The 72,089-nt window shown below is 42.2% G+C and overlaps 1 protein-coding gene across 1 annotated transcript; it reads left to right on the top strand.

Moving 5' to 3' along the window:
* Positions 1 to 29,061: 29,061 nt before the first annotated feature.
* On the top strand, positions 29,062 to 33,014 carry SNAI2 (snail family transcriptional repressor 2). Its single transcript, XM_035126172.3, has 3 exons — positions 29,062 to 29,284; positions 29,817 to 30,362; positions 31,938 to 33,014. The coding sequence occupies exons 1-3, from the start codon at positions 29,206 to 29,208 to the stop codon at positions 32,117 to 32,119; spliced, it is 807 nt and encodes a 268-aa protein (XP_034982063.1). The 5' UTR covers positions 29,062 to 29,205; the 3' UTR covers positions 32,120 to 33,014.
* The last annotated feature ends 39,075 nt before the right edge of the window (positions 33,015 to 72,089 follow it).

Raw genomic sequence — 72,089 nt, 5'->3', positions numbered from 1 at the left:
TGAAGAGAGCCTGCCACTTTTTGAGTGAGTCTTAAAATTCTTCCCAATGTTTAGTTGGGCTCTTACCATATTTTTCGCTTCATAAGACGCACCTTTTCCCTCCCCAAAAGGAGGGGGGGAGTCTGTACGTCCTATGGAGTGAATGCAAGAGCCAGAGCCCGTGCAGAGCCAGAGCCCTGCCAAAAGCCAGAGCCGGCACCAGAGCCACATCTAGGACAATTAAAGAAAGCAAAATATTTTTTTCTTGTTTCCTCCTCTAAAAAACTAGGTGCATCCTATGGTCAGGTGCGTCCTATGGAGTGGAAAATACAGTACATCTTTTTCACATGTGCTGCTGGAAAGCCAGATGTTCCCCATCTTATATTTATGCAGCTGGTTCTTCCTGCCTAACTGTAGGACCTTACATTTGTCCCTATTAAAATTCATTTTGTTAGTTGTGCCCCAGTTCTTCAAACTTAATGAACCTCAATTCCTTTTGCATATCACAATAAAAACTCTGGCTATTTTTCCACAAATGACTGAAGGCCCTCAATCCCAAAGTCAAAACTATTCTGTGTTAGCAGAAGGGATTTCTCGAGAATTTCTCAAGAAAAAGACATGAATAATAAACCATTATTCTGTTTTTTCTCTCATAAAGACACACATTTCTTGATTATATTTTCATTTTCTTTCTGTGTCCTCATGTTAAGGGAATACTGTAAAGCATTCTTGTTTCTCATTTATTTTAAATATATGTACAGGGTAGAAAAAGGATTTTTCACACCTCAAACATGCTGACAGCCTGATAAGCAAAGTTTCATTTGCATGTAAATATCATTTAGCAACATTAAGTCATTGCCTAGCCATACTGGCTTACATGTACCAGTACCTATTTCCTGTTACTGGAACAAAAAAAATATTAGTATTAGCTTGAGTGGAAGGGAAGCTCCCTCATTCTTTCTATTTAAAGAAAAAATATTGTTGTTGTTGCATATATATATATATATATATATATATATATATATATATATATATACACATACCAACAACAACAATATTTTAGCCGCATTTAATGCAAAAGCACAGTCAGTAACTAGAAACACTGAACAATGCTGGATGACTGGATAAGCAGGAGTATTTCAGCTTGTTCAATTTTCCACATTCATAGACACCTGCAAACAGATTTTAATTTAGGCAAAAGTAATCGTCATTGATCCAGCTAAGAAGACTGTGGATGTAATATATTGTCAATTCATATTTGGATATGGAAAGTCCATTCAAAGTGTTAAAGAGATATTCAGGTTGTGCAAGTGTTGAATACGTTTTGGGGGTAATAGATTTACTCTGAATACTTCTCTTGTTTGAGAAGTAGACCCTACAACATGCAAATTACACCATAAAATTATCAACATTCCACTCTTACATTAATATGTGAATTACATACAAGATCTAATTGTAAAGGATGCAAAATGGCCATTCAAACTTGAGTGTCCTGTAGCCCCGGACAACTCTGGAGAAAGCAAATTGAAGTCCTTAGGTATTCTGCAAAGAAATGGTAGAGATTTTATGAACTATCTCCAGTAGTTCTGCTATGAATGCTTTGAGTGCTTATGTTGGACCACTGTATTAAGAAAAATAATTACCACCTCTCACACCTGTCTGTGCATTAAAGACAGTAGGGAGGAGGAAGAAAATAAATAAGAAAAAATATTGTTGAGTGGAATCTCTGCATTTGGATCCACTTCAAATCTGATGCTGGATGTTATAGCATAAATAACAATAAAACAAAAAAGGCTACTACAGTGACAATATCATTTTCAACACTATCATCTTGTCTGTTCAAGGTGGGTCATGACATACAAATCATAAATCAGATTCTGCTTCATGAATAAACCTATAATCCATAAAACCTGTAATTTTGTGTTCTGAAGTGACAGCCTTCATTATTTGTACCTTGGCAGAAATCCATCCTTGTTCATTCACTAGTCAACATTTGTTTTTGCTTCCACGTGCTATGAGGAAAAGTATAATGATATGATTTTATCTGCATCGTTTTTATCCCTACAACACCACCAGTCTCTTTGTAAAATTGTAGAGTTGGAAGAGACCATGATGGTCATCTAGTCCAACCCCTGGAATGGACCAGGCACCCAATTTTGGTATCACACAGGGCGCTGCCAAAATTTGAAACTCCAAGGTGCACCACTGCATAATCAAACCTGGCAGACTGTGGAGGGGACACCTGGTGAAGGGGATAGAATCACGAAATACCATTGCAACTCTGCCTCCTGCCCCCACATCTCACCTGCTGCTGCACCAGGCAGACAGAGCCAAGAGACATATACAAAGCTTCATCCAGCCAGGTATCTGTAATGAAAGCCATGCGAGAACACTCATCCAGGATCAAGTCCTGGATTTTTGTTGTTTTTCATTCACTATTCACAGTCACTATTTCACCATTCACAGGCACTATTTTCAACACAGGGAGCCCCTCACCATGGCTATCCAGGTTATTTGAGCTTGGGTGTGTGTGTGACAGTTTGAGGGCAACCAACACCCTGTAGCTCTCCTCTCTCCCATGATGATACAACTGTCTTTCCACCTCTGTATCACCACCTGCCCCTTACAATTCCAGTGGCCGCTCCCTGTTTCTCTTCATCTACCCCGCTCTTAGGATAAGACATCCCCCCTTTAGCCACAGAAATCACTGTTCCACCACAACCCCTGCTCCATGAGCAGGCGGGACTAGTGCCACCCTGAAATGAACCCCCCCAAAGGGTAGAGCACCTTTAGTGTCCCCTCCTTAATGGTGTCCCCAGGAATGGCTGCCCTACCCTTACGGGAGTCCAGCCTTTATCTCTCTTTCCCTGGGTATGGTAACAGGCAAAGTGCAAGAAGATGCTAACTCAGCAACGAGGTAATCTTGTCAGGCTAACATCCCAGTGGTGAGCTCATTATTGCATATTGATTATATTTCCAGACAGTTGGCTGAAAAATCTTCAGAAACCATGAATCAAAATACATAGATCCGTTTTCTGGACAGCTTGTTACAGTTTCTAGCAGCCAAGATTGACCACCTCTCCCCAGTCTCCTTTTCTCTCTCTCTTTGATTAAGGCCTTTTTTACTTTAACTGATCCATTCAACTCCCCACAACTTATACATACTTTTCCTGCAAAAGTAACTTTCTTCGAAGGACCAATTCATCAAAATAAGATACAGTCAGCACTTTCCTTCAGTCTAGTGATGAGGGCTAATCTACTTCCGAACCTCCGTTGAAGATTATGATGTTCACCATGGCGGATAAAGAATTAAACTAAAGAGGTTCAGTCAGATAGGGAGTTTTTCTTCCTCCTTCATCGTACTAGAACTTGGGACCATCAAATGAAACTGAATATTAGAAGACTGAGGACAGACACAACTCATTATTGACACAACAACATCCAACACCCTTTTAGAATATGGCTGGGGGGGTATTGGGTTACTGCTTTTGGTTTGATTTTATATGTTGTGGTTTTATACCTCCAGATATAGGGCAGTGTATGAGTTGAATTTGTTGTTGTTGTTGTTGTTGTTGTTGTTGTTGTTGTTGTTGTTGTTAAACTGTGGAATTTGCTACAATATGGAGGGATGACCAGTAACTTGGATAGCTTCAAAAGAGGTTAAGACAAAGTCATGGGCGAAAAGGCAATCAGTGGCTACTAGGCACAATGGCTATGTTCTACTCCACTATTGGCTCTGAATATACATCAGCTTGCTGACAAAGGTCCGTATAGTTAAAGCTATGGTTTTCCCAGTAGTGATGTATGGAAGTGAGAGCTGGACCATACAGAAGGCTGATCGCCGAAGAATTGATGCTTTTGAATTATGGTGGTGGAGGAGACTCTTGAGAGTCCCATGGACTGCAAGAAGATCAAACCTATCCATTCTTAAGGAAATCAACCCTGAGTGTTCACTGGAAGGACAGAGCCTGAAGCTGAGGCTCCAATACTTTGGCCACCTCATGAGAAGAGAAGAATCCTTGGAAAAGACCCTGATGTTGGGAAAGATTGAGGGCACAAGGAGAAGGGGACGACAGAGGACGAGATGGTTGGACAGTGTTCTCAAAGTCACCAACATGAGTCTGACCAAACTGCGGGAGGCAGTGGAAGACAGAAGTGCCTGGTGTGCTCTGGTCCATGGGGTCACGAAGAGTTGGACACAACTAAATGACTAAACAACAACAATAAATTGCTGGGAATCACAAGCAAGGAGAGTGCCATTGCACTCAGATCCTGCCTTGGGGCTCCCCATAGGCATCTAGTTGGCAGCTGTGAAAATAGGGTGCTGAATTAGTTAGGTCTTTGGCTTGATTCAGCAGGTCTCAAGAACATAACTGGGGGGTTAAGAACACCCATTCAGTTTCAAAAGAAGAGTATCAAAGTAATGGACAGTGGGAAGACCTCTAAGAATGTGCTCCTGAAGAAATGTTCTGCCACTGTGGGGAAATATTAGCATGTCAAATATCCTTTTGCTGGAATTTTAAATTACTCTTTCCTGGTCTTCTCCCACACAGTGCTGAAAGCTTGCTACTACACACCAGACTGCTGCATTCTGTCTGCCAATGTCTTTCTAACAAAGACAGCCCCACTTAAAGCAGCTTTGTTAAAAGCCATATAAATCTCCAGGGGCTTTTTATACTCTTGGAGTGATAGGTCCTGTCCAATTACTAGCCTTACTAATAGGTCTAACTGATTATAGCATCTATCTCGAGACATGGCAAGCACTGGAACATACTGTAGCTGTAAGTAATGGCAGATACAGTGGGCAACCTGTCTAGATAAGGAGCCGCAACTGCCTAAAATAGAAATGGTAGTGACAGGTAGCTTCATATCTAGACAGGGCAACCTTCGTGTTCACCTGTGTTGCAAATTGGTTGGGGGTTTCGAGAAGAACTTTGCTCAGTGGACATTTTTCAGTGAACCAACCTCATCTGCATCCTCCAGTCAAATACATGGGCAGAAATCGCTGAAATGTCCAGGGAAATATGTCAGAAGTCTATGTTTTGGTGAGATTTTGCAAAAAAAAGAGCTCCCCCCCCCACAAAGAAAAAGCTCAACAACTTTGCCAAAAAACACTCAAGTGTCCGGACTTTCACATTTTGAAATATGGCAACCCTGCATTACAGTGTAATGATGCTTCAGAGTTCACACTACTCCAAATTTTGCGACACCAAAACCTAAGAATGTTCTAATGGAATGACAATATTAGGTTGGTTCTATTTTATTTAGAACACAAAATAATTCATAGAATCATAGAACCGTAAAACTGGTCCAACCTCCTGAAATGCAGGAATCTTCTGCCCAACAAAGAGGTCAAACAAACCCATGAGCCTGAAATTAAGACTCTCCTGCTCTACCGACAGAGGCCAGAATAAAAAGCCTGGTGTTTTTTTTTTAATTCTATTTTTCAGCTCAGTGTACAAATTTTCACACCCATATTGGAATTAATTTGTTTCTGGCTGCAATTCAAAATGCTGACCTACCAAGCCTAATTGACCTGGCATTAAAATACCATGTTTCCCCATACAATTCTGCCTGGATTTTAAGAGAGAGGCTCTTCTTTCCGTCTGTATGTCTTGAGGGCATTTGGGAGAAACTCAAAAGATTATCTTCTTTAAATCCTTGCTAAAGGAGGGACATCTAGCCCCGTCTCTGATGTCCTCGCACCAGCAGTCAATGATTTAGTTAGGGCCTTGGCCCATTATCTGACTTAATACGTATAGCCATGGTAAATATGATGTGATTGGTTTAATTGGTTCTTTTTATCATGGTTGTTTTTATTCTGTTTTATTTTTTATTTGCCTTTTTAATACGTGTGTGTGTTATGTAATACACACACACACACACACACACACACACACACACACACACACAGAGAGAGAGAGAGAGAGAGAGAGAGAGAGAGAGAGAGAGAGAGAGAGATATTTTTCTGAGGGTACGCATACCCCTAAACATTTTGTGAATCTAAGTTTGGCCTCATTGAGAGGCAATATTTCAATATGAGTAGGAAAATGAATGTACCCCTAAACATTTTTTAGAAAAAAGCACGGTGTGTGTGTGTGTGTGTGAGAGAGAGAGAGAGAGAGAGAGAGAGAGACTTTATATTTTCTTTCTGTTATCTGCCTAGGGCATTATTTGGTGAGAAAGCAGGGTACAAATTTAATACACCAACTAAATAAGAAAATGTTTCATATGCAATGACTGAAAAAAAGTTCAAAGTAGTTTTGGGCCCACAAACAAGGCAATGTTGTGCTTTAAACTGCCACTCTTTAATCCAGAGAAGGGGCATATGGCCCCCCAGAGGCTGCTGAACTCCAATTCATGTCACCCCAGCTGACACGAATCAGGTCAGTGATCAGGGATGATGCAACATGCTCTAGTCCAACAACATCTGGAGGGACACAGGTTCCCCATCCCTGCTTTAAACTAACTCAAAAGTCTATTGATTCAATATGTCTGCTCTGAATACAGTATGTCGAATGTTGGATATTACCCTTCATGTCCAGTTTCTGGTTTTTTAAAATCTTTAATTTTATGATGGGGTAGGAAGCCTCCAGTCCACGAGTCCTCCATCTGGCTCCTGAGACTCTGCCAAGGCTATATCCTCCTCCACCACCTGCTCTCCTCCACACCCTCAAGTGCTTTTGCTTGGAACATTTACTTGAACTGTGATTATGCTTCTTGCTTAACTGGAGGTACAGATGGGCAGGGCACTGAAATCTCTGGCCCAGCCACCACTGGCATGCAAAGCCTGTAAGGTTTCTACAAGGGAATGCATTCATTGTGCTGAACAGGGGCCCCACACACCCACGTTTTACAGTGTGCTTCTCTCAGCTATCTGAGTGGTGGGCTATAAACCTTTTAAATATTAGACAAGCACACAAATAAATCACTGCTGAGGTGCACCTAGAATTGTGAGGCCTGAAGATATTGTGATGATGCCTTCCCAAGTATTGTAATTGGCTGTGGACTCTATGAAGTCACAGAAGCACATGGCAGTTGAGTGGACATAAGGGTGGGCCAAGGGAAAAGTAAGTGGAATAAGATCCTCTTTCCCAACAAAACACTGCAGGAAACAGCTGAGACATGTCACATTGCCTGGTCTTGTCCAGGTGAAGGAGGTGAATTGTTGAAAGGAAGGAGACGGTCTTCTGGCTTCATGATGCTATTGATCAATAATAAGGCAAGTTCGCTTGCTGAGTGGAATCACAGCTTGAAGGTCTCTGATATCCATGGTCAGAAGCTGGCTGATGTCTAGTGAAGCTGGCAGATGCTGGTGGGCAGAAATTGGTGGAGTTTGCATTCAGAAGCCAATGGATGCTGTAAGACTGAAGCAACTCAATATTTGCAGATGTATGTTGGTTTAAGTTCACCTTTGGAAGCTCGTTGACAGAAGCCAGTGGATATTTGTAGGTTGAAGCCAGGGCACCGAATGCGAATGAATGGAGAGTGAAAGATGAGTGAATGTATCTGTTGGCATTCTTCAAGGATGTTGGCTGGCCTATGTTTGTGTGTGTGAAAAGGAAGTTGTGAATGAATAGAGAGTGAATGATGGGAGCGAATTTGTCTGCTGAATGTTGGCTGGCATATGTTTATGTAAATGAATGCAAGGGTTTGAATGAATGGTGGGTGAATGATGAGCGAATGTGTCAGCTTGTATATTTTTGTGTATGCAAGTGAGAGGTTTTGAATGTGGTCAAGGTAAATGGGGTAGGTGGGTGTTTAATTATGTGATGTGCCAAAGGAAACTGGTGGATATTAATGAATAGATGAAACCCATGGAAGTTGGCAGGTTGACGTTAGTGAATGAAGTTGCCAGGCAAAAACCAGTGGAAGTGGATGATAGCCATTCCACTCATTGTCCCTGTGTTTGTTCTTCTAGGGATGTCTGAAGCCACCGAGGTTTTCTCAAAACCACACATGAAAGCAATAAAGAGAACTGCAGGGCTTAAGCAAGCCAGTTTTTAATTTCTTAAAAAAAGGTCTTTTGAGTTTTATGGTGTTCCCCCTCAGTATCAGTAGACATGAAAAGTGGGCAAGGTGAGAAATAAATAATAATCACTGCTGAGATGCCCCCACAATAGTCAGGCCGCGGGGAAGTTGTGATGATGCCTCCACAACTGTTGTTATGGGCTGCAGACAACCTGTTTCGACCCACTGATACTAATTAACTCCATGTCACTATTTGTTAAGTGAGGAATGTTACAGTACATTTAAACCTAGGAATCCAAAGGCAACTCTTAATGAATAATTTTGACTAGACTCAAATTAAACTGGAATCTGTGGAGACTCAACAAAGATAAATTTGGTGAGGAGATTCATCTCAGACATACATCTTCAGGCGATATATATTATTCTGCCATAATGAAAGTGAATTCAGTCCATCTGCTCATTTTATAAACCTCCTCAACACGGAGCTGACAGGCCATATAATGCCTGCCAAGCCTCTTTGTCTGGGCAACTATCAGACGTACAGGATAGATTATAGCCCTGGAAGAGCAAGACAAGCGCCAAGGCTGGCCTGCCTATTTACTTAAACATCAGTATAGACGCTCATTCTGTCCAAGTACGAAAGTAATGCCAGAGCCATCTATATTTTTTTAATTTGTGAGAACATCTTGTGCCACAAAAAACAATAATTTAACTTAGCCTGCTTCTCTGAGGAAAGTTAAAAGGTACATGGGTAATAGTGCATACCTAATTGAAATGGAGGCACTAACAGCTTCATCTTCAACATAATGCCTGCAATGTTCATGCCACACCATATTTTGAGATGTTCTGTTGGCTACGCATTAGGTGATATACTCTACTCTCATGCTGCAAACTATTTTTGCTTACTTAGGAATAAGATCCATTGAGATCCACAGGGGGCACTTCCAAGGAAGCATGTGATTATAGCTGCCGCATGCAATCCTTTGTTATCCATGATGGCTGGTTGACTCATTACTGGGAGCTAATGATTAGAAGTTGATCTCCTTCCCTTTGTTTGTTTGTTTGTTTGTTTGTTCATTTATGGCTCACTTTCTATGAAGCATCTCAAAGCAAATTCATAGAATCATAGAATTGGAAGATACCACAAGGACCATCCAGTCCAACCCCCTGCCAAGCAGGAAACACCATCAAAGCATTCTTGACATATGCCTGCCAAGCCTCTGCTTAAAGACCTCCAAAGAAGGAGACTCCACCACACTTCTTGGCAGCAAATTCCACTGTCGAACAGCTCTTACTGTCAGGAAGTTCTTCCTAATGTTTAGGTGGAATCTTCTTTCTTGTAGTTTGAATCCATTGCTCCATGTCTGCTTCTCTAGAGCAGCAGAAAACAACCTTTCACCACATGGCTATCATATCACCCCTTAACCTTCTCTTCTCCAGGCTAAACATGCCCAGCTCCCTAAGCCGTTCCTCATAAGGCATTGTTTCCAGGCCTTTGACCATTTTGGTTGCCCTCCTCCGGACACGTCCCAGCTTGTCAGTATCCTTCTTGAACTGTGGTGCCCAGAACTGGACACAGTACTCCAGGTGAGGTCTGCCCAGAGCAGAATACAGTGGCATTATTACTTCCCTAGATCTAGATGCTATACTCCTATTGATGCAGCCCAGAATTGCATTGGCTTTTTTAGCTGCTGCATCACACTGCTGACTCATGTCAAGTTTGTGGTGTACTAAGACTCCTAGATCCTTTTCACATGTACTGCTCTCAAGCCAGGTGTCTCCCATCCTGTATTTGTGCCTTTCATTATTATTTTTTGCCCAAGTGTGGTACTTTACATTTCTCCTTGTTAAAATTCATCTTGTTTGCTTTGGCCCAGTTGTCTAATCTGTTAAGGTCATTTTGAAGTGTGATCCTGTCCTCTGGGGTATTAGCCACCCCTCCCAATTTGGTGTCATCTGCAAACTTGCTCAGGATGCCCTCAGGCCCATCATCCAAGTCATTGATAAAGATGTTGAATAAGACTGGGCCCAAGACAGAACCCTGTGGCACCCCACTAGTCAATTTTCTCCAGGATGAGGAGAAGCCATTGATGAGTACCCTTTGGGTTCGGTCAGTCAGCCAGTTACAAATTCACAATAGAGGACAACAAAACACATATAAACAAATGTCACATATAAAAACAAATTCAAACCCAAGTCCACAGATACCGACTGGGAACCTCTTTGTGTTTTTGAATGAGTTACCCATCAGAGTCTGGGTAAGGTGACAGGAGAGAGGAGAAATCAAGAGAGCAGACAAACATGTTGTTAAACATCTACAGAAAGTTACTGAGTGAGTAGTCCAAGGTCTTAGAGGTGTTTTTCATTAGGGTGATGACACCCAACTCTATCCTTTCATCTGACTCAGATGAGGCTGTGGGGTTGCTGAACCATTGCCTGGAAGGAATAAGTAATGGGCTGGATGGAGGACAATAAGGTGTACCTCAATCCATAGAAGACAAAGATGCAATTGGCCTGTCTTCCCTGGGAGCGGCATTCAACTCATTCTGGGTGGAATAACATCCCTCCTAATCAAGTTTGCAACCTGAGGGTACTGTTAGATACTTATATTTGTAAGGCCAACTAATTCCCATGGCACAAAGTGGCATTTGACCAGCTGAGGCTTGTGTAGCAGCAGCAGCCCCTCCTGGACAGATACAACTGGTCAGTCATCTACTCTTTGGAAACACCTTGTTTGGATTACTGCAAAGCATTGTGCATAGGGTTATCTTTGAAGGCTCTTTAAAAATTGTAGTTGGTCCACAATACATCCTATTTTTTACATTTCTATGTATTTTGTCATATTGAATCTCTTTGAGAGGTGACCCCCCCCCCACTGATGAAGCTCAATGGATAGATGGATGGATACATTTTATACAGCTTTATACATTTTATATCCCTTGAACAGGTAGCCACATACATGATTTTGTTATACTGTAATGGATTCCTCTTTTTTAAATCAGTCCATGCAATTCTGTCAAGTCACACAACACTTTTCCTAGCGGAATTTAACTTCCAGGGAGTCGCCATCAGCATCACCTGGTGGCAGATGTAGAGATGGCATCTGTTCTTAATTAGTTTACAACATGTTGTAATGCCCACCATCTCCTGGGCAGATGCATATGCAAAGGCATCTCAATATTTGCCATGCTTAAAATCTTTAATGAAATTTGTTTTTTTAATTAAAAAAAATTGCCATGCTTTCATCCTAACACAATCTTCACTAAAGAAGGCAAGGGGTTGTCATATTAATTTCTATCTCATTCTAATTCTGCTGATCTTCTTCCCTATCATTAAGCAGCATAAAGGAAGGGCCTATAAGAGTTTCCTAGTTTCTCACAAGTCTGAGCATGTGTGCAACATTTCTAGCTTCTTGGTCAACATTTACCCAGTTAAATATATTGCATATAAGGGTCACCAAGCATATAATTCACTGGACATGCAATTCTATAGTGAAATCCTAAAATTGTAGGAAGTCCGGGAGCTTGGATGAAATAATGATTTTAGTGTTATAAATACTGATGAGTGTTCTTTTTTATTTTTAAAAAAATGTTCAGTGACCTCATTCACACTATTTTTCAAAGAGCTGTTTTAGCAATAATGATGAATGTTTCTGGACACACTTGTGCAAGTTAAAGACTTCATTATCATAAATGGCTATGTGTATTAATGCTAACCCCTCTCAATTTTTCTTTTTTCTTTTTTTAAAAAACATGGTTTTATCAGCATTGAATCAACTTCATGAGAGACTTGTGGATTTGCTGTCCACTTTCTTTAGATTGCTAATGCCCTCTTGTGGGCAGAAGCTACCGTACCAGAAAGCCTGCTCTCCAAACAAAAACAAACAAAAACAAAAAAACCTACATCTGATTTTTCATTTGAAGCATGAAGCACTTTCCATTCCCCTAGTAGTACACAAATTAGATTGCAGTTTGGCAACTGAGCTCTTCTCCTGGCAACTGAAAGCTTCTCTATAGATTTGAAAGTGGCTATGAGTATGAAAAGTTTATTCGCAATCCTAGGTTCTTGGCAAACATTTCAGGAATATTTATTCTACTTATCCTATCCCCAGAGTTGTTATTTTGTCCTCAGAGCACCACTCTCTGTGGGATTGTTTCAAGAGATGGTGACTTGGAACACTTTCAGTCAAGCAGAAATCAAAACCAAGAGGTGATAAGGCATTACTCAGGGTAGTCCCAATGATCTGAATATGTCTTTGGATACCAACCATAGTTTTTGAAATAAAAACACCCATACAATTCTAATAATCCATTTTATGAAATCTCTATATATACTTAAAGAGTTTTTATAATGTTAGCTATATATGCAGCTTTGGGTATATACTGTATTCTAAACTTTGGCAGTATGGGGAGTGATTTCATTCTTCATTGCAAAGGTCTTCCTATACCACCACCTGCTCCAGCCCTTCTCCCACATGCATTGAGCCGACATAAAGAGATCATCACCCAAGTGTGGCGTGGATTTTTGTCCAAAGAAATGATAACGAGGGTATGCAGAGCTTGGTAGTGAATCATTAATATCAAGATTGTAGTTTATGTTGATAATTGATTCCACCTCAAATGGGATCTTGCATGTATGGCAATTGCTGTGCATTCAGCAACTGCAAACTACAGATGCCATGATGCAGAGTGACCATGAGCAATCTGCAGGTGTGTTCAAGGGCTGCTTAATGTTCTAAAGAGCGACTAAAAAACAAAACCAAACCCTGGGGGAGAATGATTGAGGGTCCTGATGGTGCTCCTGTCATACTACCCTCATGGATGGTTAATTCTAGTTTTCACTGAGGTGTCAAACCTCTGACTAGATTAGATCACTAGACTTCAAGTAGCATCTCAGCTACTGTATTTATTATTTATTTATTTATTTGTTTGTTTGTTTCCAGCACAAAGAAAGTCAGCATATCAAGAAGAGGCCAACTAACACGCACACCCCAACCCGGACAGGCTAGTCTTCAGTTTTGTAAGCCTTCCCCTGCAGTCTGAGAGTTGGTGCAGCCCTGGATGCAACACTTCCCGGATAGCTCAGCTGGTTAGAGCGTAGTGCTGAGAACTTGTACCAAGGTTGCAGGTTCAATCCCCATGCAGGACAGCTGCATAATCCTGCATCGCAGGGGGTTGGACTAGATGATCCTCAGGGTCCCTTCCATCTCTACAATTCTGTGATTCTGTACTGTGTTAATTAGCACCACATTCTATGGACACAAGCTTCTGGTCTTAAACAAACCCTCTCCATCAACCAAAACGTCATATATGTCAGACTTCTTGCAAGCATGTTAAATTGTAATGTGTAGAATGTGACATAAAATTCTACATAAAATTCCAGGCTGGTGAATGCTTGCAATTGCCGGTTATAGATGAGAGTGAAGTCTTCCCAGAATTGCTTTAGAAGATAAAGGCTGTACTAACTTAGTACCGGTAGCTCTTCTTCACAAATCTAATGGTAATGACTTTGGAGACATCAGACTGTCTTTGGATGTAAGTTCTCCTGCGGCCTTCATTTAAATCCTGTAAGACACACACCATACACCATGAAATACTTTTGTAATGACAGCAAAGCAGCCTCGGGTTCCTGTGCTCCATCAGTTCCACTTCTTAAAAGCGAGTACTGAGGACAAGGATCTTTGCTGTGTATCACGATTGCTAAGTTGCAGAGTGAAAATGCTCAAAGTGTATAAGCCTGGTTTCATCTCTAGATAAAAGTGCAATCATTTATTTTCAACGAGCTCTTCATATTCATCACAGAAGCCATCTTTTGTCTGCTGTTTAAAATAAATCTTAAAAGTGATCTCCAGCCTCTTGAGATTTATTTGGGACAAATGTTGCCATTGGAACGCTGTTCCTTTGGGCAATTACTTTGGAATGATTTCACCTCTAGCAGTCACCTTGGTATAAAAAATAGATTCCCCCCGCAACATACACATGTGCAATCTCTCTCTCTCTCTCTCTCTCTCTCTCTCTCTCTCTCACACACACACACACACACACACACACACACACACCAGGGGCAGATTTAGGGGAGCAAAAACCAATTCAGTCACATGGGGTGTGGAGCCTTGGAGTTACTGCAAGGGACGCTTGCAACTATTAATTAGAATGGAATGTGAGAGGTGGGGGTGCCGAATTTTGGCATTGCACAGGGTGTTGCTGAAATTTGCGACCCAACACTGCACACATATTTGCTGTTCTGTCAGCAGTGGGAAGGGTAGGAATGCATAATCTTTGGGAGCTTTACAATATCCAAATGCAAATAACTATATACAAATTCAAAAGGAGCACTGAATGTTATGGTTACAAAAAGCAAGATCTTCTGTTCACATAAAAACTGATGTAGGGGTCTCTCATCTCTTACTCTTCAACTGGAAAAAAAGCTTTCTCAAAAGCAAAAGAAGGGCAAGAGGGTCAATTGAAAAACATATGTTGTTGCCTCCTTGACTCCAAAAGACTGACTTGAATTTCGTTACTTGACATTCATGTATTTCCCCAGGGAACCATTTTCCCCAGGTTGAAGCACATTGAGGATTCTGAACTGTGCTTTGTTTCTTCTGACTGCACTGCCCTTTGTGCAAGGGGAGTATATTTATGACAAAAAAGAGAGGACACGCTGTCTTTCTCTCAAAATAGTACAGGCATGTTGAGAACAGCAGTTGTGGAGAAGTGAGCATTCTAAGCCAAGACCACCAACATTTGGGGCTTACGAATCACTCCCCTCTTCATCTTTTGTGGGGTGGGAAAACTACGAGGCTATCTCACAGGGCCAGCCCTACCATTAGGTAAAATGAAGTGACTATCGTAAACCACAGATGTGGGGTGGGGTGGGCAGGACAGTGCTGGCAACCCCCGGCTGTTAGAAGGAACAGCTATTTGCATCTGTTAGACAGAGAACTTTGTGCAACACAGCCTGCAATGCACCTCCGAAGCTAGCTTGCTGCCCTCAGTGGTAAATCCTGTCTTGTCACCAGGGCTGAAGAAAGATTCAGCTGCCGGTCTGTACATGGATAGAAAAAAGGAGGAAACATCTTGTCCTTTTCTCCAGGCAGCAAAATGTCTTAGGCTAGCTGTTCTATTTCATCTCCTGGAAGAAGGAGAAAATCCTAAATCTGATTAGGATTTATCAGTGTTCCTGTCTTGGCATTCCCAGTTGCATAGGGAATGAAAGAAAGGCTTAGAGTAATCAAATGAAACTTTAACACATAGCATGATAAAAGTCTGTAATTCCATCAGGACAAGTTTACTGTTTACTGTTGTAATAATTGTTTTCTCAAAATTTATCTTCTGCACCATGAAAAATAAATAAAAACATTATTTTTTAAAAAAGAAGAAGGTTAGAAATATATGGGAGCTATACTCTTCTCTAGTGACTGGCATTCATAGGTATGTTACCTCTGATCCTGTAGCTATAAATCCCCAGAATCTCCAGTTAAAACATCTCAGACTGTGGGCCTCAGAGGATCCCTGCCTGAGAACTTGGAGATCCTGTTTTCAATGTAAACAGTACTGGGTACAATGGAGCAATGATCTGGTCCATTGTAATGCAGCTTCCTATGGTCATCTCAGTCAGTGGCACATGAGACTCTTAGTCTCAGGGTTGTGGGCTTGAGCCCCATATTGGAAACAAGGATTCCTGCATTTCAGGGGGTTGGACTAGATGGCCCTTGTGATCCCTCCCAACTGTACTATGATTCAATGATCTCTTTGTCCTATGATAAAAAATAGTGGGCTGGTGATCCATCCATTCTTTTACAAAGATGTTATAGTATCTGTCTCTCCCTCCTCAATGTATGGCATAATGAAATAATCAGAGTGCTGTAACTAGTTCAATAATACTGAAGTTAATTCATACATTCATTTCAAACACTTTTATTTAATCCCAGGATTTGTGTGTTGTTGGAGCATATCAGCTACTGTACAGCTCTAGGCAACTCCACTAGGAATCCTAAACACTAGTTTTGTACTCGCTTGGGTTATGCACAACCCTAAGCCAAACCAAAGAGGAGAGAATTTTATAATGCTGATATTTTTTTAAATGATACTAGAAAGGATACAGGATAATTTTGTACCTATAATTTCACCTCCATCCCTAAATTCCACCCTTGCCAGAACCCTCAGTACTTGTACAAAGCATTGAAAGGGTTGAACTATCTTTCAGAGATCTATCCCATAGCATAATAGCAGTGCAAAAAGACTGCCATGCTAGCTTACATACTTAGGTCTGCCATGAACTAAGGGCGGGAAAGAACAGCAAAGCTAGCAGCAATTATCCTGCCTCCAACCAATCTGGGATAAAGGTAAAGGGACCCCTGACCATTAGGTCCAGTCGTGACTGACTCTGGGATTGCACGCTCATCTCGCGTTATTGGCCGAGGGAGCCATCGTACAGCTTCCAGGTCATGTGGCCAGCATGACAAAGCCGCTTCTGGCGAACCAGAGCAGCACACAGAAATGCCGTTTACCTTCCCGCTGTAGCAGTACCTATTTATCTACTTGCACTTTGACGTGCTTTCGAACTGCTAGGTTGTCAGGAGCTGGGACCGAACAACAGGAGCTCACCTTGTCGCGGGGATTCGAACTGCTGACCTTCTGATCGGCAAGCCCTGGCATTATGGGACTCAGAAGCATTACCTAGTCACTTTGAACCTGAACTTTTCAAGCTTACAAATCAGGGATATAGAAACCTATGGCCTTCCATATGTCGTTGGTCTCCAGCTCTCATCATACCTGACCATTTGTGGTCATGCTGGTATTTTGATATTCTCGTGCTTCCTCCTGAGTGTTTTGTGTCACTTTGATGAATTGAAAGTTGGCTGACAGTCTACTCCTTCACACATTTTGTAGTTTCCGTACATTTTGATACTTTGATTTAAACATTTGAGCCACCACTTGCAACCTTCAGGGTTATTTTAGACCATTTTGGTCTGAAGTTGCTTTGTGATCAAATATGTATAGGATGAAGTAGGCAATATATTGCAAATATTGTATACAAATGCAAGATTACGGACAATTTAGTCTTCAAGGATAGGCTCTCCACATAAATTTCAGCTGTCAAATCTATAAAACAGATATTTAGTGGTACGATTAAGGTGGCAGTCCTAAAAGTTATGAAGAAATCCTGGTTTGTTTGTGTGACTGCAAATAAATATGCCTGTAAAAGTAAAACACACTATAAACAAATGCCTCTGAATTGCTCAGAGCTGTAGAGACAGCTAAGCACTATCAAGAAAAGTATATACACTCATTTAAAATAATTTATAGCTGAGGTACCTTGTGAAATGTATGCTCCTCACATGATTTCAAACCCTGTATGGTCAGGATTCTAAATCACGTAGGGAGCTGAAGAAGAAGAAAAGTTTTCCTGATGCAGACATTCACCCTCAGCACATGGAGGGATATGGGAGCAGCATCGGTGATGGGAGGGAGGGAACAGGGAGCTTCCCCCACTGCCTGCCCCTAATTGCAGTGTTCTCTCTCTGAGATTAACTTTCCTCACTTTTTTGCAATTTCCCATATTTGAAGGCACATTGTTCAGCTTGTTCCTCCTGTGACATCAAAGTTCTTGTGCATTTTCAAGAAGCTTTGAATCACAAAAGTGTAAGAGAAAGCTAGCTTTATAGCATTTAGATAATGATCAAGAGCTAGCAATTTCACCAGATACTCCTATACATGAAAGAGTAATCTCATCCATTTGTGAAATTCAAATAGAGCCTACTTATTTTAATTGGGGGAAAATATTGTACCCAAGGCAGCAGACTGTTGGCTTTGGATAAGGGTTGCTATACTCATAAATACTCCATTAGGGTGGCATGCACCCTTTATATTTAATAGCAGTAGTAGTAGTAGTAACATCATCACCATCATCATCATCAACAACAACAACAACAACAATCAACAACTTATTAGTAGGTTTCTACTATCGCTGTTCCTGCCCCTTTCATTGCAGTCTGATACCAATGAACAAATGATTTATATGCTGAAGGGCCAAGGAGAGAGAAATTGTTGTAGTTTCCGGGTCACCTTCAAAGGTAGCCCCATGTAGAGCGCATTGCAGTAGTCCAAGCGAGAGATAACTAGAGCATGCACCACTCTGGTGAGACAGTCTGCGGGCAGGTAGAGTCTCAGCCTGCGTACCAGATGGAGCTGATAGACACAGAATTGACCTGCACCTCCATGGACAGCTGTGAGTCCAAAATGACTCCCAGGCTGTGCACCTGGTCCTTCAGGGGCACAATTACCCCATTCAGGACCAGGGAGTCCTCCACCCCTGCCCGGCTCCTGTCCCCCAAAAACAGTACTACTGTCTTGTCAGGGTTCAACCTCCATCTGTTAGCTGCCATCCATCCTCCAACCACCTCCAGACACTCACACAGGGCCTTCACCGCCTGCACTGGTTCTGATTTGAAAGAGAGGTAGATCTGGGTATCAACCGCATACTGATGAACACCCAGCCCAAACCCCCTAATGATCTCTCCCAGCAGCTGCATGGGGGAGAGGACAGAACCCTGAGGCACCCCACAAGTGAGATCCCAGGGGTCTGAACACTCATTCCCCACCATCACTTTCTGAACACAGCCCAGGAGGTCGTGGAGCAGAACCACTGTATAACAGTGCCCCCAGCTCCCAATCCCTCTAGGCGGTCCAGAAGGATGTTATGGTCGATGGTGTCAAAAGCTGCTGAGAGATCCAGCAGAACTAGGAAACAGCTCTCACCTTTGTCCCTAGCCCGCCGGAGATCATCGACCAGTGCGACCAAGGCAGTTTCAGTCCCATGATGTGGCCTGAAATCTGACTGGAAGGATCCAAATAGTCCGCTTCTTCCAGCCATGCCTGGAGTTGTTCAGCAACCACTTGGTCAATCACCTTGCCCAAGAATGGAATATTTTAGACTGGGCAATAGTTGGTCATATTGGCTGCATCTAAAGATGGTTTTTTAAGAAGCGGTTTAATAGCCGCCTCTTTCAGTGGGTCTGGGAAGGCTCCCTCACAGAGAGAAGCATTTACCACCCTGTGAAGCCCATCGCCCAGCCCTTCCCGGCTAGCTTTTATAAGCCAGGATGGGCAAGGATCAAGGAGACAGGTGGTTGGTTTCACTCATCCAAGCAGCCTGTCCACATCCTCGGAGGTAACAGATTGGAATTGATCCCACGCAACTTGACTAGACTGGACTCTAGCACTCTCCCGCCCCGGCCCTGCTCCCATGGTGGAGTCTACCTCTTTCTGAATCTGAGCAACTTTATCTGCAAAAAAACTTTGCAAAATCATTGCAGGAGATCATGTGGCCCGTACTGGGCCCCGATGGAGCAGGTGGTTCTGCTAAATTGCAAACCACCTGAAAGAGTCTCCTGCTGCTGTTTTCTGCAGCTGTAATAGAGGCGGTGAAGCAAGTCTTCTTCACTGTTGCTACCGCCACTTGGTAGGCTTGACATTGAGCTCTAAACCATGTCCGGTCATCTTCAGAATGAGTTATCTGCCACCGGCGCTCTAGCTGTCTCAGTGATTGTTTCATTGCCCTCAGATCCGTGGAAAACCATGGAGCTATCTGGGCTCCATGCAATTGCAGAGGGCGCTTCGGAGCCAAACAGTCAATAGTCCTGGTTAACTCCACATTCCAGCGGGCCACCAGGGAATCAGCTGAAAGGCCATCAACATAGGATAAAGCATCCCCTACCACTCTCAAAACCATCTCAATTCCTTCTCAATTCCTTAAATTTATCAGAAGGACTAGAGGCAAGCAGTTCTAGGAATCTTGAAGTTTGAAATTCTACCACCACCACCCCACCCCCAAATTAGCCTTTAAAACATTCAACATGTTCATTAATCTTTTAATAAAGCTCTGATTTCATTTTAGAACTAGCATTTTTACAACTGATTGGCTGTAATGCACTAGCAGAGACTTAATTCCTGTTCAATCTAAAAATTAATGTAATCAGTGCATATTCACTCCTTTGCTCAGGTTCCATTGCTTATACATTACATGAATTATATGCATATTACATAATCCAAACACAGCATGGAGTGAATATACACTGATTACATCCACTCGGGGAATTAATATGAATTGAGGCTAAAACTGACTCATAATTTCATGTTATTTATTATCGCAGATTTACTGGTCCATCTACACTGGTAATTTTGTTAGACCTATTCAAATAATTTACCTTTCAGCACTACTGTGCCCTCATACCGGTAGATATATTGCTCACATGCTTCGGCCAGAGTATGCTCCTGAACTATTGTCATCAGATACGCTATTCAAAAACTCCCATGATACAAAATGTGAAAAGGGACACAGTTCTCAAAGTCTGGCATCCTTACTTCCTAAAAGAGCAACTGATTACCCAAAATGTTTACTGTCATATATCCTTGGCTTGCTCTGAGTCCCTTCAATAGATCCCATGATGTATGAATCACATCAAAAGGTAGTCATGCATAAAAGAGGGCTGTGGACCACCCTGGGCCCCCTCCATGAGGTCACCTGCGTCCACAATCCACAAGTCATGGCTGTCTGCAGGGGAAAGCCGATGATGCTAGCCTAATCTAAGCAGGCCTGATCCATGCTGAGCTGTTACCCAGCTTCATTCACTTAAAGTGGAGAATGCACAAGATAACATCATCACAGATTGTGCCTAATAGATGCATATGCTTAAAATCTCACCCTGTGTTTGTTTGTTTGGGCTTTATTTTGATATCATTGGAAATTCAAGATAGGAGTTTAATGCCACAATCCTAAATAGGCTTATAAAGCATCAGTAAGAGAATGCTCAGAATTATAATAATAATAATAAAAATGAATGAATGGAGGCAGGTTGTGCAATATATAACAAAGGAACTTGGAATAGCTATGAGTACAGCAGATTATTTGTTAATGTTATAATGCAATATAATGTGAGAAAAAATATTTTTAGAATACTATATTTTTAGAAGACTATAAAATGCAAAGTATTTCATATTTGTTGTTTGTTATTTAAATGTATCCTGTTCGCGATATTTGTACTGTGCATGAACTATTTTAAATTCCTAGACTGTATAAGGAATGCATTGATTGCATGAAATCATATGATGCTGCATATAAAGAAACTATTTATTGCTTAACAAAACTAACAGATAATATTTTCTTCCTTTATTAAGCTAGGAGTATTCTGAGGTGCTTTTTACAGGTTTCCAGTCGTTCTCAAAACAGCATAGTGTCTCCATTATTCCAGAGGCTGACAAAAATCTTAAGCTTCCTTCTAAGTGAAATTCATTTACTGGCCACTTGGTGACATAACTTGATCTCTTTTTCTCCAGACAAACATTTTTTTAAAGAACAACAAAGGTGGTGGTTGCAGAGTATGGATATGTCCAGCAGGTGTCTCTTCCTAACCATATAATAATCCCTGAAATGCCTATTTCACTCAGTTGGACAGAAAAATAGCCTTTTCAACATTTTTGCTGTCTTCCTGGACAACTTCTTACATAAGAAGCTTAGGGAAAGACAATATGATGCTTAGAATACAATCTAACCAACTCATTGCTCCACAGTACATTTTCTTGTCATTTCTTAAGCCCAGATGTATGCCAACATGGAAGAGCCTAGCAGAATTTAACTGCATTGTTTTATAATTCTCTAGTTCTGGTATTGAGTAAAGATGTTGCTGGACTACAACACCCCACCACCCCTGACCATTGACCAAAGGTTCCGACTTTGAGCCTGGGCAGTTCCTAACATCATAGTATAACTTGCATTTGTCTCTCAAGGGATGCTCAGGGTGGTTCATAAAGGGCAATGCTGATGAAAAAATAACAATATCCAATAAAAGTGCACAAAAGGATCAGCATCCAATTGCCTGATGGCTCCACAGAGCAATGGGCTGCCTTGGGGAAACCACAGTGGACTCATGGTAAAGGCTGGACTTCTAGAGCAGCTTCAAATATCATAGGACAGGAGGATGCATAGCTGGTGCACACATTCACTGAGAACACATATATGGTGACACCTTAAGCATCTGTGAAGTAAAGGGGGAAACCTGCACCCGTAATGTTGAGCTTGCATACCCATGATGCAAATTACTTTGCTCCAGCCTCACTGGTTGGTGAATGTGCTGGAAATATTTCTGCAAATGACTTTCTCGGACAGTTTCATTTTTAGAGGCAGGTCTATTCCTATAGTCACACAAAGGTGGGGTAGTCCTCCCATCCCAGGGCTCTTGTTCATTTCTAGCACTTGCTGCTTCCACAGAGCTGCTTCCACACACATAGCATGTGTAAATAATGATGTTCTAATGGAACTTGATTATCTATTATAGAACTGGATAGATACTTTAAAGCTTATTTAGCTCTCAATTAGCAAGCTAGAGTTGCTGTGTTTTTCAGATTAAATTTCAAGAACGTTTAGATTTGGAAGGAACAATTAAAATATCTGAGTTCAAACAGGTAGGAGGAAATTTATCAGTGTGTTATAATTATTTCTACACACTGCTGGAATCATGACCTAGTCCTTTTTATTGCTTTCTTTGTCTATGGTACTGAATTTCTTGCTTTAACCATTGGCCACGTAATCCTGTCTTAGACACAGGATCCTATCTACTGAGTGCTGACACAACAAAAAAAAACGGTTTCTCCCTCCAGAAACATTTGTGCTTAAGTTGCATTGAAATCAATAGGACAAACTAGTTGTAACCATGTTAAGTCCCATCATTTCACTTTCCCCTGGACTAGGGTAAACAGATGAATACAAAGCACCAATTAGTAGTATGTAGTGGCCAGTTAATACCGTAGTTTCATGTTATTGTCATAGCTGCCAAGTTATCCCTTTTTTTAAGGGATTTTCCCTTATGCTGAATAGGCTTCCTCGTGAGAAAAGGGAAAACTTGGCAGCTATGGTTATTGTTAATTATGGTTTTCAAGTACATGATCAAGTGCATGATGCTGCTAACTGATTGAATAGAGGATAAGCTATCTCTCTAGAATTGCAGCTGTGGGGTGGGGGGGGGGGTGGGGGTGCGCACACACTTCCCTCTATTCACTTTCTCTGATTTCTGTCACTGGCCCCTTTCCAGAAGTTAACAGCCAGAAGCTGTGCAGCTTCTAAGAGGGGGGGGGAGATACGTAAATCTCCTAATTACTCAAGATGTAAGATGTTAAATGTTACTCACCCTTATATGAACAATAGACAATTGCCCTTTACAATCATAGTTTCATCTACCTGTTCAATATGTTTTCCTGTAATTTGGTAGTAAAATAGATGCCTAACCTTAACCAACCTTCAGGCTTGAATCCAATACGTCATTTCCTGGAAGTAAGCCTCACTGAACACAATAGGATGTAGTAATGAGTGGCTAAACATAGGACTGTATTTCATGAGCCAACTAGTAGTTTGTGATTTTTAACATTCATTTTTTCCGCCGGACTCTTTTTGTCTGGAATGCAAAAATATACACATGCATTGAAAATAAAATAAAACAATACTGTCAGTCACTGATATGTCAAAATGTGTCTCCTCTGCCCCTCCCATATCTCTGTCTTGCATAATAAGGGCAACTGTATCAAATTCTTCTGTATTGATGTCTAATTTGTAACATCTTTTGACATCCAAATGTCTGAGAATAGACTCTCGGCTTTGACACTGAGGGTCATTAATAGCTGTGTGTCAAAGGCAGGTCGAACAGATATAGCTTTCCACATAAAAGTTAAGTTGTGATGGGAGAATCTGTAAACTATACAGATTCTCCTTGCTGTTAAAGGCATAAGCATGAAGTTGAGACAGACCTGGGTGCTTTTGTTGATTTGGGTAAGATCTCAGATCCTGCTTCACCAAGCATAGAGTTATCCTTTATGCTCAACTTGAGGCTGCCTCCAAAAACAGTTTACCTGCGTTTCTTTCTCCTGACATCGTCCTTGTCCTGACAACATTGTGCTGTGTCTTTCTCTGTCCTAGCTCTACATCACTGGCTATGGCCAGCAGAGCTGGAACAGTACGTACAATGTGATCATTTTACAATGAGAGAAAAGTGACCCTACACATCATGGAAGAAGAACCCATTTTCAGCGGCATTCTCATATTAACCATAGCATATAACTCTGCACTAAGATCCCTTCATTTCCTGAGATGCTCAGTGTTTGGCTACTCTGACAATGCACTGTGATGTTTGGCATTCCTATTCATTTGCTCGTTCCCCATCCATCTGTCATAATTAGCCAGCCTGGGTTAAAAGAAGAAGCTATGTCCCTTTACCCATAAAAATGGAGTTCTCTGCATTCAATTTAAGTGGAAGTCTAGTAGTTCACTATAGCCTACCCTCCCACCTTCCAAGATAATCCAGTCAATGTGAGTTTATAAATGATGCAGCAGGTGAAGAATGGGGAGAGGGTTCTTTCTGCCTGCACAGGAAGGACTGTATTTGCAGTTTTCTCTTTGCACACCAAGCCCACTGGAAACTAAGCATAGACCCTGAGATCCCGGTTCCAATTCCTCCTTTTTCCTTCATCACTAGTGAAGAACAGTAGATCAAAAACAGCCACTGGCAATCGCTCCTGCTAAGGTGAAGTCAACCAACTGCTCAACTGGCTGAATTTAAAAGTTGAGAAATGTACACTGTCCCTAACAGAGCATTGGCTGCTGCTGTCCAAGCTCAATCCACTGATAACACGATGGGTGGTTTGATCTCCGATTTTAAGGAAGCTGATGCAATGCTTCAGAATTAAAAGAGCAGCCTGATGGTCCATGAAAACGTTTCCTTCTCCAGCTTTCCGAATGAAAAGAGAGATCTGATTTCCCCTCTGATTTCCTCTCAACTGTGATCTTTTTCCTTCACCCTACTTCACCTTTCTGGCACTATGGTATGTATCTCTGGCCATCTTCATACAAACTCACCCCACTCAGGCAACAAGAGTCATGCTAATACCATTTCAAAACCATGTAATGACATGCCTTGCACCCAGTGCCCGATGCTATTCGTTTTAGCCTAGCCACTTGGCTGACATGTCAAAACATTATGATTTATACAGGAGTCTGAACAGGGGAGCCCAAGGGCCTAATTCACCAAAGCATTACTACACTGCTGTACTGGCGCAACTGCATTTGGCACAAGGCAATGGAAAATGAGAGCATTTATGCCTTTTGTGTGGCATGTACAAGCCTATCTCAGTGTTAGCTGGCATAACTGAACAGACTGGCACTTCTCTGGAATCGTACCCACAATGTAAAGTGGCTTGATCCCAGAGGTATTTTCTGCAGGAGAAGTTACTGCACTTTCCAGAATTAAACAGTTGTAGACATTCAGCAAAAGGGCAAGCTTTTAAAGCACCCCACACAGCAGATACATTTTCTGAATGTATTTTTCTGTTTTTGGTAGTCTGCTGAGGATTTTCACACATTCCGTTAAGGAAGAAGTAAGTGACTGTGTCTTGAGGGGGGGGGGGGGGACATCAACAATCCTGCTACTTAATGTGTATTTAGCACAAGCCACATGGCAAGACCTGTGCCAAAGACAGAGGAGACACTATTCTGCCCAGTAATCTAACAATGATATTCAGAAGCTGCTTACTTTTGAAAGGGTGATAGCTCAGTAGGAGAACAACTGCTTTGCATGCAGAAGGTCCCAGGTTCCATCCCAAGCATCTCCAGGTAGAGCTGGTAATGTCCTCTGTCTGAAGCCACAGCCAGTCACTGTAGACAACACTGAGCAAGATAGACCAGTGACCTGACTTAGCGTAAGGCAGCACCTGTTTCATTTTGAAGGGATTTACCAAAAGAAATGTGGTTTAAATGGCAGGACTGGGAAACCTGTGCTGATCCAGAGGTATAGTGTTCAGATCAATGGGAGGAATAGTACCACTCCATTCTGCCTTGGTCGGAACCCACCTGGAATACTGTGTCTACTTTTGAGCATCACAGTTTAAGAAGGATATTGACAAGCTGGAATGTGTACAGAGGAGGGCACCCAAGATGATCAAGGGTCTGCAAAACCAAGCCTTATGAGGAACAGTTGAGGGAGTTGGGTATGAATAAAAGGAGACGGAGAGGAGATAACCATCTTCAAATATATCAAGGGCTTTTACATGGAAGATGGAGCATGCTTGTTTTGTCCTGCTCCAGAGGCTAGGATCCAAACCAATAGAGTCATTGTTACAAGAAAGGAGATTCCAACTAAATATCAGGAAGAACTTTTTGACAGTCAGAGCTGTTCAACAGTGGACTGTCATGGAAGGTTGTGATCTCTCCTTCATTGAGGTTGGATGGCCATATGTCAGGGATTCTTTAGCTGTGATTCCTGCATGGCAGGGAGACTAGATGACCCGTAGGATCATTTTCCAAGGGAAAATTCACCTATGTTTCATTTACATCTTGTTGTCCTCCTGCAGTTATATGGTTCCATAATTCCAGGTGTTGTTGGACTCCAGCTACTACATAGCTGCCAAGTCACCCGTTTTTCGCAGGAAACCCCTGTATTTTAAACCGTTTCCCACTGGCAGCCCAGATTGGAAAAAATCCCTTAAATCCCCCGGATTTCCTACCTGCCAGGGAGGCTCCATTTGGGGTGCTGGCGCCGCCTGATTTCCGCTGCCCAGACATGGGTAGCGCGGCACCGGAAGTCGCTTCTACGCATGTCCAGACATGCATAGAAGCGACTTCCAGTGCCGCTCCGCCCATGCCTGGGCACCGGAAATCGGGCGGCGCCAGCACCAGAAGTTGCTTCTACGCATGTCCAGACATACGTAGAAGCAACTTCCGGTGCCGCGCCGCTGCTGATCCTGCATTTTTCAGCGGGAGACTTGGCAGCTATGAGCTACTATCAACTGCAGCCAACATGACTGGTGGTCATGGATGCTTGGAGTTGTTGCCTAACATCTGGAGGGCCATAGGTTTCCTAGCCCTAGTGTAAAACAAGAGAGAAAATGGTGAAGAACATGAGCCTAGCTTGAGCATGAAATTCTAAGTTTGGAGCAGAACACACACAAGGATGAAGCAATGGAGAAGCAGGGAAGCTGCTGCCAAAGAAGCAGATTTAAAACTGAGATTTCAGGGGGGAGAGAGGCGTGCTGACACCCCAAAGTAATGTTGGGCTGCATGTGTATGCATATATACTTGGGAGTAAACATGCTTAGAACTGGGCTTTATACTTGCACCCCATCTCGATCCTGCCAATTGAACTGAATAGACCATAGCTTCTGTGTGTGTTTTAAAGTATTTTTTTTAATAAAATAAAAAACCTATGTACTTTGCTATAAAGAAAACACACTGACGGTTTTTCAGCATAGGTGTTCTTAAAGAAAAAAAAATCAATGTAAACCACTCATGGATAAACACCAGCCTTGGAGCCTGTTAACAGTTGAATTGCTACATGAAAGCAGATAACTTTACTTCTGCACTTGTTTTGGCATCTCCCAGATAAAGAAGTTATGCAGCTTGACAAAGCACTTTGCTCTTACAAGTCTTAACAGAACCACAGAGATTTTTTTTCCCATGTCTCCATTCCAACACCTGTTGCAGAGAAGGCTGGGGTGGTCTCAATGCAACTTCCCTACACACTTCCTTCATTCTATATATACACCCGTTTTATAGCCCTCAGTCTACTGGTACATTTTGTAGTACAGCTGGGTAGGAAAATATAGGTTTCAAGTGCACTTAGAAGTGAAAATACCCCCCCTCCCCGAATGAATTTTAAATGTTTAAACAGGATGAACCTGTGCTTGTGTTGCTCAAATCCTTTCCATGCCTATAGGTTTGTTGGTAGTTCACAGAATCATACGGTAGAGTTGGGAGGGACCCCGGAGGGTCATCTAGTCCAACACCCTGCAATAGTTGAAGCTGTTGGCCCAAAAAAGCAGCAACAAATGAGACTGGTACTGTGTATATCAAGCTACTCCAAACTCGAGCATGAACCTTTGAATATTCTGTGCTGGCTAAAATGACCTAGGAATGATATCTTTCAACTGAAGCTAAAGAAAGTGGCTGTCTTAGCCATTCCTTTAGGAAAGGGGAGCTTGAATGTTCTGGGATCATATTCTTGCCTATCCTTTGTGAATTCCTCAGTCACTGTCAGCTAATCAAAAATGAGCACAGAATTAAATAATTTTCATTTATAGGAATGGCTCAATTTCCTCTAGAAAGGAAATGTGCAACATTGCACTAAGAAATTGGGAAAAAAAATCCCATGCAGCTTCACCCATTGCATGTTTACTCAGAAGCATGTCCAACTGAGGTCAACACAACAGTAATCAGCATGCAAATGGTTGCAGCCCTTTTGTGAATTCTGCATATCTCAATTACTGTCTTCCCATTTTGCGTCTGAGCTGTGTATATGTTTTGTCTTGCAAAATGTCCCTGATCCAACTAAAAATTAGTGCACAATTACAGCAATGGGTCTTAAACAGAACTAACTTTAGTTGGATTGGGGCCATGGCGCCTCATTGCCAGTTCGTCAACAGCAAATACAAAATATTTCCTTAATCTATTAAACATCTCGGCTCAACTCCTCTTCACTTCCAAAAATAGCAACCCCCACGTGACAAGCCAAAGACTCTCTCGTTAGTGTCTTTAAAAACTGGACTGTTTATCTTGGAATAACTTCCCCTCTACCCTCTGCCCTTTGCCCCTAATAATGAACAGTTTGTCCTTAGCATTTTCATTATCCCACATCTGGGAAGCAGCCTTGTTTTTTGAAAGAATTAATTTTCACTTTGTTGGGATGCAACGTACTCCAGAGAGAGGTGAGGAAGTACAGTGAAATCTAAACTTATCCCTTACTGAACCTACTTAAATTAGCTCCACTAGTAGGCAGGAATTCTAAGACATTTTCTAGGCTCCCTCTGACAAGAGATTCTTCTTCCTCTGTTCTTCACAGCTATCCCAGTGGGAGGAGTTGAAACCTGACCCAAGTCCTCAGCTCCTAGAAGGGATTGGATCCTCCTTGCGAAGAGCAAGGAATAAGTCTCTTGGCCAAACAGGCAGAGTTTGTAAAAGAACTTCAGCAAATCAGGAGTGATTGGATGAAAAGGAAACCCCTGACCCTCCCCTCCTGCACCTGACGAGTGGGTATTTACAGCACTTTGCAAAGAGCCCTGCACTACACAATTTTACTGCATGGGGTGAGCAGAGAGGACAATGCTGTAGAGGACCAATGTGCAAGCAGTGATTTTGTCTGCTGCTGCTGCCCAAAAGCTGGGGACCGTTATTCTGAAGCTGAAAGGAGGTTTCAGGAAGGAAGCAGCCCTGCATTTCAAGATGCCACGATCCTTCTTGGTCAAGAAACATTTCAACTCTTCCAAAAAGCCGAACTATGGTGAACTGGATACTCACACAGGTAATCCAAGGCTGAAAGCTGTATTCTAACTGCAAGTGCTGCTCTGATTGTTGTTGCTGAAGTGGGACTTTTCATAGTCTGGTGCAAACTTTTAACAAACTTTTTTTACAGCGTTTCTCTCTCCCTCTCTCTCCCCCCCCCCGTCCCCTTAAAAAATGTCAGTGCCAACAGAATTAAAACTTCAACTTAGGAGTTTGCTTCATCGCTGATTTTTTTTTTGCTCTCTGTTGCAAAATGAGTGACTTTTGGAAATGTAAGAGAATGGTGTGGATTTTACTGCTGGATTTCCTCTGCCTGCAGCAGAGGCTTGGGGAGGAAAGCTGTGACTTTGAGCAGACCACCCAACTTATGTAAAGTTTTAACTAAAGTTACAGAATGTTACATTCATTCTGTATGTTTCATTGGAGCAGACTAATGTCAGTAGGATTTCATCACTTCCACTCCCCATGAGCATTGGATATATTGTACTGCTGTTATACAGAGAAAAATCTCTGTTGTCTTAAAACAATTCTCTTTTTTTCTTTTCTTCCAGTGATCATTTCCCCATACCTTTATGAGAGCTACCCCATGCCTATCATTCCACAGCCTGAGATCCTGAGCTCAGTTGCTTACAACCCCATCACAGTGTGGACTACAACTGGGCTGCTGCCTTCCCCTTTACCCAGTGACCTCTCACCTCTCTCCGGATACCCTTCATCTTTGGGAAGAGTCAGCCCACCTCCACATTCTGACACTTCATCTAAGGATCACAGTGGCTCGGAGAGTCCCATTAGTGATGAAGAAGAGAGGATCCAGTCCAAACTTTCCGACCCTCATGCAACTGAAGCAGAGAAATTTCAATGCAGCTTATGCAATAAGACCTATTCAACTTTCTCTGGACTGGCGAAGCATAAGCAGTTGCACTGTGATGCCCAGTCTAGGAAATCTTTCAGTTGTAAATACTGTGACAAGGAATATGTGAGCCTAGGGGCTCTTAAGATGCACATCAGGACCCACACACTACCTTGTGTCTGCAAGATCTGTGGAAAGGCTTTCTCTAGACCATGGTTACTTCAAGGACACATCAGAACACATACTGGTAAGAGGGGAAATGTGATTGTGCATAACATGTATTGCTGCAATAATTCCATTTTTAAAAATCCATAGGGCTTTATGGTCAATTTCATGTTTTCCAGTTATACTGCTTGCTCTGCTAAATGTTCACCAGACTTCTTTTCTTTTTAAATCATTTATGAGTGGGTCAGCTTATATACTGGTGTAACACTTTTTCACTTTAGCGAACTTTAAAGTTTGCTTCAGCAAGCTGTCACAAGACAGGGATCCATTTGACCCTAAGAATTCCATGCTTCAACAGGAGTGTTGGAACATGCTTTTGGAAGGAATGCAGGTGCAAGGTAGACAAATCAGACAGCAAACAAGAGAGAAGGAAGTAAGCAGAAATACCAGGTTCCCTATGCAATAATCTGCAGTCAAGCATTGTATCCAAGCAATGCACACCGTAAACCCCCTTAGTCAGCATATAGGCACAGAATTTTACACTCTGATCAAATGTGCAGTTCTTGGAAATGAGTTCCACAGAAAGCAATAGGTCTTACATGTAAGAAATATGTGTACTGTACAAAAGTCATTTAGAAGATCTGGCACCTCACTTTGCTAAACACAAAGGACCTGATCCCATGAAGTAAATCCCACAGAAAGAAATGAGAATTAAGGATTGTATTTTAAATAGAAGTTCCATTCCACTGACAGTGCAACAGACAGATTAATGGGTTTGAAGGCATACACAAATCTGCAAATTGCAATCCAAAGCTGGAATTTTATGTACAGTTACCTAGGAGTAAGTCCCACTGAACTTCATACAATCTGAATGTCACTGTGAGCAACAAAAGTTAACCTTAAGACAAAAAAACCTCTGATTCAAACACTTATCATGGAAAGAATTTCTGATTTTCTTCAATGGTACTAAACACCTTCAAGCTGCAGTCCTGTGCTTCATTCAGTAGGGGGAAGCTCCACAGCCAGCCTAATTTCCAAAGAGAATTTGGCTGCGTAGCCTTTAAGTCCCACTAAATTCGGCTGCACTTACTTCTGTGAACAATGCCTAGGGCCAGAGTGTAAGTCAAAAATGTTCACAGATTTGAGTAGCTTGTGCATTAATTGCAACCTTTTATTGATCATGTGCAAGTGAGTCCTCTTGCTACTCCTTGTCCTGCCTCTGTTCCAAGGAAGCAGAGTGCAATGCTGAAGCATTCAATCTGATGGGAATTCTGCCATTCACACCAATGGCATGTAAAATACAGCCTTAGGCAGCAGTAGGCGTTGCACAGGATACAGTAAACGAATGGAAGGAACATATGGAAATGCTGGGTGGAGCCCAGCCTGCAGGCACTGGCTGCACCTGCTGAAGCAGAAAGTGTCAGTGGCTTGTCATTTAATGCACCATGAATCCTGCAAACTCTGAAAAGTATGAAATAATGAATGGACAGCCTGCAGTGTAATGAATGGACCCTTTAATAATATATAGAACCCAAACACCATTTTCACCGGCATGATGCTTTTTTATTCCTCTGCAAAACGACTTGTCCCATTTATACAGAAAGGTCCTTACTTGAGCTTTAAAACGATTAAACCTCTTTTGTGTATTTCTTTCCAGGAGAGAAGCCTTTTTCGTGCCCTCATTGCAACAGAGCATTTGCAGACAGGTCAAATTTGAGGGCCCACTTGCAGACCCATTCGGATGTGAAGAAATACCAATGCAAAAACTGTTCAAAAACTTTCTCACGAATGTCTCTTCTGCACAAACATGAGGAATCTGGCTGCTGTGTAGCTCACTGAATTTGCCTGGGCTGTGAACATTTCTCTACTCCTTTTCAACAGAACAGGAGGAACCCTCAGCCCTGGAGGTGGTTTATATTTTACTTCCCAACTCAACAACTCCACTGGAAGATGCAAATAACATCAGATTGCTTTTTAGTTCAATTGTTAAGCTTGACAATTGTGTGATACAAAGGAAATCAAAACATCTTAAATACGGGAAGATGGAAAAGCCAAATGGACGACTTTAAAAAAAAACACACTAAAATTTACATTCCAAAACTAAGTTTTTCCAGATACCAAATATCACAGGTGCTTTTCAGTGTCTTCTATATCAAGTCATTATGTGGTGAATAGGACAGGTTGCTATTATTTCTTAGAATAGTGTGCTTCTTGATCAGCACCCTGAATTGTCTTCAGATTTCATCATTAGAAGAGAAGAAGAATGTATGTCCAGTTGTCTTAACAGTATGTGCCTTTGTAAAACTGTCACTGCAGACATTCCTAGGCGCATGCTTGATACACACTTCTTTTTTTAAAAAAAAACTATTGTGATTGTTAACTTGTGATGTTGTTGTTGTTTTTATATAAAAAAATGGGAATAAGTGCAAGCGTGAGGGTTAATGGGATTTTGACAATGGATTTCTTAAGAGCTTTTTTTTCCTAAATGCACAAAGGAAATGCAATAGCCTAAGCAATGCCCTCCAGTGCCTTTTTTAAAAAAAGAAAGAAAGAAAGAAAACGAATACCTTTGTTTATTGACATAATGTAAATAGTTTTATTTTTATATGGCTGAATGTGTTCTGAATCAAAATATTATCTATAGCCATGTCTATAGATATCTTGAAGAAAGTATGGATACAAATTGTATTGTTTTCTAGAAATAATTTTTGTATAAATAAACATTTTTAAGAAATACTTGTGTAGAGTCCCATCTGCACCACTTCTCCCCACCACACACACACCAACACACACATGGACCCTGGTGCTGATTGTCAGTAGGAAAGCGCGACAAGTGGGGGGGGGAGATCTCTGTGTACAGGCTGGAGTCAGTGTTAACTAGGTCTGTAGGTCTTAATCTCCATGGCTAAGGACTGATCAAAGAACAGTCCTCAAGACTCTGATAAAAACCCCATCTGTGAAGTTTAACAGAGTCATGCTAGTAACCAGTGAGGATACGATCTTAGAAACGAAATTTTGCACCTCTGGGTTTCCTGGAGAAAATGCAGTAAAATATGAAAATGCAGTAAACTATGTAAGTGTCAATCTTGAAATCCATTCCGCATAATTGTAGCAAACTGATATGAAGTCCTTTGTTAGAAGCAACTAACCATTTTATCTTGATTACAAACATATTGTTGCATAATTAAGGATAAATAAAAGTATGCCATCTGGCTGTACACTGGTCTCAGTACACACCAAGCAGTCAAAGGACATATCAAGCCAATCTGATGGCTCCAAATGAACTGTGGATATAAATGCACATCCAGAAGCACAATTGCATTGACTGGTGTGCGTCTGCTTTCTATACTTGGGTTTCCATTGCTATATCAAAGCTCACTGGCCCTGAAACTAATTTCTTGCTGTGAATACTTGATTTCACATTAATCAGCAATACCCCCAACCCTTTTAAAAAGTTTATTTCCAAATTTTTAAGTGTTCTTTCCAAGCAATAAATGTGACAATTTGAATCAAAATGTGGTCATTGTGAACATCACTCTGTTAGGCACCTTCATGAAAGGGACAGTATTTTTGTAGCCCAATGTGTCTGAAATACGGCAAATAAGCCATTTAAGTGGGATTGCAATGGATGCCCAGTAAGATGGAACTCTCAGTTTCCCCATCAAATAATGCTGTTGTAGCAATGCTGTAATCTCATCTTTAGAGGTGATGACATCCCTCACATCTGCAGATATCTATAGGATCAGGGAGCATGATACTTTGAATGCCGGTTCAGACTGAAGATGATTGAAAGCACCCTCCTGTAACCTGTACCTTTTATGCTTGAGACACTCCATGGCCATCAAAAGCATTCTGATTGTGACATGAACAAAAATAACAACAATAATTCTCATTGTAGTGGCTGGCCTTCCGGATTAAATCATTAGAAAAAATGTAGTGTGGTTCAACGAAAATCATTAAGTTTTGTTGATTTCAAGCCAAGAAATTTAAACATGTGTTTAATTTTCCCATTTTAACCATTAGGACTTAAACCTTAGACACTATATTTCATTCCCTAGTTGCAAATACATGCATGTTTTCGGCGACCCTTGATCCATATAACAACCCTGCATATCCCCATATTACATACAGAGAGCTGAGCCTGAAAGGTAACCACCTTGCTTGAGACCATGTAGATCTCAAAGTTGAACTGGGGGCCATCTATCTCATACCTCATGCGCTTAGCAACTCTGCTGTACTTCTGGTACAGCTGCAATCATTTCCAGTCATTCCCCCCCTGGCCACAAGTTCCAGAAGGCACACAATACTAGCAGTGGCTCCTGCTGCTGCAGCACAAGGAAGTGGCTGGTGGAACTTGCTCAAAGGTCCAAGGGGTTCCCAGGCTCAGTCTATGAGCTAGCATTTCATCAGAGAACTAGCCAGAGACACTAAACCACAAAGCAGTTATAAACACAGGATTTTTTTAAAAAAAAATTAGTGACTTGACTTATGTTTTCCAGGATTTGACTCTGTCATTGTGGCACGGTGAATGACACAAGCAAACCCTGTATCAGAAGTGTGAATGACGCTTTTACGTGCCCTGGATCAAATGACATAGGCATGAGTCAGGGCCGCAGCATCTGCTCTGCAGCGCTAAGAAGAGTTAAAAAGTAGGTCAGTAAAGAAAGCAGATGAGACTGAACACAAAGCATCTGGTTTCTTCCATGAGATGTCATTTCATTACCATTGCGTTTCAGATCGCATGGTCTCTGTAAGAGGACTCTGCAGCAGGCGGTTGCAACATCCCCATCTGTTACTATGTACATTAGCAGGTAAGGACGGAAGCAGGATTTTAGTTTTGATCCACAACAAATAAGAACGCAGTACTTGCCATTCCAACAATGCATCTTAGCTCCGAGAAATAGTGGTTGAAACCCACAAGCCATTTGCACGGGCGTGTGAACCAATCTCATCCCACTGCTGTCAGTGAATCCATGACAGTTCAATATGGCTTCACGTCTCACATAACAATGTTTGTTTTCATAAAAATTAATTTAAATATACAGCTAATATCCCACCAGCAGGAAAGTTGCAACTAGGGTATGGTCTGAGAGCACATGAATCCGTTGCCTTGCTGAAGCTAAGCTGGTTTGGGCTGGTTAGTTACCTGGATGACAGACCACCTCTGAACCACATGTAAGTTGCCTTGGGTTTGATTATGGAAGAAAGGTAGGATATAAATGTAAGAAAATAAATAAAATCAATTAAATACTGTTTGGTATTTCTTGGAGAGCTTCTTCATACGATTTAATCCCACCCCAGTACAAGAAGTAGTGTCCATGAGTGTAGAATGTCTATTTTCCAGAATTATTTTTAATATCATCTAAGTTTGCCTGGCACTTCGCAGCCAATCAATCATCCACATTAGTCAAGTTTGATGTCTTCCAATATTTAACATTGTTAAGTGTGAAGTGCAGTTAATGAATTGCAAACTAAACAAACACTGATGTTCTAGTTTTATAGTTTGTTAAGTAAAATCCACTCACTGGATTTTGGACATTCATTCAGCCCAGCAAGGGTGGAATGAGACAGCAGAATATTAAAACGGCAAATACCCAAGAGCAATATGAATTTAGAAAAGTGTTGCTAGCATTTGATCCCAAAGGTGAAGAACAGGGAATGCCTTTTATCAGGCCAACTTCTGTTCTGAACTCTTCATTCATCAAGAAGAACGGAAAGCAATTGATTCTGAGCCGTAAAGTGAATAAGTCTGCCTACAATTACCATTCTGTTAGGATTCTAATCAAAAATACTGTTACCTCAAATGCACATAATATACATTGTTGGTTATTATTAAAATAAAAATCAGTGTGAAGCTACCCAAATTGTTTTAGAAATGTTAGATACTTTGTTGAGCTGCTCTACATGTTGGAGCTAATCACTTTGAAGTTCTAAGGTTTCCAATCATTTTCTGTTTGCATCAGCTTTTCCTTTCCATGGCAGTTTCTAAATGATAAACCTGTGTAAAAGTTACAACATCGACAGATGCTCAATGTAGCATTGTTTCCTATCTGCTTTGGAGACATTTTGGTTTGCTTCAGTTCACCTGACTCTGCAAAGGCAATTTCCTGCTGTAGTTTGCGTAGTTTACTTCCAATAAGTTTTTTCTGCCACAGAAAACAGGGGGGAAATGAATGGGTGTGAGGGGTGGCAGAGAGGATGGTTCGCTGTTCTAGCGACATTTCAGCTGTGGCAATAGAACCACATCCATTTAAAATCAGCCACTAACCTAAAATAGTCAAAGTACTTTAAAAAGTATGCCTACCAATTCCCATGTCGCCATTAGTTTCCTGTATTTTCAAAGGTGGGGTACATACGGTAACATTTTGAAAGAATTTGTATGAATATAGCAGGTGTAGGGCAGAGACATCACCTTGCCGACAAAGGTCCGTATAGTTGAAGCTATGGTTTTCCCAGTAGTGATGTATGGAAGTGAGAGCTGGACCATAAAGAAGGCTGATCGCTGAAGAATTGATGCTTTTGAATTATGGTGCTGGAGGAGACTCTTGAGACTCCTATGACCTGCAAGAAGCTCAAACCTATCCATTCTGAAGGAAATCAGCCCTGAGTGCTCACTGGAAGGACAGATCCTGAAGCTGAGGCTCCAATACTTTGGCCACCTCATGAGAAAAGAAGACTCCCTGGAAAAGACCAGGGCCGGCTCTAGGTAAGGTCCCTGTGGCGTGGCGTGCCAGGGCGCCGGGCCGTGAGATGGGGCGCTGCGCGGCAAAGCCAGGCAAAAGCCGGGCGGGACGCTGCGAGGACAGAGGCGCCGGAGCAATCTCCGCACCTCAGCGCCAGGGCACCCAACCTGCTCCAGACTGCCCTGGAAAAGACCCTGATGCTGGGAAAGATTGAGGGCACAAGGAGAAGGGGACGACAGAGGACGAGATGGTTGGACAGTGTTCTCGAAGCTACCAACATGAGTCTGACCAAACTGCGGGAGGCAGTGGAAGACAGGACTGCCTGGTGTGCTCTGGTCCATGGGGTCATGAAGAGTCGGACGTGACTAAACGACAACGGGACTCCCCATGTCACACCCCATCTCTATAGGCCACATTTATCCAGTCTGGCTTTCCACCCTCCTGAAGTACTTTTGCATCCAGCTGGTGCACTCACAGAACAGAGCCAAACTTGCTGCCACTTTGTCCCTCCCCACTTATCTCATGGTAAACAACAGCAGTGCAACTGACTAGGGGGCAGGTGAGTGGCTGTGCCCCACCATGCCACCCGCTGCTGTGGTATGTTTCAAAATTGCCAGTACCAATCAGATGGAGTGTTATAGCAGGACAAGGTATGCAAGTGGTAGGCAGCTGTCTTTCTGCTCCTTGAAGCCCATGACCAAACTGAGAAATTGTTTGAATTGATCTGCAAGCCCCTTGAAAAAGCTTTCAGGAAAAAGATGACATAAAGTTAATACAATGGCAATGTTCTGTACACTTTGAAGAAGATATTTCCCTGAACATCACTCAACTGGAGACCTTGTAAACCGAGTTCTGAGGCAAGAATCCTGGAAGATCAGCTCTGGCACAGAAGTTTCAGCAACCTGTTTAAAGTACTCACGACTTGAGGGATGCCAGGTCACCTATATTCCTAAAAGCTGCAGTGCATGACAAGCTTTGCAGTACTAAAATACTATGATGGTGTCTGGATGCTTCCATAAAGTTGTGGCAAAAGAGGTCAGCAAGGTAGTTGCAGAAAGAGGCAGGAGCTGTTGGAACAAAAGCTTCCTTCCTTCACTACAAGAACAATTACAGGGTCTTTCTGCTTAAGTTAGTCCCAAATAACAGAGATCAGCTGGAGCACAGGCTCCCTGTTAGTTCATGTGTACATGGGCTGGCCAGGACTGCTCTGGCTAATTCCTCTCAGACAGGGCTGGAGACATCAACATCTGAGACACTGCTTGGAATGAAGATCTAGTTTGGGCATGCTGAAAGTAAGACTTTGTGAGTCATGCAGGCAAAAAATATTGAAGAGGCAGGTGGAAGCATGGATGTGGGTGAAAGGGGAAAGGTCATGAGGAAAAGAGATGAAGCTGTGTGTCACCGCCAATGAACAGGTGGCGGTGAAGCAAGCATGCATGCAGCACGGGTCAATGTTGCAAATAAATCTGTGAGCAAATTGAACCATGCCTGTGAAGTTTGCAGGGAAAGAAGCATGCTTAAGTGGAAGTGAGCTCTGGTGAAGAAAAAGACAAATGGCCAAAACGCCAATGTTACCACCAACCGAACTTTATACGAAATGTTCATTTCATTGGTCAGAGTTTGAAAGAAGAAACCGTCTTCAAGAGAATTTATCCCCTCTGCCACAATTACATCCCACCAATTTTTTTTTAAATTTCCATTTGTAGCTGCCCTGAATACACTCCCCTCAACTCCCCGCAACAGACCTGGAGGGTGAAAGATGCTGTGTTATTATACTAGTAACCATCTTCACTTTTCTCCATCTCATGCAAAATATGAGAGAGATTCTGGCCATGAAACGTTGTGCTTGCATTATTCTAGGACAGGCATCCCCAAACTTCGGCCCTCCAGATGTTTTGGACTACAATTCCCATCTTCCCAAACCACTAGTCCTGTTAGCTAGGGATCATGGGAGTTGTAGGCCAAAACATCTGGAGGGCCACAGTTTGGGGATGCCTGTTCTAGGAGTTCAGCAGGGAAACTGCTGTTGGATTACCCTATGTCAGTACTAGGCCTTAAAACAGGGGTAGGCAACCTGAGGCCCAGGGGCCAGATGCGGCCCAATCGCTTTCTTAATCCGGCCCACAAATGGTCCGGGAATCAGCATGTTTTTACATGAGTAAAATGTGTCCTTTTATTTAAAATGCATATCTGGGTTATTTGTGGGGCATAGGAATTCATTCCCCCCCCCCAAAAAAACAGTCGGCCCACCACATGGTCTGAGGGACAGTGGACCGGCCCACAGCTGAAAAAGGTTGCTGACCCCCTGCCTTAAACTATAAGTCAGTTCCTCCCCCAACCTCCACACCTTAAAAAACAACAACTCTTTTTTGCACTGTAACAATTGCTCACAAATAGGAATGTGACATGATGGACGACAGCAGAGGAAGACAAATTTGTGGTGGAAAACTAATGCACAAAATGACGAAAGAATAAAATGTCTGTTTATCTGTCTGCAATTTTGTTTTCTTCATGACTGCTTTTAGTGAAGAGACCGACTATAGGCTATGGCGTAACACCTCTGCAATAACTCATCATGACTGCTGTGACCTTTGCTGCTTCAGCCAGGCTGATTAGCTGCAGATTTCTCTTTCCTAACATCAGCTGACAAGTCAGCCTCTATGATTCTGCTTTGTTATTTTTTTTTTTTTTTTTGGTATATATATCTGAATCATACAAGGATCTTTTGTTTTCCCCGTCCCCCTTTCGTGGGGAAAAGAGTAAGACGGGAATGGAAAATTAAAATAAAATATCTTTCACAATTAACCTTTCACATATTTCTTTCTTTCTTTAAGCAAGAGATCTGTTGCAGCAGATCCTATTTCCTAGCTGTGATTTGTTTTTCTAAAAAAAAAAAATCTAATTTCTCAATAGTACTCTCTTTTTTGAAACTATACAAATACTTCTCTTGTAGGCTCTTTCACAGTATAAAGAGCAAGCTATTCCTAAATACCAAGTTGTCAATAGGGCCACATTATCTGCCAGACAGTAAATAAAAAGTGGGGCCTTGGGGGGGAAAGTTGCATTATGGCAGAGGCACCAACATGGTGCCCGTGGGCACAGTGGTGCACCTATGGTCTTTCCCTGGCACCTGTGAAGTCTCTGAGCCCCTCTCACTACCCTATTTTTCATGTGTGGTAGAGCTGCCTACCTTTTTCTCCGTTGAAATGTACATAGAGCTGAAGGAGGAAGTTGAAGCAGTAGCACTCTTCCCCATTTCCTCTTTCAACTATACAGTGGTACTTCAGTTTATGAACATAATCCGTTCCAGAAGTCCATTCTTAAACCAAAACCATTCTTAAACTGAGGCCCGCTTTCCCTAATGAGGCCTCCCGCCGCCAGTGCCCTTCCACCATTTGGCTTCCGTTCGTAGACCAAGGTAAAATTCTCAAACCAAGACACCAAATCCAGCTTTTACCCAGGTCACTTGGAAAAGTGAAGCGTGTGTGTGCACTTTCTCTTTCTGTGTCCTAAGGGACAAAGGGTTGCTCCAGGCGAAAGGAGGGGAAATGGTGAGAGGGGGTGGAATATACAGTACCACTGTATATACAAGTAGGGACCCACAACAAAATGTTGCAGGATATCCCTGTGTGATACCTAAGCCTGTGGCTAAGGGAGTTGAAAAATCAAGTTAGTATCAAAGACCAGAAAGTAAGAGGATTAGATTGTGTGTGTGATACTACACGTAGTGGAGGATCGTCTACACATAGGTGCCACAGATGCAGGACACCAATGGGCAGTTTTAACCCCAAAGCAAATACAAATTTTAGAAAATGAATTTTCCTCAGGACCACAGCAAGGGAAACAGGATTTGTCTTACCCCTTCATGCTACCAGTGGCGGAGCTTCATGATCCGGCACCAGGGACGGAGAACAGGTGGGGGCGTGGCTGGCGCGCATCCTGGGGGCATGGCACGCTGCATGAGGGGGTGTGGCGCCCAGCGCAGATGGAGTGACAGCCATGATGACACCCACCGGGATCACGCTGTTGGGGGCGGTGCGCTCCCCCTGCACTCCTCTTCCTCAGCCAGTGCATGCGACTCTGTTCTGTATTTGAATCATTAGTTGGATCCACCATCTGGCTCATGATGACTAGGCTGTGCTTCCATGGGTGAAGGCAGCAGTGCTTCTGAATACCAGCTGCTGGAAATCACAGAAGGGAAATGCACTCTTGTGCTTTAAAGCTGCTTGTAGGTTTCCCACAGTCACCTGGTTGGCCACTGGGAGATCAGGATGCTGGACTCGATGGGCTAGTAGCCTATTCCAGCAGGCTCTTCTTACTCTCCAACATTTATCCAATGAAAATAGGGACATCCCATTTCTTAATTATAATTTTACTATTTATACCCCTGCAGATGGTGACAGCAGTCACGAAATTAAAAGACGCCTGCTTCTTGGGAGAAAAGCAATGACAAACCTAGACAGCATCTTAAAAAGCAGACATCACCTTGCCTACAAAGGTCCGTACAGTAATACCTCGGGTTACGAACGCGATCCGTTCCGGAACGCAGTTCGTAACCCGAATAGTTCGTAAACCGAACGCAATGGGCGCCGCCATTTTGTGCATGCGCAAAGCGCAATTTTCGCAATTTTCGCGCTTTGCGCATGCGCAGATTGCGCGATCGCGCGCGCGCCGCTTCTGCGCACACGCGCGGCGAAAACACTTCCGGGTTTGCGCAGTTCGTAACCCGAACTGTTCGCAAACCGAGGTGGTCGTAACCCGAGGTACGACTGTATAGTTAAAGCTATGGTTTTCCCAGTAGTGATGTATGGAAGTGAGAGCTGATCGCCGAAGAATTGATGCTTTTGCATTGGGGTGCTGGAGGAGACTCTTGAGAGTCCCATGGACTGCAAGAAGATCAAACCTATCCATTCTGAAGGAAATCAGCCCTGAGTGCTCACTGGAAGGACAGAGCCTGAAGCTGAGGCTCCAATACTTTGGCCACCTCATGAGAACAGAAGACTCCCTGAAAAAGACCCTGATGTTGGGAAAGACTGAGGGCATTAGGAGAAGGGGACAACAGAGGACGAGATGGTTGGACAGTGTTCTCGAAGCTACGAATATGAGTTTGACCAAACTGCGGGAGGCAGTGGAAGACAGGAGTGCCTGGCGTGCTCTGGTCCATGGGGTCATGAAGAGTCGGACAAGACTAAATGACTAAACAACAACAACAACAATTTATACCCCACACATCTTACTGGGTTGCCCCAGCACTCTGGGCAGCTTCCAACATATATAAAAACATAATAAAATATTAAACTTTTTTTAAAAAAAACTTCCTTATACAGGATTGCCTTCAGACAGCTTGGGGGTTGGATAACTGCATACCCTCCAACATTTATCCAATGAAAATAGGGACATCCTAAGAAAAAGTGGGACATTCCAGGATCAAATCAGCAACTGGAACGGCTTCTCTAAATCAGAGAAGTCCCTGGAAAATAGGGACACTTGGAGGGTCGGTGATTATTAAGTCCCACTCAATATGCAATTTGGATTTTTATCACATACACAGCCCAATAAGACAATGACAAAAATCTACCAACAGCGTACAAATCAATATGGCTAACTTGATCCAAAACACCCACCCACCCCACTCACACATGAAACAAAAACCACCACAGCCAACCACAAATGCATAATCATACCCTAGGCCAACCCCATCTCTCACCACCAAAGGAACACAAGCGAACAACAGAAAACCTGCACAAGTGACGGTGACAACTCCCCCTCACACACATATGTTCAGTAAAATAGAAACACCGTCACCCGAACCCACCCCCACCCACCTTTCCCCCATCTACCTCTTTTCCCCCTTTCCTTCCCAATGTCTCAACAAATGAAACTGATATGGAAAAATGTTTCGAGAGACATTGCACATATTTCTGTAAACCAAGAAAATCCTTAATAATTTTTAAAAAGATGCAAGTTGGATTTAAAATAAAAATAAAAATCTACCCATTAGATGCAAAGAGACATTTGACATCACATGCAGTTTCACATTAGTGCACCATTGAACTTACTCTTTAGGCATAAAATCCACCACGAAGGCCTTGTGCATAAGACCAAATGAACTGAATGGAAGCTGTGCAACAGCTGCTTCTTGCTCTTTGCAGCTCCCACTTGTTGCAATGACTGGTTGTTTGTTTGTTTGTTTGTTCGTTCATCATGCCTGTTTTTGTTTTTGTTTAGGTTGTAAGCTGGTATGGGACCCAGAGGGTGAAAAGAAAAATTTATCCCAGGTAGGTTCTATACAACTCAATACCATTACACCATGTAATATATGCAAATTAAAGTTTCCTTCAGCACACCAATACAGATCCTCATTATCTGGGATAATCCTGCAATGGCCTAACACAAATTAGTATTCTAACATTCATCATCTTGTAAGCATCCCCACTAGGTTCTTGCGGGACCTGGCTTTGAAATGTTTCCATCTTGCTTATCATTTCTTTGTTCCCAAGATTCTCTCTGGACTTAATGGCAGTGCTATTCATCTTCATAATCTATATCCTGTTCCTAAAACTCTGTGAACATTATCCAGGAACCACAAACAGGCATAATATTGGTTAGAAACTTTATAACTCAGGCCTTGGCCTTCCTTCTCCTTTGCATATTCCAGATAATGAAACACTCTCACATTGCAGCTTTTGACAGGAAGTATGCGCTGTACATGCATTAGGGTTGGAATGTCACACACACAGTGAATTTTAAAAGATAGGCTGAGAACAACTTCCTCTGTTTCCAAAATTACAACAGCAAGTAATTAAAACATCCCATTTCCTTTCCTGCCTGTGCCCTTTCCCAAGTCTGTATATGAATTTCATCAGTGGGGAAACACAAAGGAATAGTTTCAGCTATTTCCACACTACTTCTCAAAGTCTCTGGATGTTTGGATTTTGTATCTCCTCCTCTGCACAGTTGTCTCATGGGTAAGCCTGGAGCTAATGAAAATACACGTGTGTGTGTCCATTCCTCTATCTTTCTACATAGATATAGCTAGAAACAGACTTTATTTCAAGTTTTTTTTGGTTTGTTTTTTGTTTTTGCAATTACAAAAGAGCAATACATTTCATTCACCAACATTACATTATGGACCTGTTTCAAACTTAACCACCAATTTTCACTTACATATTCTCTTTTCAGAGATGCCAGAGATCAAACCTATAGTTGTTTACCTGTGTTTGTGTGAGTTTATCTCAACATTTACCCAAAAAATGAAAATCATTTCCCCAAGAAGTCATCCTTGCAATTAGGGTGCAAAGCAAACCACACCTTAATAGGAGATAGCTGGGAACATTTTCATAGACAGCTGAAATTCAGCTGCCGTTAATAAAAGGCCTCTTAAGTCACACTGTGTACTTGGAAAATTCACTTTCTCTAAGTATATCAACAGAATGGTAAGTGGTTTCAACGGATTGTGGAACCTGTAATGGACCATATAAAGCCCATTCATATAGCTGAGGATATGTAAACATGTCCCTCTGTTACCACACCTTTCCTGATGTTTATTAGGATATTTACTAGAGTGTGGTACTATCTTATTACTTCAACAGTGCATTCCTGTTCATTTCTACTCAGAAGTACATCCTAATGAGTTCATTGGGGTTTTCTCCTAGTTAAGTGGGTATAGGATTGCGGTCTAAAAGTGATTTCATTGATATTGATTGATGGTGGAAGAAAGGAGGTATGAAAATTCCACATTATCCTTATCCTTTGTATATAATTTTCTGCCCCTCAGAGACATTAACGAAGAAGTAGCTATAGAATGCTTGCCCTTGTTTTAAAAAAAAAATCAGAATATTGCAAACGTTCCAGCCACTTTCAAACCTCAGCATGTGCTTGGAATGATCCGAGTTTTCAATTAAACAAAACCAAGAGTTTACAAGATTTAATTTTCTCCGGGTGTCACTGTCTACCTCCTTCATTAACACTTTTGTCTTTATTTGCTGGTGGCGTTTCAACATTTGCCACACTTAAGCTGTCTGCATGCAAGAGATGTCCCTATTGTATCTCATGTATGTCTTGGCTGCAGAGAGCGCAGGAAGCCTCCAAGGGAGAAGATGCCTGGTGTCTCCTAGCTTGAACATTTTTCATTCTGGCCTAGCTACTTTGCCTGCAGTGTTGCAATCCACAGGGAGGCCTTAACCTCTGAAACCTGCTGACTTAAGAATAATTGGCCAGCATGATTCCACTGTGACCAACAAGTGGAACAAATAAAATTACCCACTATTTCAGTACTGTGATTGTTCTGTCTCACTGCATGACTCCATGAGTCTCTTAGAGGAATTGACCTGCTTATAATAAACAAATTGTTTTCTGGGCTCCATTTCCAGTGCCTGTAGGGTAACTACCAAAAGACAGTACCAGTCTGTGTTGACTATATTTGTGTTTCTAGTGGTAGGCCAAATCTTAAGATGAAGCATAAAGTTGTTCAGTCTTCGGAGCTCAGATTTGCAACATCTTATGAAAAACTGTAAGCAAAACCTTTACTAAACCACGGCTTCAATTATAGAAATTTGAACTAGCTAGTGAATAGTTACAGGTAGGTAGCCGTGTTGGTCTGAGTTGAAGCAAAATAAAAAAAATTCCTTCATTAGCACCTTAAAGACCAACTAAGTTTTTATTTTGGTATGAACTTTTGTGTGCATGCACACTTCGTCAGATACACTGATGTATCTGAAGAAGTGTGCGTGCACACGAAAGCTCATACCAAAATAAAAACTTAGTTGGTCTTTAAGGTGCTAATGAAGGAATTTTTTTATTTAGCTAGTGAATAGTTGTTAAAAAACCACTGGGACTTGAACCAGATGCCTTTGGATCTGCAATCAGCTGGCCATGCAGTGGGCTAGAGGTTCATGAGCAGAAGCTTCCCTGGTTACTGATACATAGTTATAGCTATCCGCTGCTTATACCAGGAATGGGAAACATTTGGCCTACCAGATGTTGCTGAACTACAACTCCCACCAGCCCCAGAAAGCAAAGGCAATGACCAGCGATTATGGTAGTTGTAGCTCACCTGGAGGACCAAAGGTTTCTCACACCTGGCTTATACCTACTTAACAAGCACAGTATTCTTTTCCCCCCTCACTGTGCACAGGTTTCTAGTGTCTACCCAATTTGTTCCTAATATTGTAGTTCTCTTGCCATCCAAAACTATTGGACTGGCTTCATGTTGTCCATCTTAACAATTAACATTATATTGTGTACTACTTTTGAAATGGTCGCTCATTAACAATGCCAAAAAAATTAAAACTTATGACTATTAAAATCACAAATTGATGGCCTCTAAATACAAACACGTGCTTTCTGGATTGTAGATCAATGTATATTTTGAACTTTTCAAAATGTCTTTGGTGGCAGCATCTCAACAAAGATCCAAGGAAGCAGAACATTCATGTGAGTTGCTCACTGTCAGATTGTGAACTCTCTGTCCATTTAGCATAAACATGTGTACCTGTTTTCCTCTGCCCAATGTTGGAGGGCGTGATAAATTCAGGGTAACTTCAGTAGACCTGGTTTAAATACACATTAGGGAAACTCAAAGCAAAACATAAGAGTGCAGGCCAAGTATTCATTTATTGGGAGGGGACAGATACTTTCCATGTTTCACACAACTTTTGACACACTGTGTTACTAGGCAATAAATTAGGTGCTCCCCTAATGAATGCATTGCTTGTTGCAAAGCTCCATTAATTGAAACGTGATTCAGCAAGGCATTTAATTGGGTGCTCTTTCTGAACACCAACACGTGGGTGACTACAAGCTTCTCACACAGTGAAGTCTTAGAGAAAGTATGTATATAAGAAAATATGATGATATGGGGAAACGTATTCAGGTTTTACATGTGTCTGCAAGCTGCAGATATGAGACCAACAATTCCTTTTCTGTGACTTTATTTAATTATTATGTGACAAAGCAGTGCACAACTTGTGCACATTTATCTTGAGTTTCAAACTGTTTTGCTGTTCAGCTGAGACAAATAATGATTGCATTCGTTCCTTAATCGTAGGAAAAGAGGATGATTTTTCAAGAAGTAGGCAGAAGTACAGCATTGGCAGAGGTGCCTTTACATTGAAAGAGAAAATAAATAGCTACTTTTAAACAGTTTAATTAGGGTTATTCCAGAGGTGCAACCACATGGCAACTCCCATGAAGGATTCTGGTTTCAGAATATTTATGCACAAATATTTCTTGCGTGTCATAAAAAGAAATGGTGGGTGTTTCATTATGGCAAAGTCTCCCTACTGTATCTCATCTCTTCACTTCCTGTGCAAACGGCGTGGAACACACTTTGTGGTTGACACAAAGATGTATACATCAGATGTCTGTGTAAACATTGAAAAGCAACATAAGCACATTTTGAAGAGGTAAACAAACAAGTTCTGTTTCTAAAATTCCAAATGTTGGCTGTTTACTCAAGTCAGTCAATGCTGCATAACAACCAATGAAATTTTGAAAGAATCAGCAATACTAAATAGCATAATTTTGATCTGCTCCCTTTGACCACTCATTGTCATCCCACCACCAATCCCCTGGCTCGGAGCCTTCTTGCCCTGGGGCTTCCTTTGGGGGTTCCCCAGCTGGTGCCTCCCACCACTCCTCTGTATCCTGCCAGTCTATGGCAACTACTCTCTGAAATCCTGGAAGGCTGCTGCCACTCAGTGTAGATGATACTGAACAACAGATCTTCTGGATCAGGCTTCCTCAAACTAGGCCCTCCAGATGTTTTTGGCTTACAACTCCCATGATCCCTAGCTAGCAGGACCAGTGGTCAGGGACGATGGAAATTGTAGTCTCAAAACATCTGGAGGGCCGAGTTTGAGGAAGCCTGTTCTGGATGGTCCTGTTTACAGTGGAACCTCGGTTTATAAATTTTCGGTTTTCGAATGCCGCGGACCCATCTGGAATGGATTAATTCACTTTCCATTACTTTCAATGGGAAAGTTTGCTTCAGTTTATGAATGCTTCAGTTTATGAACAGACTTCCGGAACCAATTACACCCATGCTTCGGGTTAAGTACGCTTCAGGGTGAGTACTCCGCGGACCCATCTGGAACGGATTAATCCACTTTTCATTACTTTCAATGGGAAAGTTCGCTTCAGTTTATGAACACTTCAGTTTAAGTACTCCGCGGACTGTCTGGAACAGATTAATCCACCTTCCATTACTTTCAATGAGAAAGTTCACTTCAGTTTATGAACGCTTCAGTTTATGAACAGACTTCCAGAACCAATTGTGTTCATAAACCGAGGTACCACTGTATTGAGCTTTCATTTGCTTGCACAAAGCTTATGTGGAGGGTAGGGCCCTCCAAACATTTATTTTTATTGCACATTCATGGTTATTTTTGCTCATGACGCTATTGGGATAGTAATAGGTGATCTTGCTTTCAACACTATCTGTGCCTGAAAATTTGGGGTGGCCATACTGCTTCCTTTCCAATCAATAGCTTCGCTGCTGAAATCCTGTAACTTTCATATACCACAAACATTGCGCAAGCGTTTTGTCCCACTTCTGTTGCACTATAGCCCCTCCAGATAGCAATAACATGATAGCATTTGGGAAACATCGCAGAACAATGAATAAAGCAGAATAAATCCACCACTAATGCACTATTGTTGTGCCAAGAACATGTTACAGAATACACCTGCAATAAAGCACCAGTCCAGAGGGGCCCCTATGTCTGCTTCCAGGCTTTATTGATCAGTCCTTCTGCTTTGCTTGTGGGGAGAGTGTATAACAATGAGCATTCATTCTGATTTGCCTGAAGTCTTCCCATTAATATTTTGTTTGTCCTGTACATTTCAGAGTATTTCTCTGTCACTTTCCAAATCACAAAAAGTCAATCTTTTGCTGCGCTAGGACAACAGGGAGCATTTAATTGTGCAAACCTAAATTTCTGATATATGCTTGAATCCCTTCCACAAAATGCTGAACGTCTGAAGGCAATTCTGGATGGACTAATGATCTGACTTAGCATCAGGCAGTGCCCTATGTTCATGTATTTACTAGCTTTCTTCAGCAGGGATTCTTGCAGCAAGTACCTGCTGCATCATCTATAGAGGAAAGAGGTGTTCTATCTGCCTTTGTAACTGGTGTCAGGGAGCTTTAACATGTCTGAGTATGTGGCTGGTGTTGTGTTTTGCTTGGCAAGGTGACCTGGAGCCTCAGATAGCATTTCATACAGAAACGGAGAGCTTAGTGCCCACTTTAAGACAGTTGGACAAACGGCCCACCCTCACCTAAGCTACTTGACATCTGGCTCGCCAGCTAAGCTGAAAAGCATCTCATGACACTTACATGATTGGATGAGATCATAATCATATGCTAGAAGCCATTAGCCCAGAACTGGAAAGCAAAACAGAGTGCATTATGTTGCCTGCAGAATGTACCCATTTAATAGAACTAACAGAGCAGACCAGGTTCAAACACCAGGGAACATCTGGCTAGTATTTACATCTCCTGTTTAATTTGGATGCTGGAGTTTAGTTTTCAAGATGGCAGTAGAGAAACAAATTGAGCCCATCACTCTGTTGCAGTTTAGAAAAGCAAGCTCTGTTTATACTTTCTCATATTAATACCTCATCCACTTAGCCAGCAGGCCCCCTGAAAAATATACCTCAATCACACAACTCCCCTTCAATAACAAAGCCGTAATTCAGCATAATGCTTTGTTGATGAGAAGAGAAAGGGATTCAAGTAAACTGCAAGTATCGGAATGATGGGACAAAGTTGGTCCATGGGAAACTGAACTGTAATGTTGCACAGTTTTATTGGCGCCTGTTGAGAAAGCCAGTGGAAAACGTCAGGGGTCCAGCACTGCTTCCGTGTGTTACGAATATCAAAGGCATCAATGGAATACATTTTCACTTTTTAAAAATGATGTCTAATTTGGGGAAGGTGAGGGCTTTATACTGAAACTGCCGTTTTGAGAAGCTTCTGAAGCTAGGAAAACCATGTCTAGATAGAATTTCATTAAAATCTAGCATCTGAAAGCAAAGTTGGCCATGTGACAGTACAATGAGCTAAGATCCAGGATGCTCGTGTTTATAAACAAATGGCAGCAGACTCAAAATATTACACAAGATTTCCATTCCTGATGCTACAACCCGTTACAAATTCAAGAACCTGGGCAGGGGGAGTGCAAAATTGGGGCAAGACGTAGAACACAGAGAAATAATAATAATTCTATGCAATCGCTGAAACTGCTTATGTCAAGGCAAAGGACCAAGGACAAAGACAGAGCACTTCTCTCACGTAAGTAACTACAGAATACATGAAACTTATATTTGGCCAATGGTTCTGGGTCAGTGGTCATGGCCGTCTAGGTCTGCCATCGGGTTTGCTTTAAATCAGGGGTGTGGGGCCTCAGACTGAGGGCTGATGCGGCCCTCTGGGTCTCTCCATCTGGCCTCCAGAACTCTCTCCAGTCACACCCCTCACTATCCCTGCTTCAACCCCAAATAGGTTTGCCCTGTCTGGATGTGTCCCTGTGCTCTGACAATGCCTCCTGCTTACCTGGATGAAGGGTGTGAGACTGTGCAGAAACCAGCCTATTATATACACAGCTAACATTTACATTTGTTGCCGACCACATTGCCCTGGGAAGAAGGGAAGGTGTCTCTCAGGCTGGAAGGGATTCCCTGCCACAGCTTTAAAATGTGCAAAACCCATGTCTGTCTGCCTTCCTTCATTCTGGTATCAGATATTATAGACATGTCACCGCTAAAGCGCACATGCAATTTACACAAAGCAGATAGTGAGGTGGGGTATATATGCTCCAGCAGGGCAAAACTCCAGGCACTCAAGCTCCAGGTGCCCTGGTGTGTGGAAAAGGCTTGTCTCATCATTGGCTGCCTTCTGGAATCCCAGGCTGGAATCCCACTGGGCTGCCCTTGATTCTGCTGCCTGTGCTGCTGCTGTCAGTAGCACAGCCCATTGGATGGGGACTTGGAGAAGAAGAACTGCCTCCTGGCCACTTTGCTCCCATTCTTCCATTTTATGTCCTGCCACGCATTATTAGCATAAGAGACCTACTACGCAACCAGCGTGTTGGCTTATTTAAGATATTTACATATATCCTACCAATTAATGCTAGTTCTCAAGATGGCATACCAATATGTGTGTGCATGAGTGCATGCACAACAACGCACGGTGCTGCCATGTTCAGTGCATTAGTGACACTGTGTTCTTTCTGAAATGAGCTGGGAGGAACCCGTCCATCACTTTAGGGAATTTGGACAGACACTGAAATATAGCTCCATATTAGAGGGGCTAATCTGTGATCCTTCAAAGGTTGTTGAACTCCCATTAGCCCCAGCCTGCATCATCCATGGTGAGGACTGATGAAATTCAGCAAAATCTAGAAGGCCAAAGCTTAGCCACTCTTAAGAATATAAGAAGAGCCTGCAGGATCAGGCAATGGCCCATCTAGTCCAGCGTCCTGTTCTCACAGTGGCCAACCAGATGCCTTTATGAAACACAAAATCGGATCCGAGCACAAGACCCCTCCCCCCTCCTGTGGTTTGCAGAAACTGGTATTTCAAAGCACTGCTGCTTTCAAATGGGAAGGCAGAGTATAGCCATCATGATGAGTAGCTTTTGATAGCCCTCTAGTCCATTGTTGTTGTTGTTGTTGTTTAGTCGTTTAGTCGTGTCCGACTCTTCATGACCCCATGGACCATAACACGCCAGGCACTCCTGTCTTGCACTGCCTCCCGCAGTTTGGTCAAACTCATGTTCGTAGCTTCGAGAACACTGTCCAACCATCTCGTCCTCTGTCGTCCCCTTCTCCTAGTGCCCTCCATCTTTCCCAACATCAGGGTCTTTTCCAAGGATTCTTCTCTTCTCATGAGGTGGCCAAAGTATTGGAGCCTCAGCTTCACGATCTGTCCTTCCAGGGAGCACTCAGGGCTGATTTCCTTAAGAATGGATAGGTTTGATCTTCTAGCAGTCCATGGGACTCTCAAGAGTCTCCTCCAGCACCATAATTCAAAAGCATCAATTCTTCGACGATCAGCCTTCTTTATGGTCCAGCTCTCACTTCCATACATCACTACTGGGAAAACCATAGCTTTAACTATACGGACCTTTGTCGGCAAAGTGATGTCTCTGCTTTTTAAGATGCTGTCTAGGTTTGTCATTGCTTTTCTCCCAAGAAGCAGGCGTCTTTTAATTTCGTGACTGCTGTCACCATCTGCAGTGATCAAGGAGCCCAAGAAAGTAAAATCTCTCATTGCCTCCATTTCTTCCCCTTCTATTTGCCAGGAGGTGATGGGACCAGTGGCCATGATCTTGGTTTTTTTGATGTTGAGCTTCAGACCATATTTTGCGCTCTCCTCTTTCACCCTCATTAAAAGGTTCTTTAATTCCTCCTCGCTTTCTGCCATCAAGGTTGTGTCATCTGCATATCTGAGGTTGTTGATATTTCTTCCGGCAATCTTAATTCCGGCTTGGGATTCATCTAGTCCAGCCTTTCGCATGATGAATTCTGCATATAAGTTAAATAAGCAGGGAGACAATATACAACCGTGTCGTACTCCTTTCCCAATTTTGAACCAATCAGTTGTTCCATATCCAGTTCTAACTGTAGCTTCTTGTCCCACATAGAGATTTCTCAGGAGACAGATGAGGTGATCAGGCACTCCCATTTCTTTAAGAACTTGCCATAGTTTGCTGTGGTCGACACAGTCGAAGGCTTTTGCATAGTCAATGAAGCAGAAGTAGACGTTTTTCTGGAACTCTCTAGCTTTCTCCATAATCCAGCGCATGTTTGCTATTTGGTCTCTGGTTCCTCTGCCCTTTCGAAATCCAGCTTGCACTTCTGGGAGTTCTCGGTCCACATACTGCCTAAGCCTGCCTTGTAGAATTTTAAGCATAACCTTGCTAGCGTGTGAAATGAGCGCAATTGTGCGGTAGTTGGAGCATTCTTTGGCACTGCCCTTCTTTGGAATTGGGATGTAGACTGATCTTCTCCAATCCTCTGGCCATTGCTGAGTTTTCCAAACTTGCTGGCATATTGGGTGTAGCACCTTAACAGCATCATCTTTTAAAATTTTAAATAGTTCCGCTGGAATATCATCACTTCCACTGGCCTTGTTATTAGCAGTGCTTTCTAAGGCCCATTTGACTTCACTCTCCAAGATGTCTGGCTCAAGGTCAGCAACCACACTACCTGGGGTGTACGAGACCTCCATATCTTTCTGGTATAATTCCTCTGTGTATTCCTGCCACCTCTTCTTGATGTCTTCTGCTTCTGTTAGGTCCTCTAGTCCATACTCTCCAGCAATTGCCTAAAATGGTGTTGAGGTTACGCTTTTCTAGTATCTCCCCCACAGAGATAATAGTGAAATGGGAAATTTGATGAGAAATGTTATTAAACATATTCTCCCCATCCCCAATCATTTGAAATAAATATTAGGACAAATAATATAGGCTATATCATAATATGTAAGCAGGCTTTTACAAATCAGCATACCAACTCAGGTTTTTTTCTTGTGCATTCATGTTTATGTGGGCTCATGATGGTATTGGGATGGTTATATGTGATCCCACATTCAACACTATTTGCACCTGGAAATGTTTTGGGCTGGACATACCGCTTCATTTCCAGTCAGTGCATGTCCCATATTGTAGCTTCCTGTTGAAATTCCAAAACGTTTTAAGCTGCAAATGTTCCCAAAGGTGTCTCACTTTTGTTGCATTATCATGTCCCCTCACAACTGCAAAGATGTGATACCACGGAGGATGCACGGTAGAACAATGAATAAAGTAAAATGACGTGTGTGGACAGTCCAGTACAAACCCACCCCTAATGCCCCTTTAGTGCGTCAGTGACATGTTTCAAAAAACACCTGCCAAAAAAAACCCATCAGTCTGGTGTGGCCTTTAGGCTTCTGTATGTACCTTTCAAGGCTGTACCACAATTTTACTATGAAAGATAGAAGCGACAGTTTTTTAAAAAAGGTACCTCTCACTTAACCGGTTTCTTAAAACTTTCCTTTAATTTCTGGGCCTCATGAGCGCAAGAGGAGGAATAAATCTTTACAGGCTCTTCCTTCACTAAAATGGCACTGGGATTACCTAGACATCCTGCCTATAAGGTTTGACACTTAATGTGCTTAACTGATGGGAGGAAAATCATTAATGGTGAACCTGGTGGATGTATTTGTGGACTGAGTCTTGGGGGTTGATGCAGCCAGGCTCTAACTGTTACCTGCTGCACACTCTTGACAAAGAGGCAAGGTGCTGCATGCTCTGTGTCAGAGTGACTAACAAGCCCTCTTGTCTAGGCTTGAGTGTTCATACCTGCTTGCAGCTCCTTACATACTTTTGGCTCCCCCCACCTCACCAGCCTTCCATTAGAGCCTTCTGACAGAGGTTCTCGGAGAAACAGGATGCCAGTTTGGAGAATCAGCAGGAAACAAAGCCTGCTCAGAGAAGATAGCAGCCTCAGGGCCGTCTAATTACAAGTCCCTGCGCTGCTTGAAGTTACTCAGCTGACATGCCTGAACTGTGCAAAGACCTTCAAGTGAACTGTTATACAAAGCTCAATGTATCACATGGTTGTGAAGCAGCTGCTAAGTCTCATTGTAAATGAGGCACAGAGATGATAAGTCACATACCCTCCTGCTCAAGGGGAGGGGAGGAACCTTCCTTAGGCTGTGGTGCTGGAGACTGGGATGGAGCTTGGGAGGTGGAGAGGAAGTCAGAATTGGGACACGAGGAAAGAGCTAGGGAAAGATGTTCTAGACTAGAAGCCTACTTTCTCTATGTCCCCGTCTGTTTGTGCCAAGGGATTTGTTTGATGCATTTAGGTTCTTTCAGTAACGTCCCCAAAGCTTGGCCTTTAAACAAAAACAGAAAGAGGGCTTTGCATGCAAGCTAATGGAGACCAAAATAATGAGTTAGGTATGTTTTCCCTGCTTCTCTTTTTCACCAAGCTAGTTGATAAACAAATATTCTTAGAGAGAGCATGTTGGAAAATCAGCCTTAATGCAAACAACACTCGAAAGCAGGAAGATTAGCCAGAAAATGCAGCATGATTAGAGAATGGACTCCTTTTATCATGGGGTAAACAGAGTGGCACAAAGGAACAAATATGCTATTGAATATCATTTTAAAAACAGACTGAAGTGATGTTTTTTACTCTAAATGCAACTCTGGCTGCTTTGTGGGCTTTTGTACATCTGTAAAGGATACATGTGTAATGCAGAATTCTCTTTGCATTCTTCTGAGATGCCTTTAAAAATTGGAAGTCAAGTTACTCCACTGCAGGATATTGTAATATCCTCATTGTCACCATAGCAATTATTGTTTAAATAAATAAATAAATAACAATAGAGTGCAATGGGTGCATACAGAGACCCATCTCAGCATACCCGTTTCTCCAAAATAAATTTAAAAATAGTGGATCATCTCAAAATTTACAGCCTAATCTGATGTATGTTTCACTGGAAGAAAGTTTAATAGGGCTTGCAGCATTCACCAAATATTTTCAGAGTGATTTAGCACTGCATGCATTCAGGGGACCACACTGCTTTTGAAAAATCTACTTACAGGACTCATTAAACCTCTCCCTTTACAAGAGAGCAGCTATCAAGAAGCCATCAAATGGCTCACATTCCTAACAAGTGGATTGGGTGACTTCCCCTTTCATAAGTTTGGCTTTGGAAATATATTTTAGCAGGAGGTGGAGAGGAAACAGAGAAATGATCTATCGTCCTAAAGACTCTGGAAATATATGCTATCCTTGCACAGGTACAGCATCGGGATATCTCACTCCAATATTGCAGCAATTTTATGGTAGCGGTTAAACTGGATAAATCTTTAGGTTGAAAGAATATGGAAAATTGTTCAGAGAATATGAGATATGTGCTAAGAAAATACATCTATCGGCTCCTGCATTCCCTTGCAAGACCTAAGATTAGCCTACAGCATTTCCTTACTAGTATCATCTATGTACCGTGTTTCAGCATCAATTTATAGAGATGTTCAGAGTGGCTGCCCCACAATTATGGTCAGACCACTTTTCCTTTGGAAGCTCATGAAAGCCAGAGCTTGAACATCTTTCTGAAGCCACATGAAGTCTTTTTTTAAACTCCTGGGATTGGCTTCAGGCAGGGGCAGATCTACTATGAAGCGAATGAAGGTTAAGCTTCAGGGCCTCTAATCCTGGAGGGACCCCAGAAGTGATTTTGGGGTCTATTAGACCCAATAGGTGCTGCACAACTCAAATTGATTAATTATTTGTTGTATATATCAACAATCCCAAAGTATGAGAAGAAGAAGCACATATTCTTCCTTTGAGAAGCTCAGAGCAGATTATGTGGGGCTCCTAGGCACAGGCCACAGAAGGCCAACTAAAGCTTTCTTTATTTGCAGAAGCCTTCGTAGGATGCTGTGCTGCTTTCCAGCTGTACTGCTTTACTTTTAAGTTCCTTATCAATACTGGACATAAATCTATATAAACTCCCATCAGCCATAGCCAGCATAGCTAATGGTAAGGGACTTGTAGGTCAACAGCATCTGGAGGGCTGTCAATTAGCCACTCCTGGTTTAAGATGTTGTATTGCTAATACAGCCATGCAAATCTATGCTTTCGATTATATTCAAGATCACACCTAAACCAGGCTTGACTATTCATTCAGGTTAAAAACCAGAGTAAGTCAAAGTGGCTTTAATTACTTGTTCCATAGGGTTCTTGACCTGCTACAGCACCTCAGAATATCACGCAAACTAGTGTTAGCCAACACTAGAACACTCTGTCTGGGTCACGTAGCCTCATCACATCCTTATGCAAAATAAATTTTGTCTTCCACTGGAGAAGATCCCTGTGTTTAATTATCTCACTCTTGCCTTGTGTTTATTTTACAGTGCTTGTTTTAATCTTAAGGATGCCATGGAACAAAGCTTTGGTTCTGATAGTAGCACCATATGGGAGCAGCTGCTTGGGGTTAGATGGTGTGCTGATCACGAAATGAGTTACATCTTCCTTTAAATGGAACAGCTTTTATGCTTTGCTCTTAAACCTGAAGTCAAGTCAGTACAAAATGATAATAAACATGTCTGGAGAGATGTCTCCAGCTCAAAGCTGTCCGTGAACTCTGCTCCTATTCCGTTTCCATTTCCTAAGACAGAATGTTGGCATCTTCCAAAGAATGGCTTTAATGCAAAAGAACTACTGTCAGTTTTCAACAGTCTTTTCCTTTTGCAAATGTCGAGGGGTTTCAAATACATCCAAAAAATTGTTAAATTAACTGGAAAATTGCATGGATCTGCCCATGTATTTCACTAAAAACCTAAATATGAAACAAAAGTGAATGTCAAGGCCATGATCTGTCCTCATTGCAAGCATAGCACAGACTGGGTTCCCTTCAGTCTGAATATAATGCTCAGTAGGGCATTATGGAGAATGAGATGTTTGTGTGCTCTTCCAGCAACCTCCTTCAGCTCTGGAAAGAATGGAAACAGGGCTTTACTATATGGAACAACATGCAGGTCCTGGACCTACAAGAGGGGTTGGATCAGGTTCCAGTTCTTTCTAGAGTTGGTGTCATTCTATTTGTCACATAAATTCTTAAAAAATGAAACAGGAGTGCACATTTTTAAGATGGAAAAATAGTGCTTGCTTTAAGAAATTGAATATTTATTTTATTTTATTTTATTGCTATGGCAGCCACTGGTGCTGATTTTGGACATATTCTGTGTGATCAAGTTGTTTCGCATGCTAAGAAGTAGACAAATGCTGCAACTCCCATGAAGAGCAACACCATAAACATGCATCAGTCAGCACCCTAAATGTTAGGGTGGTAATACAAAAAGAAGGCAGGAAAGTGTGCTGAGTAAAGTTACAATAATAGCCCCGGGGTTATGCAGTAAAACAAAATGGAAAATCAGAATCTGGGTTTGTCCTGAAGCAAACACACAAGCTCTTCACCACATCTTCAGAAAGGGGGGTGGCGGAGTCAAAAGCACACCCTAATATCTCAAAACGTTCGTGTGAACTGGACCTCACTTGCACCAGTGCAGATAAAGGATGGCTACAGGAAACAGCTTTCAAAAATCAGGCACCAAAGGAGGATTAGGTACATTTTCACAACATTATTTTAAGCCTGTCAGTGGCATAAACAGGAAACTGGATGTTAGTCGCAAATTCATTTCTCCTTTGTGGAATCATACAGTGTGCCAGATAGTAAAAGCAAGGGAAAGTTTACATACGCTACATTACCATAACCATGTTGCTTCGTATCATTAAAATAGAAATAAACTTTAGATGGAATGCAAACTAACCTACTGCATCAAGAAGTTAATACTAGTCTTTGTAACACGGTAACATAATTTGCTAATGCACCAACTAGGTAAAGGTAAAGGGGCCCCTGACCATCAGGTCCAGTCGTGTCCGACTCTGGGGTTGTGGCGCTCATCTCGCTCTATAGGCCGAGGGAGCCGGCGTTTGTCCGCAGACAGCTTCCAGGTCATGTGGTCAGCATGACATAGCTGCTTCTGGTGAACCAGAGCAGTGCACGGAAACGCCGTTTACCTTCCCGCCGGAGCGGTCCCTATTTATCTACTTGCACTTTGACGTGCTTTCGAACTGCTAGGTGGGCAGGAGCTGGGACCGAGCAACAAGAGCTCACCCCGTTGCAGGGATTCGAACCGCCAACCTTCTGATCAGCAAGCCCTAGACTCTGCGGTTTAACTCACAGCACCATTTTTAAAAGTGATTTAGTAGTTAGGAACAAATGAAAGTAGCTGGAATTTATCCAAACTGGTGAGGGTCTGGAAAACCAACAAGGAATGCTGAAAAGAGTTGGGCTTCTTTACCCCAGATTAAAGTGGGGACATTATGATGGTCTATCTGAAGGGTTGCCATACAGGCTCTTCCCTCCTTTCATCTCTTCTGGCAGGTTCCATTCTGCCTTGAAAATAATATATGATTCCCACAAATTCAAGCAGTTTACTACAATGTGCCTAGAACTGCTTGAATGTCCCAACAACTCTCTGCTAACTTAGACAATTCACTCATGTTACCCGATACACTGCACAATGTGATATAATGTAAGATTGCATTGCATAATTACAAACAAAAATGCATTTGTTACAATAAACTGTCACAGGTGTTCCTTTTTGTAGGAAAAGTGTCCCTTCCTCTGAGAATAATCCTCAGGGAGGGAGGAACAAAAAAGCTGAAGGCAGGGCCGTCTTAAGCATATCGGGCGCCCGGGTGCCGTGGTGCGATGATTGCTCCGGCACCCCACCCCGTTTCTCACCGCGGCGGGCGCAGCGCTGCTGCAGCAGGCGCAGCCGCGCGGCACCCCCCTGGCAGCCCGGCGCCCTGGTGCCCTGTGCCACCCGGGCTTGCCTTAGAGCCGGCCCTGGCTGAAGGCAGCCCTGTGCCACCCGGGCTTGCCTTAGAGCCGGCCCTGGCTGAAGGCAGCCCTGTTTAGGGAAGCTTTTAATATTTCATTAATTATTGTCTTTTTAAAAATTGTTGGAAGGTGCCCAGAGTGGCTGGGGAAACCCAGCCAGATGGGCAGGGTATAAATAATAAATTATTGTTGTTATTATTAACCATTTGCACCCAACAGAGTTCTGATCCATATCGTGGACCTACATGCTATTTGCAGTGGGAGGGAAATGTCATTTGGAAAGCCAATGGGCATTTCTTCCATGTCTTCCCCCTAAAATTGCTATACCAAGTTTGCCCCACTATAAGTTGCTCTGATGCAATAGAAGGCCAAAAATTAGCCTGGAGGATTCAGTAACAAATATCAGATAATCAGTTGTTTGTTGAAACATCATCCGTAATGAAGCGCATCATGCTTTCTGGGTGTGGACATCTACTAGCCTGAATACCATTTGCTAAGAACAAACCTCTATTATTCCAATTTTGCATCCCGTGGTTCTCATAAATAGCCATTTTGGGCAGGGTTTCCAACTGCCAAACCTACACGGAGTCAGATTGTTTAATTAAAGTAGTTGATCAAAAAAGCTTCCTTTTTGAAAGAAAAGTGTCATTGCAACACATAAAGCAATGACTTGGTGGCCTTCTGTCTAAATACTAGATTATTTTCATTCTGTTTCTGTGAGCTGGTTAACAGATCCCCTGCCTGTCTCAGAGTGTCAATGTAAACAAGTAAATGCAACATGTAACATGGGTGCTGGCGGTCATTGACTGGCAGCACTTTCTGTGGTCTTGGAGATTGGGGAAAGTATATTCAGGACTACAGAAGTTGCTACTTGACAATGACTCCAATAATTGTGGCCTCCCAACTCACAATGCAGTTCTTGCCTTGACAGAATGAGAGACTTTGTTGGATTCCGCCCACAAGCAGTAATAGCAGTGGTAGCGGTGGCAATAATAGTAGTAAATATATAATAATTTCATTTGTGCATCGCTTCCCATGAGGCAACTGTTTGAGAGTAGTTGGTGTAGTGTTCATTTGGAACATCCAGGGCTACTCACATTAGCAAGGTATTGCCTAAACATCACTTGGTTCAGATGTAGGTCAGCCTACAAGAAGCAAAGTCAGTGCAGTGCAGTCAGGAAAACAGCATACAATTCAGCAACAATTCCTGGCAGGTCTTGCCTTTATAGAGCAGTTGCCAGGGCTGAGGCTCCTTTCCTTCTACCTCTGCTAAGGCTTCTCCCCTGTTAGACGTCTCCCACAGCTTCAAACTGCATCTGGGCACCTGTGCTCTCTGTTCTGTTCTACACATCAGCCTGAATGTCCTTGGAGACAAGTGGGGATGAAAGCTTGTTGCAGTAGGAGAAGCAAACTCCTGGGATTCTTCTGCAGCCTCTTACCCCTTCCTCCTCTGCTTCAGTATCTGAGTATGAACTGCTCCCTGTCACAGGCTCTCCTTGCTCACTAAATCCTCTTCAGCATCCAACAACTCCCCCTACTCTTCTCCCTCTGACCTCTCCTTGCTGTCCCACCACCAATCTCCTGGCTCTGAGCCTTCCTCCTTTGGGGTTTCCTTGGCTGGTACCTCCCATCACTCCTGGTCATCCAGCCAGTCCCTGAGACTTGAAGCAAATACTATGTTCAACTGGTGACCATTTGAGACAGCCTCGTGGTTTTCATAGAAGCCATGAAGTTGGCCCAATAGCAGCCTCCACATGAACATTAAAGAAAACACAGGACTACTGTTCTGGGGTTCCAACACCCAGGAAAACACTGGGCACCAGGGTGGTCAGTGCACCAGCAGCATCCCCATTCTGGCCCAACACCAAATACAAATCCTCTAAGCCTGTCTCAAGATCAAGAAGTTTTCCAGTAGATGTGACTCCCATGGACAATGGTGACACTCCATCTGACCTTCTGGTATGGCCTGGTGTTGCACCAAGTACCTGGGTGGGCCAAGTACCTAAGTTAGGCCAGGTCAGGCTTGTACCTACATCAGTGTTCAAGTTGTTGATTAGCATGGTGTTATTGCAGACCAATCTGGCATTAGGTAGTAGCACTGCCAGACCAGAGGGCTCAGCTGATAAACAGCCAGAGACTTCTGGAGGAGTGGAGTGAGGTGGTGGCTATTTCACTGGTGTAATGTCTATCTCTCAGCCACCAAACAGAACTAGTGTGTAAGATCGTTCAGCAAACCATTTTAGCCATCTGTAAAACTCAACACTCTAAAGAGAACAGGAAACTTCCTCAGTACTCTGTGGAACCTGGTCCTCCTTACAGTGACTGACTTAGCTGCCAAGGTTTTGCATGGGAAACTAATTACAGCCTCCTATCATAGGAGGAAGCAGCTGAGTATAATAAGTGAAGTTTTTTTCCCCTTCTATCCAAAGAAAAGTGCTTGTCTAGTTTAACAGCCTTTTTCAGGCTGGGTCAAACATTTAAATTCTTCTTTCACTAGCAAATGTTTTGTGATACATAATGCTAATTAAGACTTCCTCCTCTACAGAAGCTTGCTCCTTGGCTGCCAATCAATTATGCAGATAAGGTGGTACATCCACTCCTGCAAATGAATGCAATATTTTGAGCCTTGTCAAAGTCTTCTACCAACAGAAGTGAAAGCCTGAATGTTCAAGATGGGGGCTGGAGTTCGAAACAGGTGGAGGGCACCAGTTTGGGGAAATCTGCACAATTGTATAAAATTTGTGAGCCACAATCCAACAGAGAGGTAAGCTTCCCAAAGACCACTGAAATCAAGGCTCTTGCACAAGTGAGTACCAACTAAGGAGAAATGGCTTCAACAGTTAATGGACTATGTGGAAATGGTGAAACTGACAGCAAAAACAAGAGATAAAAGAGACAAACTGTTTATGGAAGAGTGGAGACCCTTTTTGAACTATCTGAAGAACTGTTATAGTCAAATGAGAATGCAGCAGGGTTCAAATTATGAGCAGCAGAATGAAAACATTGATAAGTGAAACAGAGTATAAGTGTATTAGATTAAAGTATGTCATATAAAGCTGGAGGTATAAGGTGGGAATAAAAAGATCATGGAAGTAAGGGTGGGAAGTCAAAATTTTAAGAAAAACGTTTATTGAAAGTAAAACTTTTGAAAATCCATTAAAAAAATTACCCATGCAGGAGCAATCCATGCAACTGCCCCAGGTCCAGTCAACATGCATCTTAGAAGCCAGTGCAATGCGGGCCCCAAATTAAGTGGAGATTTTCTTTCTAAATGGTTGGCTCTTTTGAGAGGCTGATTCCAGGAAGTCGTCTCTGTTGATCCTACTCTCCTAAGGTGGCTTTCCCTCCATCTGGGTTATAAAAACAAAAGGTAGATGAGATAGAGCCTTTCAATATGGGCCAATAAATGCCAGCTAAGGTGAGCTAGCAGCAGGTTAAGACTCCCGTTTGGATTTTGCAACTCAGCAGAGCATTTTTATATCTCCCTTGGCGTTTTGATTCATTTCTAATTTACTCATTCATGCCCTTCTGTTGAAAATTATATGAATTAAAACTACTATGGAGGATATTAAAAAAAAACAGCTTGGCAAAGCTTCCACTCTGCAAACCCCATGGCAGCAGTGCATCATCATTACAAATGTTCCTGCAAAACTTGCCACAAGATACATGCCTAGCAGTTGAATTCAGGCTCTTTCATGTTGTGACTTAACAGTTTAATTACACTGAAGAGTTCCATACATGAAAGAAAATGCCACGTGAACTGTACCAGGTAGGCTAGTAAAAAGAAAGAGAAAAATAATTTTGATCATAGGAATATTCACTGGCTTTGCAATGTATCTGACAGATTGAGAGAACTGAGCAGTGGAAGTAACTCTCAAGGATTGTTCCAAATTCAAGTAACAACAACAAAAAGAAAATCTTGCTGTAATTTATCTCTCCAAAACTAGAGGCTGAATTTGCATATAGCGTCTTCTTCCTCCTCTTTCATTTTATATCCGAAAGATTTATGAAATCCACAGTGATGTCACCTCTGTGCAGGGCCTTCAGCACAGGGCCTGAAGAATTTATGATGGATCATGGAGGAAGAATTGTAGCCCTGACCTATGACGAGCCACCAACCAGAACCAACCAAGTGACAAGATGACAGTGCCTGCTCTTCAGACGATAATGCATATTATTGCGCATCAAAATCTGTCAAACCAGCCATGCTGCATTTGGGAGCCTCGTGCTCATTCTGTTGAGTGGGGTCTTGGACTTCAGCCCTCAGAGTCATCCTCCCCCGATGGCACCACACAGAAGAAAGAGAAATCTGCACTGTTTCTATGCAGTTGCTGGCACTGAACACTATTCTCAATGATGGTGCAAGAGTCAACCATTAAAACAGTGTTTCCCCAATTACGTTGCAGGAGCTAATTCTGCTTAGTGTAAGGCAAAGGGTGCATGGTTTGAAAAAGGCAGGACCATCACTGACATTGTGTGCAGAGATGAGCAACATTCCTACACACACACACACAGAGAGAGAGAGAGAGAGAGAGAGAGAGAGAGAGAGAGAGAGATCAATTCATGCTAGAAATTTGCTCAGTTATTTCTGATCCTAATGATGAACATGTTTAGATTCCACTGTGGTTCGGTGTGATGCCAACAGGTATGTAATGGGGTCTGCATCCTTTGCTCAAATGCACCTGCATCCCTCATTTAACCTACCTGCAAAGTGCCCATCTCTTTCCCCAATCCCTTCAAATATGGACTACCGGTATTGTTATAGAGTGACCCATGTGCTTGGCACCCTGGTATGTGCAACTTTTTCAAGCTGCCTAATGTGCACATCAAAGGAGGGAGCAGCCAGGTAAAGGGAAAGTGGGAGTAAAGTGGCTGGCTGGCTAAGTGAGTTAGGGCAGAAGAGAGTTAAGAATTCTTGCCTGAGTTGGCTCATCTTAATAGCCCTTCATACTGAAGGTTTGCATTATGGGATACATACTCCTAATTATGAACTTTGGTGACATTGATAATTGTGTGGGAACCTTATGCCAATCAAAGTGGTTCAGCATCTCCAGTGTGGTTGTTAAATATGTACCCAGGATTCACAGCTCACCTCTAGCTCTAACTAGTCGCTTACCACTAGTCACTATGGCTAGTAATGTGTAAATCCATAAAGATCATAGAAACAAAGAATTGTAGAGTTGGAAGGGACCTCCAAGCGTCATCTAGTGCAGGAGCCATGGCTAAAGAATCCCTGACAGGTGGCCACCTAACCTCTCCAACAAAGGAGAGTCTGCCACCTTCTGAGATCATCCATTCTGCCGTCAAAGGGCTCTTTCCCCTTAGAAAGTTCTACCTAATGTTCAGTTCAAATCTCTTTTCTAGAGAGCTTCCGATATATTGAGTCAGTCCATTTTCTGCAGCCTAGATGAGCTCCTGTTTGCACAGGAGTTGACTTCTGGGGACAAATCTGCTTCACTGGATTGGGGCAACAGCCACTAAACAAAGGTCAACACTATTAAACAGAAACTGGAGCAGGAATAGACTTTTCACTGCTGGTTGGGGATCAACCTATTCTTCCACTACAAAAAGACACATTATATGAACACTAGAAAAGTCTTGAGTGCTACCCAGGTGCACATATAAAACAAATTTACCTCTCTCCTTAACACATCACAATCACGCCTAGAACCTCTACCCATTGCTTTGGACTGGACAGTTCAAGAATAATGGGCTAAGGTTGTTTTGCTGTTTTTAAATCATTCATTGTACATTGCTTCTCAAAATACAATGCAGTGCAGTATTTTAGAAGTTATGATCCATGTGCAGCCCTTGATCTGGAAGAAGAACTGCTCTTGATCTCAGTGAGAAATATGAGCACCAGCAGGAAACTGACTAGAGGGCTGAACAGGCCTTTTCCATCTCTAATTTCCATGATTAAAGTGTAGGATCAAAGGCACTATAAGGCTCTAAGTATAACCACATTCATAGAATGAACCAGGTTCAAGGACTAACACATTTTAGGAAGTGAGAGGGAAATGCCATTATAAATTTATTCAGATACTAGCTGCTTTCCCCAGGATTTTTTCAGTCTTTTTGTTCTTCTGACCAGGTCGCCTATGAGCTGCTGAGCTGGCAAAACAGTTTATAGGATCTGGTGAAAATACTTCTGTGATTGTGATTCATAATTCTGTAGCACAGGGAATGTGAGCTGGCCAAGGCCAAAGTACCAGAACAGAAATGTGTGCTGATTCTGCATTACAATCATTTCCAGATAAAGTGTAAGGGACCAATTTCAGGTTTGAAACTGAGAGTAAGGTTCAAATATGCACATGCTTTTAGAAGTGTTAAAAATTAAACATGCCTTTCTGAAATATTTCTTTAAAAAAATGATTTAACCACTTCATGCTGTTGAAGATAGAAGGAACAAAATGCAGGTTTGTGGTCATGATCATAAAGAAAGGCCTTCTGGAAACACATTGTAAATGCTATCAAAGATATACCAGAAGAAACAATATCTTTCAAAACTGAAGCTTTGTTGCTGGGACTGTTTGAACAACCTATTAAAAAAGGAACACCAGCTTTGGTTATTACAGCAGGCATAAGTATTGCAAAAATTAAATTAAATTGAATTAAATTAAGATGGAAGAAACAGAACTTACCAAAACAGGCTTTGAAATGCTTGACAGACTTTGGTAATGATAAAAAAATTCCTCAGTTCAAGAGCATCAGTCCACACTAATGGGACAGTTGGAAGCTTCTTGTGACATATTGGAACAGAACTTTAATTTATGAAGGACAACATCAGGAAATATTGAATGTTGGCATGTCAAGACAGATGTACTGTATATTGTGGGATTGGTGCTCCAACTCATGCACACTTTTCACAGCATCCACGTGACATCATTAACAATAGAAATGCCAACCCATATCCCCCCCCCCACTAATTTCATCCAGATTTACCCGTTCTGCAGAAAATCTGATTTAAAAACTTCTCTGAATGACCCGTTTGTGATATCTGAGTGACACGTTTGCGGAATTAAGCCCCCATCTGGAAGCACCCCAACTATTTTTATTGATATAAAATGTAACATCTTTTCTGGCAAAAGTAACCACAGATTTCTTTCCTTTTTGTTTATTATTTGTTCTGTTATTTGTTGCATTTTACTAAAATAAAAATCGTTAAGGGAAAATACGTAACTGAAACAACTGAAACTGAAATATCAACAACCTCAGATATGCAGATGACACAACCTTGATGGCAGAAAGCGAGGAGGAATTAAAGAACCTTTTAATGAGGGTGAAAGAGGAGAGCGCAAAATATGGTCTGAAGCTCAACATCAAAAAAACCAAGATCATGGCCACTGGTCCCATCACCTCCTAGCAAATAGAAGGGGAAGAAATGGAGGCAGTGAGAGATTTTACTTTCTTGGGCTCCTTGATCACTGCAGATGGTGACAGCAGTCACGAAATTAAAAGACGCCTGCTTCTTGGGAGGAAAGCAATGACAAACCTAGACAGCATCTTAAAAAGCAAAGACATCACCTTGCCAACAAAGGTCCGTATAGTTAAAGCTATGGTTTTCCCAGTAGCGATGTATGGAAGTGAGAGCTGGACCATAAAGAAGGCTGATCGCCGAAGAATTGATGCTTTTGAATTATGGTGCTGGAGGAGACTCTTGAGAGTCCCATGGACTGCAAGAAGATCAAACCTATCCATTCTTAAGGAAATCAGCCCTGAGTGCTCCCTGGAAGGACAGATCGTGAAGCTGAGGCTCCAATACTTTGGCCACCTCATGAGAAGAGAAGAATCCTTGGAAAAGACCCTGATGTTGGGAAAGATTGAGGGCACTAGGAGAAGGGGACGACAGAGGACAAGATGGTTGGACAGTGTTCTCGAAGCTACGAACATGAGTTTGACCAAACTGTGGGAGGCAGTGCAAGACAGGAGTGCCTGGCGTGCTATGGTCCATGGGGTCATGAAGAGTCGGACATGACTAAATGACTAAACAACAACAAGAAACAAGTAGAGTGTTTCTAGCACGCTTGTTGAACAATTTTGAGGAATAATCATGCGTGGCTCCCCTGAAGAACATTGTGGAGTTGAAGCCTGTTAGGTAGCACTGAAGTGGGCGGAAGGGAGCATAGGCCTTACACCAAATCAAATCAGTTCATGAAGTTCAGGATTGTCTGCATTACTGGCAGTGGCTCTCCAGGACTTCCCAAGCCCTACCTGGAGACGGCAGAAATTGAATCTGGGACCTTCTGCAAGCAAAGCAGATGCTCTGCCATTGAGCCGTGGCCCTTTCCCCAAGCTGGCAACAGAGACAGGGCTGGAGACACCTAAGCAACTAGACAAGAGAAAAGGGAAGCTATACTTAGCTCCTTCTGTGCATGCCACTCTTATCCTACATACCTCTTCCCATTTTTGACCCCTGACACATCAAGCAGTTGCTTTCTCCTATTTTATCCTCATAATAATCATGTGAGTTAGGATAGACGGGGGGGGGGGCAGGGAGAGGGGTCCCAATATTATCTAGAGAGATTTATGGCTGCATTAAAATTTGAAGCAGGTCTCTCCAGTCAGTCAATCACTGAAGGCACACTGGTTCTGATAACTGTGATTTCCCCTCTGCTTTCTATAGTCCCTTAGGCTGTGTACACACCACACATTTAAAGCACAAGGCATCCCCTAAATAAACCTGGGAACTGTAGTTTGTTAAGGCTTCTGGGAATTGCACCTCTGAGCAGGGTAAACTATAGTTCCCTGGATTTTTTGGGGAAGACATGTGCTTTACTTGTCCTTCAAATGTATGGTGTTTATTCAGCCTTAGTATAAATGCAAGAGAATATGAAGTGGAATCCAGTCACATTAGCTGTAAAGGTTCCTGTTCTCTCATATAACTGTTGTGCAGAAGGAAGAATTGCAGCAGGTGCAGCTTTCCTTGTCTCTTTCACAAACTGCTTTTCCCCTGCAAATCTGTGCCACCTTTGTATCCGGGTTGCTCTGCTGTAAGCGTAGGGATGATGATCTGTCCAACTCCACGTTAAATAAGTGGACCTGTGTACAGTGCAACAAGCATAGCACTTCATTGCTGTAGATAACGCAGTTGCAAACTACTGCTGCAGGCAATATGAATGCACATCTACATATAGGCGTAATTATCTACAGCCTTCTGGATTATGAAATGCTATAATTAGTCTCCCTATTAGTCTGAGCTGCTGTAATGCTGTGATTAAATCTATGAGCTGGAAATCTAGGGCTCAAACCTCACCCTGTCATCAGTTCACTTGTAGCTTTAGAAAGCCCCTATGATTCAGCCTAATAAGAATGTAAGAAGAGCCCTGCAGGATCAGGCCAATGACCCACCTTGTCCTGCATCCTGTTGTCACAGTGGCCAGCCAGATGCCCGTGGGAAGCCTGTATAGCAGGACATGATTGCAACAGGACCCTCCTCACTTGGGTTTTCCAGCGTTTGGTATTCTGAGGCGTCCCACCTCTGGTACTGCATGTAGTACACAGGCATCATTGCCAGTAGCCATTTGTACTCTTAGCCTCCACTCCACCCCCACAATAGGGGCACAATAATACTGGCCTGTGTTGTGCAGGTGTTGAAAGAATTGCTAAAATAATATTGAAGAGACACTGTGGGATAGTGTATAACAGTGGTCCTCAACCTTGGGCCTCCAGATGTTTTTGGCCTACAACTCCCATGATCCCTAGCTAGCAGGACCAGTGGTCAGGGATGATGGGAATTGTAGTCTCAAAACATCTGGAGGCCCAAGGTTGAGGACCACTGGTGTATAAGACTTCTGCTCCGCACCTGGAATCAAGACCCAAGAAAGGGATCATGGTAAGAGGTTAGTCATTAAATGCTTGCACCAAACCAAACCAAACCACACCAAACAGAAATGTGGGCAGGCATAGCCTGTGCTAGCAGAAAGTCTCGACCCTACTGCTAAGGGACAAACCACCCTAGAACAACTTCCTCACCCCAGCTGTCATGAAGGGAGGCAAAAGATAAGCCATAGGTGTGTGGCCTGACAGGTCCCAGGTGTCTCTCACTGCTCAGCATTCAGCAGGTAGCACATGCCAGGCCCTGAGAGCCCCAAGCTGGTTGACAATAGGAGGTAGTTTGTGGCATGCACTCCACCCAGCTATCAAAGGCAAATTCCCCCCACTCTACCTTGTTGTTCCAAACAGACCACATGCAGAAGAGTGGTTTCAAACCCTTGTTTATCACTGAAGCTCATTGGGTGATCCAAGAGCAGCTATAATTTCTCAGCTTGACCAACCTCATTGAGTTGTTGTGAAGATAAAATGGGCAAGCTGTGTGTACCTTGGATGAATGACAGGGTATTCATTTGACATATAAACCAGATAGTGAGAAGTGTTGAGCACTTTTTAGATGGACTATATCAATGCTAACTTTTTTATGATGCTCTCGGTGCCAAAATACAAGCAAATATATGCATAAACCTTATGTATTTAGATGCTCATTAACTTCCCACAAAACTTGTCCACAAGCTGTACTGCATACACTCTTGGAGTTTTAGATACAAGGTGCTGATTCATATTATATTTGCATTGGATCAAAGTGCTAATTTAAGGTTTCTGTGAAATACTGTCTTGTTTTAGTGATACATTCCCTGGACTTTTGGGGTAAACCCTAGGCACACTGGCATAAACAAAATGTAAAAAAATAAATTAAATTATGAAAAAGGCAGGTAAACTTCAGTTGCAACCACACCATAAAACATATAAACAGAGAATCTGGACTCTTTTTTCTTTTTCTTTTTTGCTTTCTTCAGCAATGCATATTCATTTGACTTACAATCTTCCATAATTTTTCATTACTTTCAATTAAAGTATTGCTTTAGAGACAAGACATTATTGAGACTTTCTGCCACTTGATGAATTACAGATGAGTACAGATGTTAAAAATGTCAAATAACTAATTTTAAAACATAGTATCTTGAAACCAAATAGATCAGCCTGACGGAATATATGGGGGAGCTTTGACACTAAATATCAGCAGAATCAAGGGGAAAATTATGGGAGCTTTAGTAGGCTTTTGAATAAAGCCTACTAAAAATTATACATGAGAGTTTGCACAGCTTTTAAAAACCATTAGAAAACAATTCTGGGGTCATTGGAGAAAACACTGGATGTTCATTGCTATTTACAATCTTTGAGGTTTTCTACAATCAAATGGTATTTAACTTTTAGGAAATAAAAATAAATTAGACCCACCAGCTTTTTCACTATATTCCTGATGTAGATATTCACTCATCCCTTCTTTTCTGGCAGGGGGGTGGGGGGAATTGCCATTTTGCACTTTGCCTCAGGTGTCAAAATGTATTGGGCCGGCCCTGCTCATTGCCCTAGTATTTTTCCAATCTCCCCACCACCACCACCCTTGACAAGTATTGTATTTCCCTTGCACTACTATGTAAATTGCCTAGTCCCTCTGCTTAAGGCAATGAAAATACACTGCTCTAAAAATGTAAGGGGGAAGAGAAGAATCAACCCCTTAGTCTGTTTAACTAGGTCAATGAAACCATTTGTAAATACCGAGATCTGCAGTCCATGCCAAGACTTGTGCAGCCAAAAAAACACAACCAGTCAGTGATACCACAAAGCAGCATGGAACCACTCTGGAAATGAAACACTAAGGAATCAACTAGATGCACATGGAGGAAATAAACATTTAGATCTCAGGACATGACTCACAACAATTTTTTGGCCATTAGGATACTATACTACAGTATACTATACTATACTATACTATACTATACTATACTATACTACTCCTCACTCTCTTAAATTTCCATTACCCTATGTTCCCTGCAGGTTACAAAAGAAAACAGAAACCCAACATCTTGGCACATCAGGTGAAGAAACAGAGAGTATTCAGCCCAGAGGGGCTGGAATTTTGGATTTCAGTTTCCTTCTGTAGCACTAGTATACAAGAAAAATAAAATAATGGTAATCTAACTCCATTGAGTGAATAAATGAGTTTGGAAAGCATAATCTAATTTGCTTTTGGAGTGCCTAAAGTTATGAATGGTTATTAACCAGTTTTTGAAAAGGAATGAGAAGAGAATCCCTAGGGCAGCCTGACTCAAACAGATTTATCAGTGAAAAAACAAACTAAGTATAAATAGTAGCAAACTTTAAGTGCTGTTGTTAATTCAAGGAAGACAGAACTCATTCTGCAAATCCTCAGTCCTATTAATAAGGGCTACTCTAGAGTCTTTCCCAAAGAAGAGAAAGGCAGGTAGTCAGGCTCCAGCAGACTCAGAACAAGAATCAGTTACGCAAGATCGATGAATCACGGACAGTTGAACAGAGGACAGCAAAGGATTGCAGCAGATCACTGCTTAAGAGCTACACAGGAATGCACAGAGAGCACTTTGGAGAAATGGGTTTGTGTAGCGTCTGAGCACAGTTTGCAATGCATGCAACAATTACTATGGTATAAAATATAGCAAATCCATTGGCCAACTCTGCCACCTAAGGTTTTAGGTCAGGTCAGACCAGGGTTTGGGTTCACCATACAAGTTCAGAACCTGAAGCATAAATGTTTGAAATATAAAAAATGATCAACAAAAGAATTAGGTAATACAGTATTGATGTGTTGATATAAGAAATAGAAAGTATTGTGCAGCGGAGGGAGGAAATTAAAACACCATGGAAAATGGGGCAGGAAGGTGGGAAAAGACAAATTTATCATG

The sequence above is a fragment of the Zootoca vivipara genome, chromosome 8 (genome assembly GCF_965207765.1).
Source record: "Zootoca vivipara chromosome 8, rZooViv2.hap1.1, whole genome shotgun sequence".
Lineage (NCBI taxonomy): Eukaryota > Metazoa > Chordata > Lepidosauria > Squamata > Lacertidae > Zootoca > Zootoca vivipara.
This window is presented reverse-complemented; position numbering and strand designations above follow the sequence as displayed.

Bases quoted from the DNA above. Each gene is read 5' to 3' on its own strand.
- SNAI2 (XM_035126172.3), top strand. From the start codon at position 29,206: ATGCCACGATCCTTCTTGGTCAAGAAACATTTCAACTCTTCCAAAAAG. The intron at 29,285-29,816 runs GTAATCCAAGGC...CTTTTCTTCCAG, and splicing joins TGAACTGGATACTCACACAG to TGATCATTTCCCCATACCTT. The intron at 30,363-31,937 runs GTAAGAGGGGAA...ATTTCTTTCCAG, and splicing joins ACACATCAGAACACATACTG to GAGAGAAGCCTTTTTCGTGC.